This window comes from Miscanthus floridulus, chromosome 8 (assembly GCF_019320115.1).
Source record: "Miscanthus floridulus cultivar M001 chromosome 8, ASM1932011v1, whole genome shotgun sequence".
In the NCBI taxonomy this organism is placed as follows: domain Eukaryota; kingdom Viridiplantae; phylum Streptophyta; class Magnoliopsida; order Poales; family Poaceae; genus Miscanthus; species Miscanthus floridulus.
In genome coordinates this window covers 197,513,585-197,575,480 of record NC_089587.1, presented here as the reverse complement: position 1 = coordinate 197,575,480, position 61,896 = coordinate 197,513,585, and the positions used below count along the sequence as shown (strand labels likewise).

The 61,896-nt window shown below is 46.7% G+C and overlaps 2 protein-coding genes across 2 annotated transcripts; one reads left to right on the top strand and one right to left on the bottom strand.

The window, feature by feature from the left end:
• The first annotated feature begins 21,406 nt into the window (after positions 1-21,406).
• Positions 21,407-22,323, top strand: LOC136474497 (uclacyanin-3-like). Its single transcript, XM_066472065.1, has 2 exons — positions 21,407-21,677; positions 21,785-22,323. The coding sequence occupies exons 1-2, from the start codon at positions 21,518-21,520 to the stop codon at positions 22,222-22,224; spliced, it is 600 nt and encodes a 199-aa protein (XP_066328162.1). The 5' UTR covers positions 21,407-21,517; the 3' UTR covers positions 22,225-22,323.
• Positions 22,324-28,402: 6,079 nt separating this feature from the next.
• On the bottom strand, positions 28,403-29,086 carry LOC136470467 (classical arabinogalactan protein 9-like). Its single transcript, XM_066468304.1, has one exon. The coding sequence runs from the start codon at positions 29,084-29,086 to the stop codon at positions 28,403-28,405; it is 684 nt and encodes a 227-aa protein (XP_066324401.1).
• Between the last annotated feature and the right edge of the window lie 32,810 nt (positions 29,087-61,896).

Here is a 61,896-nt window from a genome sequence, read left to right as displayed (position 1 = left end):
TCAGCTGGGTCGTCATAGTCATTTGCCCTTCTCCAACTCATTGTCAAGGGATTCTAAACCTTTGAGTTGATTCACTGTGACTTGTGGACGTCTCCTATCATGAGCATATCCAGTTTTAAATACTATCTTGTGTGTTTGGATGATTTCACTCATTGGTTATGGACCTTTTCTCTGAAATTGAAATCTGAAACTTTCACAACTCTATGCAATTTTCATAGCTATGTGCTTACTCATTTCAATTGCCGTATACAATTTGTTCAAAGCGACAATGGTCGTGAATTTGACAACAATGCAGCTCGGTCCTTCTTCCTTGAACAAGGCATTCATCTTCGCCTTTCTTGCCCCCATACATCCTAGCAAAATAGCAAGGCCGAACGCGTCATTTGGTCCACCAATAGCATCATGCGCACCTTGCTTTTTCAAGCATCTATGCCTCCTGCCTATTGGGTCGAATCCCTTTGCACCACCACTCATCTTTTCAATCTACACCCCACTAAAACTCTTCAAAATCAAACTCCTCATCAAATTCTATTTGGCACACCTCCTACTTATGATCACCTCTGCGTGTTCGGATGCTGTTGTTATCCTAATTTATCAGCCACCATGACTCATAAACTTGCCCCGCGATCTACCAAATGTGTCCCTCTTGGGTTCCCAGAGAACCACAAAGGCTATCATTGCCTTGACCTCTCTACAAATCATGTCATCATCTCATGTCATGTGCTCTTTGACGAAGACCACTTCCCTTTTGATCATCACTCACCGGCACCTTTGAGTGTCTATGATTTTTTGGATGACACAGATATTGATCAGGAGGCGCCAAGTATTTCTCCCATGGCGGCATCAGGTTCCACTGGCCCTTCAGCGACCACGCTAGGCACCAGTTGAAAGTGCAATCAAGCCTTAATTGTAGGTTTTGGTGATAATGACCACGCAATTAGAGAACTAATAAGATTTATCGAGATGACAAGTAGAGAATTTATATTCGAGGATGCTACATGAAACGAAGGAGCCCCCAATTACAAATATAGATGGCTTTAAACTCAAAAGAGGTTTAAGATTCTTTTATATCTTGAATTTGAGTATAGGAAAAGCCATACTATAAAGGGAGACACAATGCTTAAGCTAATATGTGCTACCAAGTGCTCAAACAACCATATGCATCCTTAGATTCATGGCCAAGACAGTCTACACTTCACTATTATCCTTACTGTCTTGTATGGTGCGGCACTACCGCACTTGAAGAGAGGCTCGCCCGACCTCTTGGTCACGGGCTCCGGTTCGCCCGACCCCTTGGTCGCGGGTTTTGGCTCGCCCGACCCCTTGGTCGCGGGCTTTGTCTAGCCTGTCCCTGAGGCCGCGGGCTCTATCTCGCCCGACCTCGAGGCCACGGGCTTCATCTCACCCAACCCCTTGGATGCGGGGTCCATTGAGGGCCAGGGTATATACCTTTCCCTTTCCTCCTCAACGGGCTATCTGTGATTCAAGTGACCGTTGGGGATGGGGGTATATATATACCTTGCCCTTCCTCCTCAACAAAGGCCAGCCTCTTCTTCCTCACTTGAATACGTCCAAAGCAGAGCAAGAGCTCTCTCTCTCTCCCTCCATTGTTGACCTCAAGCCCTCAAGCAAATCCATTGATTTTTCATCAATCCTTGAGGAAGAAGGGTCTCAAACTTGATTAGAGAGCAGCTCCATTGATTTTCCAACTCTAAAGAACACTTGATTCATGTTTTGGCCGGCGGTTGTGTTTGTTACTCTTGAAGCTTGGCTCCTAGCCGGCTAGAGCGTCGCCTGTGGAGCTTGCCAACTTGTGTGACAGCCCCAGAAAGTTTATAACCATCTCTTGAAGCTAGTGAACTCACCCCTCATCTCAAGAGTTAAGTCTTTTGACTTGAGAACAAGGAAGGGCTAGAAAGCTCTAAGCCTTAGTGGCTAACCTCAACAACGTGGAGATAGGCAAGCCTTGGTGGTGAGCCTAACCATGGGATAAATCATTATGTCACTTATGCTTGATTTACATTACTTGCATAACATATTATTGTTGAGGTGATTTCTAGAGTTTGAGGCTAATCTACTTGTGTGTGGTGTTCCCACCACTTTTAGCTATCGATCTGTGATCTACTACTCTGCAGGAAGCTAATAAATTTACCCGATCTAAATTTCATTGGGTAGATTTTGAACTATGAACTAATCTCTCATGCAGGTGCAGCAGTGCTATGCTCACAGAGCGGCAGTACCATGGGTAAATTTGACTTTGGTTTGAGTTGAATTTTTATAGACCTATTCACCCCCCTTTAGGCGTACTAGAGATCCTACACCAGTGCTGCTACATCTCCTGGTGGCATGGCTTCTCATCCTGCAGCACCGATAGCGATGCCCACCCCTGGCACTGAACCTCGACAACAGCCGGGGTTGGGTTGGGTATCCACTAGAGCTGATCCGCACCAAGGCAAGGCGCTACCCTCTGTGATCGGTGCTCCCTATCGGCCATCGGTTACACAAGTGTACACGCGATGTCACCAACCGCTTGCTGCACCAACGGTGCCCTTAGGATCCACAGCAGCAGTAGCTCTAGCGCCCACAGCAGCTGTAGCGCCCTTAGCAGTGGCAACGCCATCTGGCTCCACCTCGACTGTCATACCGGCTGCTCTACGCTCCTCTCAATCACCCATTGTTCCTGTTCCTCCCATTACTAATCAGCATGCCATGCAAACCAGGGGCAAGTCGGGCATCAGTCAACCGTGACAAATTTTTAACTTGTCTGTGGTTTCGTCTATAGCTTCTATAGATATTATCCATTGGAAGCATGCTATGGAGGAAGAATATGGTGCTCTTCTTGCAAATAAAACCTAGGACCTTGTACCGCCACCACCACATGCTAATATTGTTTGAGGCAAATGGCTTTATTGCCACAAGCACAATGCTGATGGATCTTTAGCCTGGTACAAGGCTCGTTGGGTCATCCATGGATTTTCTCAGTAGCACGGTATTGACTATGATGAAATCTTCAGCCCGGTAGATTTCATGTGTGTGCCTAGTGTGGGAAAGAGATAAGAAAAAAAATTCAATTTAAACCATTACCTCAACGTATTAGGAAGGAGATGAGGATAATGTTCCAGAATATAATTCTCCTAAGCTCATCACTTGAGGGAACCACCAATCGGTTTTTGAACTCACCACACCTTGATTATTAATACGGAAATGAGAACTACGCCCTTCGGCAATTAACTTCTTGATATAAGGGATTTCCGAAGCATCTTGCCTTTGCTCTATAATAATTTGCTCAAGTAAATTTGAGACTATAGCACTATAGGCTAACACTTTAGAATGAGTGAGGGGCAAAGATTCTTCCTCAACCAGATGCGACTTCTGACTTAAAGCATCAGCTACCACATTAGCCTTTTCAGGGTGATAATGGACTTCTAGGTTATAATCTTTGATTAACTCAAGCCACCTCCGTTGTCTCATGTTCAACTCAGATTGAGTGAAAATATATTTGAGACTATTGTGATCCGTGTATATATGCACTTTATTTTCCCAACAGGTAATGTCTCCAAATTTTTAGAGCGTGCACAACTGCAGCCAGCTCTAAATCATGGGTGGGATAATTCAACTTGTGTTTTTTAGCTGACATGAAGCATAAGCGATCACACGTCCGTCTTGCATAAGCACACATCCCAGTCTAGTCCTAGCGGCATCACAATACACATCAAACGACCTATCAATATTTGGTTGGGCAAGAACAGGAGCAGAGGTAAGAAACTTCTTCAGGGCTTAGAAAGCCTCTTCATAAGCCGGACTCCATACAAACTTGACATCCTTCTGGAGCAACTTGGTCATTGGTTGAGCTACTTTAGAAAACTCAGGGATGAAACGCCGATAATAACCAGTAAGACAAAGGAACTGATGAATCTGATACAATGACTTTGGAGGTTTCCAATTTAACACATCCTCCACCTTGCCAGGATCCACAGAGATGCCTTCAGGTGTTAGGACATACCCCAAAACTGCACTCGATCCAACCAAAACTCACACTTGCTGAATTTGGCATACAGCTTGTGTTCCCACAATCGAGTTAGGACTATGCGAAGATGTTGTGCATGTTCTTCATTGTTCTTAGAATACATCAATATGTCATCAATGAACACAACTACAAACTTGTCTAACTCTAGCATGAAGACTGAATTCATGAGGTACATGAAGAATGCAGGAGCATTGGTGAGACCAAAAGATATGACTAGGTATTCATAGAGCCTATACCTAGTAGAGAAAGCTGTCTTTAGTATATCTTATGGCCGGATCTTAATTTGGTGATACCCAGAACGAAGATCAATCTTTGAAAACACCTTAGCACCAGCCAACTGATCAAACAAAGTATCAATACGAGGTAAAGGATACTTGTTCTTAATGGTTACCGCGTTGAGAGGGCGATAATCCACACACATCCAAAGAGTGTCGTCCTTCCTCACAAAAATAGCTGGACAACCCCATGGTGAAGAACTTTTCCTTAAGAGTTAAAGCATTTGTCTTTATTTATTATCCTATCAATTTACTACCCAAAATTATATGTGTGGGGGAGTTTAGTTTAAGCAAAATTCTCTTTTCATGATGCATTGATCGACCTATTCGTTCGCTCAAGCTAGAATATAGCGACATTCGCATATAATTTTTGGCACAGCGCATTCTCACTTCCCATACGCTAAACGATTATTACGCAATGTAAGTTAGTGTACCTGTAGAAGATTGATTAGATAAAACCAGTGCCACTATCCTAGATAGACCATATTACTAGGGCTTATACTTATTTACGTAATTTATCGCATCCTACTTTTCGCAAAGCTTTTGTTGGTCAAATTTTAGGTTTTGAAAAGAGTTTTTAAACTCATGGACTCATTATTGGCTCTGATACCACCTGTGGCAGAATCACCCAAAATAACACGCTTTCAGAGGCGCTCGTCTTCCACTAGACACTAAGCACCCTAAAGTTAGCTACATCAGATAGTTCCGTCGAGCACACCCCACGGGAAAACTCGAATCAATCCACGTTTTACCTCCAGAATCCAATAATGAGTACGAGCTTACAATACTTAGTTCATTTCATACAACAAGAGTTCTTGGAAATTATTTATTACAATACCAGGGTTCAGAGTGCGATAATTAAACAACGGAATAAAAATAAACATCTAGCAAAAATGATATAAGGATCTGTCTGTGCCTACCAGAAGAATTCTCTATACAAGAGCTACTCCTTAAGCTGCACCTACAACAGGGTAAAATAAATCCTAAGTACACAATATACTCGTAAGACTTACCCGACTAGTAGGAATAGTTTCCAGACTTCAAGGAGTATGATAGGCAATATGGGTTTGCTGTTTTTTTTGCGAAAAGCATTACTAGAAGACGTCCTTAAGATCAAGTTTAATTAGTAGTCATGATTACTTCATTAGCTAACCATTCTAGGTAAGCATCTGTTCTACTTTCCAGAAAGGGTTGAGCAATCAGAACCAATTCACCATCTTTCATCTTCTAGTTTTTACTACGGTGCTAGACCATAGCCAAGTCGTACCGTCTCACGAAAACGGTGATTCACGAACCAATGTATCCTAGCTGGGTACCCCAAAACACACACCTCGCTTGTACCCCAGGCACAAATGAGACCAACCCATTTCACTCATGTCGAGTGGTCTAGGTCCCTGTCCAAACTTGGACTCCAAGTCCCCACACTTGAGATCCAGTCTCAGTATGGTGCTTAGACCTTCACCTTTCTCCGCCTCCAATCAGTCGGTTCAGAAAGAGCCAGAACCCACGACAAGAGCGCAACGAGTCTTCTTGCCCCCATAAGCAAGTATGTGCTCAAGATAATAAGTCTGTGACCTGACTACCATCCATAGCAACGGATAGTCCTCAATTGACATGGATAGGGAAAACAGTGTAACCAAGCTAAGCCCCGTGGCCATGTGACACAACTTGTTACACCCACCAATAACCCATGCCATATCCCTGCCCGGTCTCCTTTTCTCTTCACCATTTTATTATGAGAGTAATAATAATCATCTATTGTGAGTAATGGTAGGTTACTCACGCTACCAAAAACCTAAGCATAGTAGATACTCGAACCTGCACTAGTAAGACTCATAGGACAGATATATCTATGCATGTGGTTTCTATAAAATTCCTATAATGTAAATGCACATCACATATATATATATATATATTGATTATAAAAAAATATGGGTTATACTCCTCGACGATCTCCTCAAACTCGTGCTCGCCGGTGGTCATGATCTCTGCCGACTCGTTCTCTATATGCATGCGATGATGATGATGCAACAATTTAGTATTTAGGCAACAACAACTTTTAAAATACAAACACATATGCCATACTAACAAGCTAGCTTTAATGACTAAGATACTAAGCTAACCATCAGCTCTATCAAATCAAGTGTCAAGCTCACCCTAACAAGTGCTTAATTTCCTAAGTTAATGTTATGCTCTTATTCATATTAAAGGTTTAATGGATATGTAGCTACCCTAATAAACAAGCTATATTAGGGCTACAAAAATTACAGTAAGCACATAATAATACAATGAAGCTACTGTAAAAATTTCAAGATCAAAGCTATCACCAATTTACCACAAAAATTCCTACAATAATTACCCTAATAATATTAAGCACTTTCAAACGATTTAATAGCCCTTAGTATCAACATAGATATGCATGATCTATCAATACTACCAGATAGATCATAATTTTAGGAACTTAACAAAAATTTGTTTCGTAATTTTTGGACACCTACATGAATTTATATCAATTATACAAATCTAGCTCAGAAATTGAAATGGAAAAACTATTACTAATTCCTAAGAAAAAGAAAAAACGGATTCAACCGCACGGCCCACCTACGCGTGGCCCGCGCGGACGCGGCCCACGCGTGAGACGGCCTAGGGCGGGGAGCCCGCACGCGCTGGTGCTTTTGCAAAAGAGCCCTCGGACTACTCCTGAACTACACCTAAGTCCTAACACTATTTTTCTCTCTCTGTAACGAATTGATTTAACCCCTTGAGTTTTTCCTAATTTCCCCGTACACACCCCCGGGCACCTTTGTGCATGGCCGCACGGCGAGCAGCGGCATAGGGTGGCTACGCCAACCACCTGGGACCTACGCGGACCCATCAAGCGGGTCGATCACCATCCCTGGCCTAAACTACTATGCCAAGTTGCGGTGAGGGGTGGCAGGGCTCACTGGTGAGGGCTACAGCGACACGTGGCCATCCACGATGGCGGCGCGACCGTTCTGGTGAACTAGGGCAGCTATAGACCTAACCAGCTAGCAGGTGAGCATCAGGAGCTTACCGTGGACTCGACCGAATTGACAGTTGGAGTAGAGGATGGTGGAGGAGGGCTAGATGCGTGCGATCGAGCCATGTGGTGGGGCACCGTGGCGGACATGGCCACGTCAGCAGTGCTGGGGTAGCGGTACTTGTTCGGCTAATGAGCGCAGGGTGAAGAGAGAGTCAAAGCGGAGCTAATGGTGCAACAGGACCAGCCTCTCATGGCTCCATTGGGGAGTTGCCACCCGCGCCGGACGAGCGTGGCCTTAATGACCCGGCGGCGTGGGAGTGGCCAAATTGAGGCTTGGCTGGGCTCAACTCAAGGTGGGATGGGGTTGGACGGCTAGGTGGCTTAATGACGAGGCCATGGACGAGTTGAATTGAGTTGAGGTGATCTCTCTCTGGTGGATTTCGTGGGCGTGGCTCAGACGATAGAGACGATAGGGAGGAGGGTAGGTCCGAGCTTTGGTCATCCTCACCTTGGCGGCAAGCGGTAGGCCAGACCCGAGATAGCACCTGCGCGCTCGCTATGAGATAACGCAGCTAGAAAACGTGCGCGTGCGTAGGCAGTTGGGGAGCGCGACATGTGCGACCACAGCGCCATTAAGGTGAGGCGACGACGCAAGGCAGCAGGGAGCCAGCCCACGTGCGCACGGTGACTTGGTGAGCAGTAGTAGCACCATGCGGCAGCGGCCAGAGGCGGCCAGCAATGCGGCATCGAGGTGGGGCAACAGCACGACGGCTAGCAGCGGCCAAGCCACAGCTAGGCCGAGGACAGCCTTGGCCGGCCAACACGCGGCAGCTTGCGTGCGCACGGGCAGCAAAACATGGCGACGTCATGCTCCCAAGCGTGGTGACCGCGCCCTCCCGGCCAACCAGCCTGAGATGATGTCCATGCACGTATTTTAAAGTGTTTGCCAAAACTAAATCGATTTGATTGAGGCTCGACCACCTAAACCATGCTAAAGAGGGTACATCAAACTTCCATATGGAACAAAAACATAGCACTGACCTTTAGCTAAATTTTCTAAAATTAATTCACCAACATAGCCTTGTCACACTGTTTTCAAACTTAAGGATTTTTCTAAGTCTTGAGCTGGATTTGATTTCAAGTTCTATTTCTAAGCTATTAGAAATACTAGCTAGCAATATTATTTTTCTAAGACAAAAGTTGCATTGTCATCTACAAAGTTTGTAATTCAAACTTTATTTAAATGTCACATACATGTTTTATAACATTTTTGCTTAATAAAAATTATTTTATAAGCCTACTCGATAACACACAAGCACTAGAACCTTTCGTAACTAAATCTTCGTTGGGCATTTTTAGTACAACCAAAAATCTAATTTTGCTTTCCCACATGTTCTAACACATAAACATGATGCTCATGAGGTGGTTTAGTAGTTGGTTTAGGGCGTAACACCGAGGGTGTTACACTATGGCCTCAAACAAGCCCCACGGGCTTGGCACTGCCGTTTCCAAGCATTCATCACCTCAGTTGGTTTTTGGGCTTCTCAATGTGACAACTCGTTGTTCATCTACACTCATAGGGCAGATGTGGCCTACCTTCTGTTGTATGTGGATGACATCATATTGACAACTTCATCACAACATCTTCTTCAACATATTATTGGCTCCCTACAGCAGGAATTTGCCATGACTGATCTCGGTAATCTTCATTACTTCTTGGGAGTTTCTGCTCAACGGTCATCCACATGTCTCTTTCTTTCTCAAGATAAATATGCTGCTAAAATTTTGGCCAAGGCAAACATGTCATCATGCAATACTTGCCAAACTTCACTTGAGGTTCATTCCAAACTGTCTGCCCAAGATGGACCACTAGTAGCCGATCCTACACTATATCACAGTCTTGCTGGTGCTTTATAATACTTAACTCTCACAAGGCCAGATATTGCTCATGTCGTTCAACAAGTTTGCTTGTATATGCATGACCCCCGGGAGTCTCACTTTGCTCTCGTCAAACGCATTTTGCTGTATATCAAAGGCACTATGGAATATGGTTTTGCTCTTTCTCACAGCCAGTCACCTGAGTTGGTTGTTTACTCAGATGCTGATTGGGCTGGCTGCCCAGACACTCGTCGCTCCACTTCTGGATACTGTGTGTTTCTTGGAGATAGCCTTATATCATGGTCCTGCAAGCGCCAACACACCATGTCGCGCTCTAGTGCTGAAGCCAAATACAGAGGTGTTGCTAATGCCGTGGCTGAGGCATGCTGGATTCGTCAACTCTTGGGCGAGCTTCGTTGTCCTCTAACTCAGGCTACTCTTGTTTATTGTGACAACATCAGTGCCGTGTATTTGTCCACAAATCCAGTTCATCACCAACGGACCAAGCATGTGGAGATCGATCGCCATTTTGTTCGGGGGCGAGTGGCCCTTGGAGCTATGCGAGTTCTTCATGTTCCGACGTCCCTTCAATATGCCGACATATTCACTATGGGGCTACCATCCGCCGTCTTCATCAACTTTCTGTTCAGTCTCAACGTTCGCTCATCTCCTGATTGACACCGAGGGAGGGTATTAGAATGCAAATAGCCTAGAATGTCATCAGTCTAGAATGAACAGTCCTGTCATATGAAGAGTCATGTAATTCATACGAAGAGTCGTGTAATCCCTTATATAAACTGCTGACCAATGAATGGAAAGTGCTAAGCCAGTTTCTATCAATTCTATCATTCTATCAGGATCAACTTGTGGCCAGAGAGAATATCAGGAACACATGTTTCAAGGTTGCTCCTACTGGATGGCCTCTCGCAAAGACTTCAATCGGCTATTGTCACCTACTACTACTTAACTCTTTGGTCTAGACTCTAGAGCATCTAGAAGGGTCACAGTGCAAAGACATTCATGTTCACTTGTCTGAATTCTAGAGGAATCTGGATGGTTTGGAGGAATACTGGAGGAATTTATGAGAGAAAAACACTGTTCCGGATGAAAAAATAAGTGGATCAAGCCGGGTTTAAGGGCATGCGAAGAGTTGCCAGTGGTGTAGTAGTTGCTACAGCGTACTTGCATCTACGAATCATAGGCTTTTGCATCAACGCTCAAGGAAGTGTTGTGAAAAAACAAAGCCCTGTATGCTCACCCACCTTTGCATTCAACAACGAAGAGTTCATGTTGTTAAAATCAGTGATTACCTCTGTGTGTGTAACCATAGATCCGGTAATCCTCTCCTTGTCTTCTAGGTAGATGCACCGTAGCGGGTGGATGCCGGTGCCACAGTGTAGAAGACGTCCAGCGTGGTGGCGGTGAAGTCCAGTGGCGCTGGTGGAGAGACGGCGGTCCGGTGGTGACCCTGCAGTGGGCCAACGGCGGTGGTGGGGCATCCCGTCGTTGGCAGCAGCTCTTTTGATCGGTTTAGGGTTTACTGTAGCGGGATGGTGGCTCCATTCAACCTCGTGACCCAAGCCCAGTTCCCCACTCCTCTATATATATGTGCTGTGCGACAGGGACCCACCAACTAGTTAGGTTTGGGCTCCCCCGATTAGGGAGCAGAGGCAAGGGCCCAATAGGCCGTTGGGCCTATTGGTGGAGATCAACTAACATTCTCCCCCTTGATCTCATTCCATCTTTCAATTTCATATCATTTACTTTTGTTCATTCCATTACAGATTAGCGCATAGAGCATGTCTCATTGTCTCGGTCCATTGCCAATAGATTTAACAGCTACAACACACTACTCTGTTCTGAAATAGATACTAATCTTTGGGTCTTCTTTTGTCTAGGAATTTTAGGCTTCCCTTAAACCCATGCTAGCTACACGTTCTCTAAACACCATGTTCTCTGAACATGTTGGGTGGTAAGCCTTTTGTAAGTGGATCCGCGAGCATCTTTTCTGTACTTATATGCTCAAGACTTATGACTTGATCCCGGACTTTATCTTTCACAACATAATACTCTATGTCAATGTGTTTGGCAGCACCACCTGACTTATGTTGTGAGCATACTATACTACTAGATTATAATCGCAGTATAACTTAAGTGGTCTATAGATGTCGTCAACCACCTTCAAACCGTGTATGAACTTCTTTAGTCAGTTCACTTGCCCGTTGCCTCATAACACGCTATAAACCGTCATACATTGTGGACGATGTAGTGACAGTTTGCTTAGAGCTTTTCCATGAAATAGCTCCCCTTTGCGAGATGATAGAAAATCCACGTCTGGATATATATTCACTCTCGCATAATCAGAATCTAAATATCCCACCATGTGGAGTGAATCAGATCTTCTATATGTCATCATAAGGCCTTTCGTTCTTTGCAAATAATGCAAGACTTTCTTTACTAATTTCAGTTTTCTATTCCAGAATTGCTCTAGAATCTGCCAAGTAAAACCTAGTAAGAAATGCCAAGTTAGGGCGCGTACATACTTGAGCATATTGCAAGCTTCCGACAGCTGAAGCATATGGCTTTCACTTTATCGATTGAGCTCATATTGGTTCCTGGGGCATTGAAAATCCCCATATCTGTCGCCCTTGACTATAGGAGCAGGTGAGGGACTACATTTGTGCATATTGAATTTCTTTAAGATCTTTTCCATGTATGCCTTTTGTGACAGTCCTTATACCATTTTTCTTCTATCTCGGTGAATCTCGATCCCTAGAACGAATGAGGCTTCGTCAAGATCTTTCATATCAAATTTCTTTGTCTCCAGTAGTAGACTGACATCACTACTAGCAAGTAAGATATCATCTACATACAGGACAAGGAAGATAAACTTCCCATTCTTAAACTTTGTATTAACACAATTGTCCTCTACATTTTCTTTAAACCCAAAATTCTTTATTGTCTGATCAAACTTCAAGTACCACTGTCTTAAAGCTTGTTTTAATCCATAAATGGATTTCTTTAGGTGGCATCCCATTCATTCTTTCTTTCCATGACAAAACCTTTCGGTTGTGCCATGTAAATATTTTCCTCCAAGTCTTCGTTGAGAAATGTCGTCTTTACATCCATCTGATGTAATTCTAAATCGTAATATGCCACTAATGCCATTATGATTCTGAAGGAATCTTTACATGAGACTGGAGAAAAGGTCTCATTGTAATCAATTCTTTCTCTTTGCATAAAGCCTTTTGCCACAAGTCTCACTTTATATCTCTCTATATTCCCTTAAGAGTCAAGTTTTGTTTTGTAGACCCATTTACAGCCTACTGTTTTAGCTCCTTTAGGAATTATTTCCAAGTCCCAAACTATATTGGCATTCATTGATTTCATTTCATCTTCCATGGCCTCAAGCCACTTTGATGAATGATCACGTCTCATGGCTTCTTTAAAAGAGGTGGAATCAACCTCCATTTGAAATTCCTTAGTGTTGTACACTTCATAATCAGCAGAAATAGCTGATTTACTAACTCTTTGAGACCTTCTAGGGGTCTCCACATTTGGCACATCTTCTGTTTGAGGCTGTTGTTGCTCCCCCTCATGTGTGGCAATAGGTTCTATAGGATCCTAAAGAACAGGTTCCTCATTTTCATTCATTGTTGCCATAGGTGGAATAATAATAGGTGCTGACACCATAGTATCTTGTACTGTCGGCGCAGCGACAGCATGTAGTGAGAAAATTGGCTCATGAATCATTGGAGTGGGCGCATACACCCGCTTCACTTCAATGTCAATTTCTCGAGCTACCATGCTCCCCCTCATCTTTTCATCCTCTAGGAAAATAGTGTGTCTCGTTTTCATAAACTTTGTATGTCACTCTGGATAGTAGAAACGAAAACCTTTTGACTTTTCTTTGTAGCCAAAGAAATGGCAACTTACTATTTTGGGATCTAGTTTCCCAATGTTTGGGTTAAACACTTTAGCCTCAGCAGGGCTCCCCCACACACTCAAGTGTTTAGTGAGGCTACTCTTTCTGTCCACAACTTATACGGTGTTTTGAGCACCGACTTTCTTGATACTTTATTGAGAATATGAATGGTTGTTTTCAATGCCTCCATCCACAGGCTCAACTATAAGGTGGAGTAACTTATCATACTGCCCACCATATCCATCAGGGTGCGATTGATTCTTTTAGCTACTCTATTCTGCTGAGGTTCGCCTGGTGTAGAATACTGGGCTACTATGTCATTCTTTTAGGGTATACCGACCGTAGTACTCCCCCACGGTCAGACCTGACTATCTTAATCTTTAATATCTTAAGTTTATCCAATACATCTTTTCTTTCTTTGATTGGATAAATATAGCCATAATGGGAGTAATCATCTGTGAATGTTATGAACGAATCATAACCATCCACACTCTTTACAGGAAAGCTGATCACATATGTCTGTGTGAATAATCTATAAAATTCCTACGCTTCGTTTGTCATCTTTCTTAATCTTCTTTATATACTTTCTTTTTATGCATTCTCTGCATTGTTCTAAATCTGAGAGCTATAATGGAGGAAGAATATCATTCTTAACTTATATTTCTATTCTCCCCCTCAAAATATGGCCTAAATGACAATGCCATAATTTCGACAACGTATCGTGAGCTCTCTTATGCCACCACTTCCAGATTAACAATCTATCACCAGCTGCTTCATCAGTTGAGTGACATATATCTTTGAAGAGCCAGTGAACTGACTCTTTATATGTCTTTGAAGAGCTAGTGAACTGACTCTTTATTCTATCGAGGTACTCGGTGACCGTGTTATATTTTGAGACTGAGCCCACAATTGCAGGTTCAATCATGTTCTTTATCATAGCCAAACATTTTTTGTTGGTAGTGACCCACTTCCTATGCACAAAAGTCATAGGACTATCTTTCAGGATTCAAAATCCCTCTCTTTAGTTGCCTAAGTGGCATCATTCTCTTTTGTCTCCCTCACCGGTGTCACAAACTCAGTGGAACACGGTGAGGTGACTACCCAGTCCACCTTAGACAAGATGAAAACTAGGTCAAAACTTTTCTTAACATAAAATAATACCATTTGCATGCCTTGATTCCAACGTTGGTCAAAATCAAAACATACAATTATTCTTATACACTAATTCTACATCATCATTGGACAGAAATAGAATTAATACATAAATCTTTAACTTTTATAATTGTTCTTACACACTAATTCTACATCACCGTTGGACATAAGTAGAATTAATACATAAATCTTTAACTTTTAGAACTGTTCTTACACACTAATTCTACATCACCGTTGGGCAGAAGTAGAATTAATGCATAAATCATTAAAATTTACAACTCTTCTTATACACTAATTCTACATCACCGTTGGGCAGAAGTAGAATTAATGCAACTCTTCTTATACAACGTTGGTCAGAAAATAACAATATCATAATCATGTCAAATCTATTTTTCTCTAATTAAATACCACATTGATTCAAAATAACTGGAGAATAAACAATTTCTTTAGCAGCGGAAAAAATCTCTTTTTCTCCAATTAAATACCACATTGGTTCAAAATAACTGGAGTATAAACAACTTTTCTTTGGTTGTGGAAAAAAAAATCTCTTTTTCTTAAATTTTACCCATAGGGAAAATTGCTTTTTCTATTTTCTTTAATCCATTAATCAATTTCTAGGAAATAAACATTTACTGGAAAAACTTTCCTTTTCTCCAGTTAAATATCATGTCTGTTCAAAATCACAGAAGAATATACCTTTTCTTTAGCAGCGGAAAACATATACTCAATTTCTTGAATTTTACCCACAGGGAAAAAATACTTTTTCTATATTTTCTTTTGAGCTAATTTCCATTTTTCAATTTTCTAGAAAAAGAAAAATTCGAAAACAGGCTCCTTCTTCACTATTTTGGCCCAAGACTGGCAAAAGCCGGCTCGGCCCACATAGCTGCGCGGCGCTCGACCGCACCCAGGCCGCAACTTGGGCCTGGGCCAGCAAAGTGATTCGGCCGTGCGCGCCCGCCTGTGCCGCGAGTTGGCCCATTTAATCTTGGCCGTTCGTCTGCATCCGACGGCTGTGCGTTCGTTTCGGGTGGTATAAAAACCGACGCCGCGCCGGTGCCCGAAACCCTAGCTCATTTCCTTCCTTTGCTCTCTCTCTCTTCTTCGCTACTCTCTTCTCTCTCTACCTCACCTCTTTTTAGCGCAGCGCAACAGCGACCGAGAGCGAGCGAAGTGAGAGCGACGATGGTGGAGCGGCCATGGCGCCGTCGCCGGCCCCCTCGCCGGCGCGTGTGCTCCCCAATGGGTGTGCACGCCGCCGTCGAGCGGTCTGGCCGCTACGCTTTCTTAGCCGAGCCCGGCGAGCTAGCTCCCCCAGCTCGGCTCTTTCTTTTCCCCGCGCGCCGGCGTGACAGCAACGCTGCACGGCGGCGAGGTAAGCCACCCCCTTCCCCCTCTTCCCCTTTCGGTTTAGATCTGTTTTCCTCTTATCCGAACCATTGAGTGTTGGGGATTAGGGTTTATGTAAAACCTCGGTGTTAAGCATGCATTAACATTTTGCAAATCATGAACATAATCATTATTATGCATCCATAAGCATGACATGAAATATAGAATTGAAACATACTAATAAAACATGTATGTTGCATAGTTTTGTTTCGATAGATTGGATGTTATGTTTGTTTTGCCATGTGTGTACCTTGGTTGATCACTTAGACCACTTAGAAGTAATTAGGATGCAATTTGGAGCAAGGTTGGGATTCAAATTTTCCCAAATTTTGCTTTTAAAAATAATCTTCTAAAATAGGGTTTTTGATTTAAATTAACTTTAAATCTATAGTTCAAAATCTAATTGGATTTTTGGCCTTACTCTTTTTGGCAAAGTTGTAGAGTACTTTTTTCTGAACAACTTTCATTTTTACACCAACTTGTGAAAATGCTTTTAAATGGCTCAAAATGGAATTTTAGTTCTGTTTATTTAAGAAATAAAAAGAAAATCATTTTTATTTTTCTTAACGGGCCGTCGCCTCCCTTTCGGCCCAGCTCGCAGAGCCGGCCCGGCCTGCCTCCACGCTCGATCGCCCGCTCGGCCGCGCCGCGCGCCTATGTTCGACCACGCCAGGAAGCGCAAGCCACGTGGCTGCCATGCGCCGGCGAGCTCGCCGCGCGGCACCGCCAACCTGGGCATCCCGGTGGCCCCGCGTGCGCCCACGCGCTCGCATTCACCTGCCCGACCGCGCCGCGCTCCCCACTCGCCCCTCCACTTCGCCCTCTCTTCCGCCAGTGCAAGCAGCAACCGCAGCACACTCGCTCTGCCACACGCCATCGCCGAAGTAGCCGTCCCGGCCATGCCTGACCACCGGAGCTCGCTACATCTTCGGCACACCTTCGCCCCGGCATCGCGCAACTTTTGCTCGTCTCCTTTCGACGTGGTAAGGCTCGAGCCGGTCGCTATTGCTCGCCGGAGCACGACCGATCTCATTAGAGCAGCACAGCTCCGTGGACCTCCCCCTTTTCACTCCCTTTCTCCTTCTGATTTCGCGCGCGTTAGCACCGCCTTGCCCTTGCGAACCTTGTGTGTGCCTCCCCGTGCCTTGCTGTGGCCGGGAAGTGCCCGCACGCGGGCATGCTGCACCGCCGTGTCACCATGCGCGCCGGCGAGCTCGCTTCCGAGCTCCTCCAGTGCCCGCTCTTGGCGCATCGGGTCCACCTCGTAGCGGGAAGCCGCTGGTGGTGACCTCACCGCCAGCGAGCTCACCGGCGGCGAAAGTCGGCCGGTCAACGACGACCCCTGCCTCGGCTCCGGCTGACGTGTGGGCCTGGCTTGACCGCGGGTCCCCATGGCAGCACCTCTGGGTGCATTGCACTAGGTGCACCTAGCAGAATAGGGTTCGGTGGAATTTCAGTTTTAAAGAAAAGGATTTCTAAAATGATTTCAAAAATTGATTAAAAAGCTTGTAAAATATATATCTCGAGTTATATTGCTCCAAAATTGATGAAATAAATTTTGTTGTGTTCCTTGTCACCAGATCTACATGATAAAAATATTGCATATCATTTTTGAGATACTTTAATGTGGAGCTTTATTTAATTCTTGATATTGCTGATATCTTGTAAAATGTTTAGTAAATCCTATATGTATCAGAAAAATGTGATTCATATTTTGTTTGTCTAGCGTTGTGATGTACATTCTAGAAAAAAATATATGACATGCATGTTATGTGGAAAAATATGGCTAGGTATTTTATGTGTATTAATTGCTGATTTCTTGTAAAATTTCTAGGGCTAAAAATATGAATAATACATGTAGGTGAAACTTTTTATACAGTGATTTTATGCTATTTAGATCATGGAAAAAATACCAAATCTATTGTTTGACACTTTTCATAGTACAAAGTATTTTCATGCTTAATTATCAACCATAGCTTGTCATTTTTGTGTAGGCTGTTATACTTATCCAAATATAATGAAAATTTTATGGTAGACTAATTATTGCCTAAGAAAGCTACTGTAATTTTCTCATAATTTTATGAGCACCAGAAATATATGTTGCTGTTGTAGCCCTAGTTTAAAATGAAATAAAATAATCTTCTTTAATGCATGTTTAGTTAATAATGTTTGCTTTGGTGTATCTTTGAAGCATCTTAACTTGCTGTGGTGACTTGGCATGTTAGTATAGTGGTTGTAGTAGTAGTATAGTAGTATATGTTCTTAGATGATGTTGGCTACCTTGTAGAAGAGCTTTACTTCTACTATGTTCAATAAAGTTAAACATGTTCATCTACATTCCATGCATCATGATCATTACATGTCATCTCTCCGATACACCTATGCATGAGCACTTATGCATCTGCATCATACAGGATCGTAGGAGGAGTTGCTAGTAGCAGTTCAGGAAGAGCAGACCAGGACAGATCCACAAGAAGTCCAGGCACAGGAGGTGCCAGAGGAAGAGGAGCAAGGAGAGGACTTGCCCGAGTGCGTGGATCATCAACCTAGTTTGTTCGAACGAGGCAAGCCCCGAAGCATTCTAAGTCTCCTACTTTATAAAAGCAATTCTTTCTATATATATGAGTTTATATATTGTTGCATTAAGTTGTAGGAGTTGATTGAAACCGTTGATGCATTTATTACTATCCTTGCCTACCTTATTACCTTTTTACCCTGTTAGGTCGGGATCGAATAACTGCTTAGCCTTGCTTAGACCAGTAGCGATCGGTGATTTCCAGTCACCGACATTTATAGGTGGTTACTGGAAGAATTTAGCTATGGAAAGAATGATATCCTGGAATTAACCATGTGTGATGGATAATTGGAGACCGGACGGAAAAAGTTGGAGGCAACCAGATAGGGTTATGGGGTGCTGTTAGTTTCCGTCTGTGTCGATTAAGGACCGATCGTTGCTCGTCCCTCTTGTCATGTTGAACGCATGCCTCACATTTAGCTGGCCGAATAAAGTACCTTTTGACCACGAAGCTAGTGACACTATTCGAGCCAGGATAAACTCGGATTGGCAGACTGGTGCTGAAGGGGGTATGACGGGGACGCGAAGAGTGAGCCCAAGGTGCGTCCTGGCTGTCGGGCGGTCCCTGGGTAGTGCGGTCCATGACTGTTATCCTACAGCTACTTGGAAAGTGTCATTGGTGATCTGTAGCTCATTTGATCGGTGAGTGTGGTTTGTGTGAGGAATAAATCACCAGCTGGTTAGGAATCGATTCGAATCGCCATCGCTCCTAGATAGTGAGCACTTGACTCAAGCTACAGCATCGTAGTAATTATGATAGAACAATGATGGTTATCTGGATGGTATGGGATATGCTAAATCTAAATTGGTAACTGGATGTTATTGGTTAATCAAGTGATTGTTATAGTACAGGTGCTTACCTAGATGGATAGGTCATAACAAAGATGATGCAAAGTACTTAAAATGGTTTATTCATGATAGCTTATGCTTTTCGCAAACAAGTCAGCTAGCCCCCTAAAGAAAGCCTTGTATAATCCTTGGTGTCGCTTTATTTTGGTTTAAGACGGGTAAGTCTAGCTGAGTACTTTCTCGTACTCAGGGCGTTGTTCCCATTGTTGTTGCAGATGGTCAAATGTACTATGGCTCTTGCATTAACTGCCTGTACCCGGCGATGGGTGACAACTAGGACCAAGGGCAAATGGTCACTCTGTATCTCTCATCTGATGCTTTTGTTGGAGATGACTACCTACTGGCACTGTATCTGAACTAAAAGTGTATGTGTGGCTTTGAAACTATTTGTTTCCGCTATTTCATATTGAACTTGGTTTGTAATAACTTTATATTCTAAACTCTGATGTATCCAACTGTCATTGCGAACTTTATGTAACATGCGACGGTACTTGCTAAACTTGTACGATCTTGGTTTATATGTCGATTGGTTTAAAATCCTTCGTGGTTTCACGGACTACCGGGTTATACGGGCTTAAGTTTGCTAAATTATCTGCTTCGGCGGAAGATTTTCCTTACTTAATCTCGTATAATTGGTCGGTTCTGTTACAGCTTAGATCTAGGGTTAGGGTTCGGTATTCGACCTTCCCCTTTTCCCTTTCTCTGATTTGCTTTTGTGATCTTTCTTTTCTTTTCGGAGTTCATCCGAATGGGATCTAGGGTTAGGGTTTGAGTGTCGACCCCTGTTTTTTTTCCCTTCTTTGGATTTCCTTTCTTTTATTTGATTTGTACCGAAACCCTCTTTTCCCCTTCCTAGTCGCGAGTTAGAGTTAGAGTTCTTTTGATCCGATTCGGGATGGGGTTAAAATTAGGGTTAGGTCTTAGGGTTCGGCCAAATCCGAACCCAATCTTCTTCTTCTTTCTACTGTTTCTCTTCCCGTTGAAAGCTTTTATGGGTTTAGGGTTCGGCTTGAAGTGCCGAGAGCCCTTTCTTCTTTTTCCAGTTAGGGAACCTCTTCTCTGTTCAGATCCGAAAAGAAGTGTTCGGTTCTTTTCTCTTGCCGTGCGCCGGTGAACGGTGCGGCATCTTTCCCCCCGCGCGGTGGCGGTGGTGACCGGTAGACAGTAATGTCCACCACCCCGGTCTCTCTTTCTTTCTTCTTTTACCCGATTAGGGTTAGGGTTACACACTAGTAACATGGCTCTGATACCAATGTTAAAATCGGTGATTACCTCTGTGTGTGTAACCGTAGATCCGGTAATCCTCTCCTTGTCTTCTCGGTAGATGCACCGTAGCGGGTGGACGCCGGTGCCGCAGTGTAGAAGACGTTCAGCACGGTGGCGGTGAAGTCCAGTGGCGCTGGTGGAGAGACGGCGGTCCGGTGGTGACCCTGCAGTGGGCCGACGGCGGTGGTGGGGCATCCCGTCGCTGGCAGCAGCTCTTTTGATCGGTTTAGGGTTTACTGTAGTGGGATGGCGGCTCCATTCAACCTCGTGACCCGAGCCTAGTTCCCCACTCCTCTATATATATGTGGTGTGCGACAGGGGCCCACCAACCAGTTAGGGTTGGGCTCCCCCGATCAGGAAGCAGAGGCAAGGGCCCAATAGGCCGTTGGGGCTATTGGTGGAGATCAACTAACACATGTCAGCATAAAAGCCTGCCGTAATTCCTCTAGAAAAGGATTGTTAAGGTTCATAGGAATTAAAAACAGGTTAAATCAGAAACAGCAAACAGTTCTTTTTATAGAAAAACATCTCTGTGTGTGTGCGCGCTGAAAGTTGTAACGCAGGTGAGAACACCTGTGTGACATACGAGCAAAATTTGCGGCTCAGTTGTTTTCACGTCGCTGTGCTGAAAGTTGTAACGCAGTTGAGAACACCTGTGTGATAAATAAATGAGCAAAATTCGCGTAGTCTCCCTGTGATTCGCAGTTGTTTTCACGTCGCTGAGCGTTAGGTAGTTATTGGACAAGCATGTGAGTCGTGATTAGTGAGAGTGCCTAACTGCCTAGTTAGTAGCTATCGGAATCCTGAACAAGCAGACGCCATTCCATCATCTCCATTAAATAAAATCCACAGAATCATCTGTAGGTAGCTGGTAGCGTAGCTCAAATTTATTGGTTTTGGTCCGTGCATCACCATGAATTGCCCAGGGAATCCGGGGACGCCAGCAGAGCGGCAGAGTTGGTGACGAGCATAACTAAACCAACTCCACCAAAACTTACCAAATCGCTTTTAGTTAGCACCTGCATCGCTTCGCAGTCCTATATAGCCATTGATCACTCCAAGTCACCGTACTCACAGTGGTGCCCGCAGCTAAGCAAGCCTTGTGCAAAATTCTGCTTTCCATCTAACAAAGCCAGCCGGGTGGTCCGTGTTCTTGGTTAAGCTGTCTCCAATCATCATGGCTGCCACCATTATGGCAGGTCTGGTACTCCTCGCTGCCGTCGCCGCTCCGGCGCACGCCAAGGATTACACGGTCGGCGACTCGTCCGGGTGGACCAGCGGCGTGGACTACACCACCTGGGCGAGCGGCAAAGCCTTCGCTGTTGGGGACAACCTAGGTGAGTACGAACTTGTAGTTTTAACTGTCGTCAACAACGTACAGGTTCGACAAGAAAGCCCACATGTCGGTCGCAAGGTCACTGACAAAGCGTACGCGTGCATGCAGTGTTCCAGTACAGCATGCTGCACTCGGTGGCGGAGGTGAGCTCCGCGGACTACAGCGCGTGCTCGGCCAGCAACTCCATCCAGTCCTACAGCGACCAGAACACCAAGATCGCGCTCACGGCGCCCGGCACGCGCTACTTCATCTGCGGCACCCCGGGCCACTGCGGCAACGGCATGAAGCTCGCCGTCACGGTCGCCGCTGCGGCCGCCACCACCCCGCCGGCGTCGTCATCCCCGCCCGCCACGCCAGCCGCGCCCGGCGCTGACACGCCTCAAGTGACGACCACGCCGTCCACGTCCACGCCCACCGCGACGTCGCCGCCCACCACGACCAAGTCCACCTCGAGCAGCAGTGGCGCTGCCTGCGGTGGGGAGGCCCGGCTCGCTATGGGCGTGTTGGCCGGGGCCGCGGGCCTCGCTGGGCTCGCCCTGATGGGCTAGGCAAGAGGCAGTGCTGTTTCTTTCTGTTCCCCTTTTTCTGTTGGTTGTTGCAGGCTTATGGGCTGTGGCCCATTGTGTTCACTGTTTACGCACTCTGAATTCACGTTTATGCTCGCGAATGGCTTGTTCGAGGCTCCTACCGTGTTTACTGTTTACCCCGGCCCACTTGTCTGCCTCTCTTCCGCCTAGAGCTAGGTGGGAATGGATTAGAATTTCCAAATCTAAATGAGAAATCCAATTTAAAACTAAGAAAAAGAATTAATATCCAATCCAAATTCAACACCAAATAACCAATACCTAATCCAATTGACGACGATCTAACAACAGCTAAAGTAGTATATCTACATGTTGATCTCATATACAAAGATAACCAATGGACATTTGACTTTTTGAGCTGTTCTCCAATGGATTTTAGACATCACTAGATCATATCGGGATGGATATACAAATCCAAACATACGTTATCAAGTATATACAAATCAACATATGTCCAGTTGAATTTTGGATTATCCAAATTCACTACCACCCCTGGTTTTGCATCATTGAGGTTACTGAGCCGCATCACGGCCAAGTTGTTGCACGGCTACTAGAGAGATATTTTGATTTTTGAGGTGTGTTTGACAGCGAGAAATGTTTCAGAATTCTCAGCAGAATCAATAGAACCGTTGCTAAATGCGACAAAGAGAAAAACGTTCCACGAAAAATCACTAGGAACCGACGCTGATTTTTGTACTAGTCCAGAGAAATATCCAAAGCCTAGTTGCTCTTGATTCAAGTTTTAGTTTCAAGAATCAAGCGGGCTAGTTAAATGGTTGTATGAAGCGATTCTGATTCAGTAGTGAAACATTTGTAGAGAGAATCTCGATCTGAAATTTTTGTACTTTTATTTAGGGTAATCCGGATGACGGATCCTAAATTTGCGTGACTCATTGAATTTGAAATCAAATTTGCATGTCTTTCAAAATTTAACACTTCATTTCTTTTCATTTTCTTTTTGTGTTTTCATTTCCTAGCCCACATTACCTTGCGGTTTTTGCCACGTCCAATCTGTGGACACGGGACGGGACCCCACTAGTGGCCATTGGCCAGTCGTCACCTCACTCGCCCCTTTCTCTCGGTCCGACTCCGATGCCGCAACCCCAAGTCCGCAACCGCTTATCCTCTCGCGCCGCGACAAGCTGCTGCCGCTACAAGGGTTGCTCTGCTCTACAAGTCTGCATCGCCGGCCCTGATGGGACCTGCTGATCCTCTCTCCCGCCACGACAAGGACAAGCTGCCTGCTTCCGCTGCCGGAGTTTGTCTGTATCGCCATTGTTGAGTCCCAACGCTGAATCGACCTTCTCCCTCCCTGAAAACGAACTGGCGAGCCCCCATTGCGTTCGTCTGCTTCCGGCTGAGGGAGAGGACGAGAGGAAGATGGATAAAATCCTCTGGTTACGTGTGGTTTGATTGAAAAAGTAAAAGGAAAAGAAAAGATGGTGTAGGTTGAAAAAGGGAATAGAGTCCCCTGAATCCAAAGAGTTTGCGTTGAATGTCTAATTTAGAAAGACGTGCAGATTGGAGATCAATTTCAGTGAGAGGCGTATATTAGATGTTAAATAAATATCGAAATTTGTCACTACGGCGACTACACAAACCATGGAGACTCCGGCAGCAACGTAGTCCACGGCCCACTAAATCACACCCTCGATCCAGTCAGGGCCTTCCAGATTGTTTCACACGTATCTGGCAAGAGTATCCGATCCAGTATGAATCTAAATTCTGCAATATGTCACGGATCACAGTATGCTACCATAGACTATTCACACGCCCTATAAACACCTCTAAACGTGTGTTTGGTTAGGAGAAACCATAAAATGGGATGGACTCATTCCTGATTTTTGGGACGGGAGCAATCCACTACTTTGCGCCCTGTTTTCCAGCACTACTTCAACAGTATTTTTCAACGAAGGAATAGTGTTTTTATCTCATAATAAATCAGTATCAGCATCAGCAGCAACCAAATTTCAGCGAAACAAACAGGGCCCCGCTTCGAGTATAGGATTTCATTCTTTTCTTTTGGTTGGAGGAATTGAGAGATATAGGATGGTATATTTTTTTTAACACTGTTAGTAGGTGTCATGGAATAAAATTGTATGGGCCCGGGGTCTAATTCTCTCCGATGGACTCCTACCCTGAATGGATGACACATGGCATCTTAAAAAAAAATCATACGGTCAACAAATCTATCAATTCCATTCACAGACGTGAACCATAAAGCATTAGTATCTTATTTAGACCAAGCAGATCAGCTTTAGTTCTCCAGTGTGTTGGGCAAATTATTGTTTAAGCTAAGGCTGTAACATTTCTTCTGAGTAATAATAAAGCTTGATCTTTTTTCAAAAAAAAAAAAGATGCATCTATTTGAGTATCTATATTATATTATTAAAGTTTGATCAGACACGGAATCAAACAAAATGGATAATTAGGTATCCATTTCTACCTAGAAAATAAATCTATTTCCACACCTACCCGGCCTATATATATCCTGAACACGGATAAGAGTAGGCTTGAGTTTTGCACCATAGATCTCTAACGACCTGAACTCATGGTCCAGACTCCAGAGCATTAATCCTAGCACCTCAGTCGTGCTCAGCGTTTCTGACGGCTCCACGGCCGCAGCATCATGGCGCCATGGCCCGTCCAACCAGACCTTGCTCCCCATTTATGTGCATGCCTCATGCATGCAAGTCGGAAGCGAGAAATCAGGCTGAAAGCGCCTTTTATCATCAGCGAAAATGACAGCTTACCCCCAATAATGAACCGGGACGCATTTCCGCGCGCGCGTAGCATCATCATTCAGGCAGGCACGCACCGCTCCGCCAACGGCTTTAACCGAAAACCCGACCTGCTCTTCGCTCAGGCTCAGACTCTACTTTTGCCCGATGGAGAGGCAGCCCCGGCCCCTAGGTGCGACCCAATAGCCATGAGCTTCGCCGTCGCCCATCCAATGATCCAGTGGCAGTGGCAGTGGCAGTGGCAGCAGGATCCCTCCCAGCCGCATATCCCACGTCCCATGATGACACGATCCCATCCCACGCATGGCGTGCCTCCGAAGCGAGAGGAGAGTAGTGCGGCGGCCGGCGGGGCTGGCGCCGTACGTACTTGAGCGACGTGGCGCAGGGGCGACACGGACAGCGATCTGCGCCGGTACGTGCGTCCCCGGGGACCAGGGGTGAGAGTGGTACAAATAATTCTCCGCTCTGATCCGAGCCAAATATGAATTTTAAGGATATGGAGAAGAAATTTTAAAATCTGTGTGGATATGGATGATCCGAATCCGATTTTGTGCGGACGCGGGATAGGATATGGAATCGGTAAAATCCGGAGGATATGAATCATCCGCAAATTCTATGAGGATTATCCGTTGTTTAGAATACGATATCCGATAATTCTTTTCATAGACTAAAACCTAGAGAAATTTAGGATTTCTTTAAAAAGTTTGTTAGTTGAGAACTCTTAGTTTGTGATGTTGTTGTTTGACGCTATAAACTTTGAATTGAGATCTCGCTTGCTGCTATTACATATCGGCTAATAACTTATCATTTGTGAGTGAGGATAACTTGTTAAATGTTAATTTTGTCGGTGTGATAACCACAACATGGAATGCAATATATGATTTTTGTCTACTACTTGCTATTAAATCTTTACAATTAATTTTTTGACAAGTATAAAATTCTTTAAGTATGCACATATTACTGGACTATTTAAATCCCTATCCGATCCATGTCCGCTCCATATCCATACCAATTTCGACATCTGAAAAAAAATCCGTATCCGAATATTATCCGCTCCGATCCGAATCCGACAAAGAAAAATGAATTAGGATATGAGAAAGGCGTTATCTGCTTGGATCCGTTTTCGTCCCTCGGCTGGCGGCGGGCGGGGCGACTCACCTTCAATTCATTCACGGTGATGGCGCGGACTCCTCTGATCCCGCCAGTCCGCCACCCTCCCACCAACCGCCGGCATGTCTCGTTGGCACTGCTGCGGTTGCCCGCTTGTGTCCTCGATCCCTCCCCTTTTTACAGAGGCGTGGCCTGCATCATCAACTTTGAGTGTAGCACTAATACATTCGTGTCGTCGTGGCAATTGCTCGGTGATCGCTAGTACGAATTCGAAACCAATGGTTGGTTAGAAGATTTCTAATCATTTCACGTGGATGCCGAGACTTGACGTCTTTATTAGCTTACATGCACTGGTTTTGTTTTTCCTAGTAGTTATAAGATGTTTTGATTTTCTAGATGCATTAATATAATTATGTATCTACACATAGTGTACTATATATCTAAGGGCAGTTCCAATGGTATATTAATGATGGTTTCTATCCTCATTAAATGACTTGCCACGTAGGCAAAACGTGAAATGATTAGAAATGGGGAGTAAAAATCCTAGAAATGGCCAATACACCAAGAAACCACGTAGGCAATGTAATTAGTGAAGAAAGAGAGTAAAAATCCTAGAAATGGTTTCCTCACGAAGAAATCAGGTCTTCTCTTGACCCAATACACCAAGAAACCATGAAATCGCCATTAGGGAGAAATCACCAGTTTCTAGGGGGCTCATGACGCACTCTCATTGGAGGAAGAATATAGAGTTAGGAGAGAGAAAGAGAAAATAATTATTACTCATAGAAACCATGGGTTGGAAAGCAGTATTTTTTTTGTGCGGTATCCTATATTATAGAAACTACTAGTTTCTTTCGTTGGGACTGCCAAATCACCGTAGTTTCTATAGACATTAATTGTACTGCCACCTAAGCATTTTGTTGATGTGGCAAAGTAGTTATTGAAGAGAGAGAGAGCAAAAATCATAGAAACCGGGTCTAAGTTAGAAACCATGTCTACATGAGAACCAAGACATGAAGGGATGCGATTGGTAGAGAATGGAAAGAGAATGTATGTGATTGGATAAAAAATATCCCGTAGAAACTATCTATTGGGAACATGATTTTTACTATAAAAATTAATAGGTATAGAAAGTACATGTAGTTTGTAACATTAGAACTACCCTAAGTGCATACTAAAAGCTATGCACCTAAAAAAATTAAGACATTTTATAATTTGAAACGGGGGAGTGTTAATATTACTGACTACTCCAACTACTATATTTTTTTTCCTAACTTTGAGTGAGATTCCCCCCCCCCTAGCTTAAAAGGACTTCTGGTACTGTTCCGATCCCCCCCGATCCCCCCCCCCCCCCCCCCCCCCCCCCCCCCCCCCCGGACATCTTCTTTCATGCCTGACACCAGACTAATTCATGTTGGGCCCAGCGGCTGGGCTGTTTGTTCATCAAAACAGAAAAAGCCCAACTAAATAGTATCTACTTTTGTTTTCCCTTTCAGAAAAACGTCCCACGTAATAATGATTGCATCAAGGACGCATTAGTTTCTGTCAGCGTTTGTTTTTTTCAAATAGTACAGCCCACATCATTTCCCGCTTTCCGCATCTAGATCCAAGCAAGACGTGGGGAAAAATTTTCGTGATCTAAAAGCGTCCGTGCTTTTTACAGCTGCACATGGTCACTCACATGGACGTGTTCCTACTTCCTATCTACTTCCTCCTACCTGCAAACGCGCCGTGGTAACTGTGAATCCGAAGCAGCACAGCACGAAGTTTGGACGTGGTCACGTGGACACTCACATAGACATGCTCGTAACTATTTCATACAAATCGTACTACCTGCAATGCCAATGCCAATGCCAATGTACCATGGTATCCATTACACGCTATTACTCTGGATTCTGAACCAACACATTGAACTGCTCGCATGTAGTCCAGCACGGTACATGATCACGGTAAATAAGCTGCACAGAGAAAAATTTATTCAACGGCCATAGAAATAATGCAGCACCAGAATATACACAAATCCTCTCTCTATAGAACCAAAATGTAGTGCGGTAAAAGTACAGGCGCGACTAAGCACCCGCGGGCAGAACACTAACCACCGCCCGGCCGTGGATCCAAAGCAACTTAACCAATGCATCATCATCATTGTACATCAAGAATCGATCATAGGGCTTGTAAAATAAATAACAACACGAAAGAAAGAAAAGAAAAAAGAGATGAAATGGAAATGGAGCGCAGCAACGTCGAGGCACGGGGAGGGATGACGACATCGGCGGGAGGAGTCGGACTACTCAAAGCAGGACGGCGAGGCCCGCGCCCGCCAACGCCACCAGCGTGATGAAGCCGGCCGCGCGCGCGCTCGCACCAGAGCCTTCGCTCGTCGGCGTGCCCGTGGGCGAGAGCGAGGGCGCCGGGGACGTCGCGGCGGCTGGGCTCGGCGCCTTGGGGCTCTTCGGGGACGCGGCGGGTGTCGCCACGGGCGGGAGCGTCGGGGCGACGCTCGGGGCCGGCGTGGGCGCGGCGGCCGGTGGCGGCGGGGTGGCGGGGGGAGGGGGCGTGGCGGGAGGCGGCGCCAGGGGCGGAGACGGGGGCGGGGTGGCGGGAGCGGGTGGCGGGCTCGCCGGGGGAGACGGCGGAGGAGTGGTGGGAGCAGGAGGGGGCGAGGCCGGCGGCGACGGAGGCGGCGTGGTGGGCGCTGGAGGAGGAGTGGTCGGCGGGGCCGGGGGCGGCGTCGTGGGAGCCGGGGGCGGCGTAGTCGTCGGAGCCGGGGGAGGAGTGGCGGTGGGCGCGGGAGGCGGGTTGCCTGCCGGAGGCGCCTGGGGCGCCGGCGGCGGGTTGCCGGCTGGAGGCGCCTGAGGTGGGGAGTTGGACGGTGGCGCGTTCGGCGTCGGCGGGGGCTGCGCCGGCGGTGTCTGCTGCGCTGCGCAGGAGGCGATCAGGAGCGCGAGCACGAGAGGGCGGAGAAGAGGCGCCATTTTCTGTGGTTCCTTGAGCTGCTGATCGAGCTCGAGCAGTGGGAGGAAGCGAGCGGGTGAGTGATGGTTATATAGCGTGGGCTGCGTGGCGGCGATCAGCAGGCTTAACCTCCAGCCAGCTCACTGTCCACACTCCCACTGATTGTGGTGCAGCTCGCTAAGCTAGCAATCAAGGTGGAGGTCGAGTATTTTGCTAAGTACTCGCATTAATAACATAATCTTTGTACTTATCGGCTCGACTTACCCATATTCGACTTATTCGGCTTTTTTTTTTTCAGCGGGAACAATATTTTTCTCTCACAATAATTTAGCCAGAATAATGTTTTCCAACCAGAACGATGTTTTTCAGTCAGTTTCAGCTAAAATTCTGCCAGCCGAACGGAGCCATCGACGTATCTACGTACGCCTATGTATAGTATCTGAGAGTGAAGGGTACATGCAGTACGTGTTTACGACTTGGTAGCTGTCTACGCAAACGAATGCACGTGTGCGCGCTGAATGCTGATGGCCCGATCTTTGCCCTTGCATGCATCGGTTGGTGCAAATGCCAGCTGCCCCGACTCGGCAGCTGATCCGTAGCCTTTTTCCTGTCCTGACCTTTTGCTCCTGAGGGTGACGGTTGTGCCATGGAGGTTGAACAATTAATTTGTCTGCGTGTCCTTTGCTTCAATGGTGCACGAGAAGGGAAAAGTAGCAGCTGAGCCAAAAGGAAAACACCTAATTTCTAGTGCGTCAAGTTATAGAGAACATTCGCTGAAAAAAGTTGTCGTGAACATTAGCTAAGGAAAAGTTATATATAGTGAACATTAATTAGAACGGAAAAGCTTTATCACATTGGAAATTTTTCCTGCCTCACACTTGAAATTCACTTTTCTCTCTCCCCCCTTCTATGACTATGACTGTCTTCCTCAGCTTTGATAAGGTTACTTGTAGTTAGGATTCTGATGCTGAGTGCCGGGATTTTCTTAGGAAATACTAGTCATAGGGAGGTTTATCTCAGCACAGCAGGTAGCAGGTGGGGTTGGGGCAAATAGGGAGTCATTAGAGATGGAGGAGAAGGTGAGGCAAAAATGTAATAGGTGAGGGGGCTCGGTTGGTCAGCTGAGCAGGGGCTCAGGCTGCCCGCCCGCGGTTCAAGCGCTGGCTCCTACGCGGCGCCTCACCTTTCTTCTTAAGAGTATCCGGGAGACTCCCCCGTGTGTTAAAAAAAAAATGTAATAGGTGAAGAGCCTACACCAGAGGTAGTGATGGATCTAGAAGATAAAGCCACCCCTCTACAATTAAAAATAAAAAAATCAAAATAAATGAATACATAACTAAATAATAAGCCTAGGTGGCAGGTTCCATAAATGCTATCTGGTAAGGTTTTTCTACAAAGGCCGCTAAGGTGGATTACTGGTAAAAGCACAGACCATTTGTGCTGTTGGCCTTTTTTTTTCGCTGCGCGCCTGGATTTGGCTATTCCTAAACCCAGAGCGTGGGAAACCCAAGCTACTCGACGCGCATACACGAATTAGGGAACTGCCCGCTGAAGAGAAAATCGATCTGATTGTCTCTCAGCCTATATCGAATTTTGGAAAGAAAAAACCAGAATTTTCTTCTTTTTTTTATTAACATTAAGAAAAAAGAATATAATTAAAATGGAATTGGCAATATAATTTTTATGCACTTTTGAAATGAAAGAAAAAGGAAGGATTTTTTGCAATCGTTATTTCTTGCCTCTGTCATCTGTCAATGGAAGAAGGAAGGCAAGGCGAAAGCGCCACGTGGAGAGGATGCCCGGTGGCCGGTGATGTACTATTCAGGAGGACGAACTGAAACAAAAAACACAGATCTTGGTCTATGGGCCAAATAAAAAGATTAAAGTGTAGGAGAGAAAAAATTGCTCAAGTCAAGTCCAATTAGAAACACATAATGAAATGGGATGTTAATTATCACTTGTCTCTATTCCTTATTGTGTGCTTTCGCAATACGTTGTGGAGTAATTTAACATCATAATATATCCTCACATGCCACTATGACATCATCTTATATAGGTTTAAAGGATCATGCATAACTCATTCACTCCTTCCTGTCCAAATCTTACAATTATTTGTTCTCTAAGAACAAATTAGCTATAGTAAAGCCAAGCTCTTTTCATAAACTTATGTACCATCATTTCTAGGCTGTCAAGTGTTAATGCAACGGCAGCATTACAATAATAAAGAGCATGTCACTCCTGCCGCCTCAGATCAATGATTAAAGAAGCAAAAGGGGGTCTACTAACTAAAGGTAAAGGCAAAGCAACCGGCTTTTCCAGATCATCATTATATATAATATAGTAAAACGTTAGGATTATATATATTTTAGCAAATTTAGGTAGGGTTTGCATGCATGGCAACCACACCCCCATTATCATACTACAAAATAATCATGTCATCTCCAGTCTCCATCCATCCATGGATCCCTCAACCACTGGTGTGCGGCGCGCGGCACCATCAAGGCTTAGCTAGATGCCAGTTGCATAGCACTGCACCGGCCGGGCGGTGGCCTTGCATGCGTTGCGTGACCCAGGAGCTAGCGACTTAGGCTGCATTGCCGGCTGCCGCGGTGTGGCAATAGACGACTAGCAGCTAGCATCTCCGGTTGGCGAGAGAACAGCGCGGTGATTTGAGGCGCCAACGAATCGCTTGGACACCGACGGGGTTGGAAACAGAGAGGAAACGGAAATATGTGTGTAAGCAAGCATCCGTTGGTGCGTCGAAATTAGACGCGGTCTCTCTGATGGACGTACTGGTCAAGGCTAGCTGACAACTCTGAAGCAAGTCCAGGCACTCGCCGCCAGCTCGAATCTGTGAACTGAGTGAAGCACAAGCACTTGTGCGTTTGTGATCGATCCGGCGTCCGTACGTGCGTGCAAATCCCATTGTCAGATAAGACCCGTTCAGTTTTATATTCGAGGTCGGAAACAGCTCTTGGCTAGCTAGCTGTCCAGTTCTCTGCAGGCACCGGGTTCAGTTGATCAGTTCGCACAGGAAGCCAAGTATGGCTACAGACAATGCGGTAGGTTAGGTAGTAGCTCTGAGATCGAGCAGAGACCAGACGTCCACCACACGTACGCGTTGGTGGTAGGAGTAGTACGTAGCATTGTACTACTGCAGATCAGTCGCCCATGCACATCTCAAGCTGTGCTGAAGCTGAACCAGACCACAGATGCGGAGCAGAGGTAGCGATGAGGCTTTCCCTTTCATCGGCCTGTTCTGGGCTCATTAGTCCGGCCGGTGCTGATTCATTATGAGAGAAAAATACTATTGGTTGGCTGATAAGCTCTGGCTGAAACCAACAAACGAACACACTGCATATCTGCAGATGCGGAGATGCCAATGCCCACTGGCACGCCCACACCGCCACACGCACAAAGTTTTCACAAAGATCTGATCGCCCTAGCTACCAACCAGGTGCATGCAGCAGCTGCCATCGATCCCTTGGATCACTCCATCACTGGACACTGCTGCTCGATCACTGAAATTATATATGCAGCTGACAGTGACTCGCAAACCAACTGGATCATATATATCCTCGCCCATGACCACGAGGCCTACTGCACCAACCACAGCCTGGACCTCCCTCCTCAATATCGTGAGTGAGGCCGCTTGTTTAGGTGCTGCTCGCACGGTCTCGAGTCCGGGCAGTACAATTATTATGAGGCGCACATCAGTGGTCAGGCCTGGCCTGGCTAGCTAGCTGCACCACCACGAGGCACGGCACGAGCCGATCGATCAAAAAAAAAGTAGTTGTATTTGATCGCAGTGACAGTAACGTGGCGAGAGTGATGACAAGGTTGGGTGGGTGGGGTACATTGCAAGGGAAGCAAAGCGACCATCCATCCGTCCGTCACCTTTTCGATCCATCCGTCCCCCCTTCGTCTTCCTCCTCCCAACCACCGCTACTGCAGTGCGTGACCATTATTCACCGCAGCTGGGTGAGCAGTTGTCACCGCGTACTGCAGTGCAGATCAGCCAGTGATCATATATAGCCAGTGATCACCATAGTAGAGCGAGGCTTGAGCAGAGGAAGGATAGGAGTTAGGGGGGCGTTGGCTGGCCGCTCTCCCCGCAGGTTGATTTCGCCGGCTCGTGGGTTGTTGGTTAGGTTATTACGACGTGCGCGGCGGCAGGAGGTGCGGTGAGACGTATGCGTTGCTGTACTGAGGAGAGCTCTTCCCGGAGGCCTGCTCTTTTCCGTAGTGTTGGAATTTGGCGGCCGGTAAATTGGAGTGGAGTCTGGGCAAGAGTGAGCGGTGTTTGGATTCGATGACTAAAATTTAGTAGGTGTGTCGGGAGGATATTGTATAGGGTGTTCGGATACTAATAAAAAAATAAATTACATAATCCGTCAGTACCCCACGAGACGAATTTTTTAAGGCTAATTAATTCGTCATTAACACATGCTTACTGTAGCACCGTATTGTTAAATCATGGACTAATTAGACTTAAAAGATTCGTCTCGCAAATTAGTCGCAAACTATGCAATTAGTTTCGTAATTAGTCTATATTTAATACTCTATGCATGTGTCAAACATTCAATATGACAACGACTAAAATTTAGGAGGAGCAACCAAACACCACCTTACTTCTCGCCTACTGACTGACCGATCGGCTGAATCAAAGCCACCTCTCCATTCTTGCACGGCGTGGCAAGATTTCGCTGGCCGACCTCTGCAGTTAGGACAGCGATGTCGGGTGGACGCGGCGGGGGCTGCCGGCCCGAGCAAACTTTCCGTGATCGAAGCATTGATGAGTGTTGGAGCTGCCTCCTACCTACCACTTGGGTGAAACCAGTGTTTTGTAATGGTAGGTAAACACGACTGCACGAGCCTACGTGGCTACGTGTGTATACGTAGTGTCGCGGTTATAACTCCGGATATGTCAAAGGCATCGATGAGATGACGGGCCGCATAGCTCACAACGTAACAACAGACAAAGACCCAAACGATCGAGGCCCAGCAAAAGCTAAACATGTCAGGCCAGGCGTTGAGATTGGAGTTATCCACGACCCTTCCCACTTGCCTTGGTCTCACCACGCTTGCAAGACGTACGACCTCCCTCCGTCATGACCACCGGAAGAGATAGAAAGAGGTTGCGCCTTGCCAAGCGAGCCTGCCCTGACAGGGGCAAGCACGCTGCACTGATCCATAAGGACCAAGGCGACAGTAGTCACCTCAGCTCGGTCAGACGTCAACCCTGTGCCACGATGCACTGACAAGACAACACCGCCTCGAGGCGGTAACGACGGGTAAGATGACCACTGATCGAATACGGCCCAACCAGGCAGGTATACGGTCTTGCCCACTACGGAATAGGAGCCACGACAAGGGTCTCAGCACAGAGGCCGACCAGGCCGGTTGAAAGCCCCGTCCCCGATAATCGGGGTCGTGGCCCTCAGCCCCGAGAAGCGACCAGACGAACGACGACCCAGGGCGGCTACCTGCTACGAGTACGACACCCCGGGGAACCTGGAGGCGACGACGAAGACCATGATGGACACCGCGTCGCACAAGACGACTGACGAACCACCGATGTGCCTATAGTGCCCGCCATGGCCAGCACAGTAGCACCACGTCGTGACCTGCCACAATGTGGCCACAAGACCATGACGATGGCCACGTCTGGATGGACTCCAGAAGATGGCGTAGCTTACAAGCCAAGTTAGTTAGGACCTCCCTCAGGCTCACGACTCTTCGGTCGGGGGAACCTCCTCTTTATATCAAGCCCTGGCCTCAAACTCTATATAAGGCCAGCCAGGGCACCCACCTCGGGAGATCTTCACATTCTTCATCCTCTACCATTCCATCCATAGCAGTAGGGCTCCTAGAGATTCTCTTTGGGCTGCCCCTCGTCAAGCATAGGTTCTACCATCTCTTTCACCATTCTTGCACGCCTATTGTAAGAACTTCAGAGCATTCAAGCGAGGAACACACACTCGATCTTCTCTGAGACTAGACGTAGGGCTCTGACCTAAACCAGTATAAATCCTCGTGTCTATTGGATACTACCATCGTCTTCCTAGAGCAGCGCGGTAATCATATGAATTTATTAGTCCGGTTTATGAAACACCGATAGTTGGTGCGCCAGGTAGGAGATAGTCGCGCACTCTCGATTATTGAGAAGGAAGCGATGGCTCCCTGCACTCACATCGGACTCGCTCTTGGCATGGCCCCCGGCGACCGCATCCGATTCGGAAGCCTTGAGTTCGCCGATATCGACGGGCCAGCTCCCGTCAATGGTCTTATCCCCGGTCAAGCTCTGCGCTTTGGGGACCTAGACTTCGTAACTGACCGCCTAGGTCAACTGTGGCTAAGCGAAAGAGAATGTGGCTCCACTGCACATCTCGATGCCTTATCACGAGCCAACGCAAGCTAGAGGCCCGATCATCGATTCTGGTGCGCTAGCATGCAGGATCGACGCATACCTCAGGGCGACCCCCAAGCTAGAGTTGAGGCGACGCGTGTTTTACGTGTTGGCAAACACTTTCGCCCAACTCTCCGAAGGTGGGCCCTTGCCGCCAGAGCCCGAATTCTAGAACCCCAGCACTCCATTGCCCTTCGAGATGAGGGACGCGATCGCTCTCTTCGAGCGAGAGCTGGCCAGGCACAATGGCCGCACAACGACACCAGATTCCCCTGGGTTCATGGGGATGATGGAGCGGGACCCAGAGTCCCTCTATGACCTCTTGCTAGCAACCCCTAAGAACATGGACTCCAAGTCCGATTCTGAGGGAAGCTGCCCTCCGCTGAGGGAATGCAACATGTTGCACCTCTCGGAGGATGGGGCAGCGCCGGTGGAGGACGCAGAGGACGACACCTACCCGATTCCTCGCACCCCTAGGGAACAGGCCGAGTATGACCAGGAGCGCCTAGAGCGAGCCAGGGTGGGAGAAGGTGATCAGGCCGATGCACACCGTTACCATGGGTGCCCTATGTCGACGAAATATGGTCGGCAGTCTACCTAGGGGTATGCCCAAGGTAGTAGATTGTCGGCAGACAGATGCGCAAGCCACAAACAAGACAGTGACGCAAGACAGACACGAGGTTTTATCCAGGTTCGGCCGCCAAGAAGGCGTAATACCTACGTCCTGCGTCTGATTGTATTGCTGTATGTCAATGAGAGATGTTTTTTAGAGGGGTCCCCTGCCCGCCTTATATAGTCCGGGGGGCAGGGTTATAGATCTGGAAACTAATCCTAGCCAGTTACAATTGCCATAGGTGGCCGGATAAGGATTCCTATTCTAACCAACTAGGATCTTGCTTGATCTCCAAATCTGCCTTGACTCCTTGCGTGGGACTCCGAACAAGTTGGTCGGGCCGCGCGTCGTCTTCCAGTGGACCGGACCCCCTGATCCGGGCCGGCCCAAGCCTAGCCGTAAGGGTATAGGGGTTAATACCCCCACAGCTAGTCCCCGAGCACCATGTATTATGCTGCGACATGCCATTGGATCTCCTTCGACTAATGCGATCCGTCTTCATGTCATCTTCAACTGATTGAAACATTGACCAATCAAATGCGGCAGCATTCTGATCAGAACTGAGAGCAGTAGACCACGATTATAGCCGAAGATTCCGGTTGTCCAAAGAATGCATGGTGCTCTTAAAGAAAAAAGAAAAAGATTTCTTTCCTTATCAAGTGTGCCCACTTGTATTTCTGATAAGAAATGTAAGTGACCCTTGGACAGTAGTAATCCTGGCAATCAGTCAAAGCGTAGGGGTCGATAAAAGAAACACATTCACCGCAAGGTGAAGTGTGCCCACTTAGTCTCCGAGCCTGGTAGTAGGTGACGTAGGCACGTGGTGCCAGGGTCTAAAAAGAATTTCTACTGAAGTTAAGAATCCAGTCGTCGTACAATCAATACGAGATGCACCGACAGGTGCATCGTACCGATGTAGTCCCCGAGCTTGCTAGAAGGAGAAGTATAAGCCTTGTAGCAAGGTCCAACTAAATGCCTCTCGACTGTATGTGAGTACACGTCACATGTAGCCGAGGAGAGTAGTCGCCGAGCATTCTTCGGAACAGTCCCCAAGCATGGTAGTGGTTGGAGCAGTCCCCGAGCACGCTAGTGGTCGGAGCAGTCCCCGAGCACGCTAGTGGTCTGGGCACGAGACATGCAACGAAGAAACGAATGCCGCTTGTACTATTATTTGGTGTATTTATTTATGTTCTTACTCTGTCCAGTCCAATCTGACATGTCTGGTCAAAAAAGCAGACGGGTATAGCACGTCATACTACCCTCTTGTCCTTTCAAGCAAACAGTTGCTTGGCACCTGTAAGGAGGTGCGTCAGTGTGGGCCCTCTCACACTAGCAATGAAAAGGCGTATACGTTGATAACGAAGGGGCACATATATTGGCATAGATTTCGAGGTTGTGAAAACAACCATCTGTGGCGCGTGCGCACGTCTCCCAAGAATCTCGAGCAGACGAAACGGCGGAACTCTTGGTTATTTATAATATAGAACTGGTAAGTTACTTTTTACCGATCCCCATTACCATTCGCCGCCGCAGCCTTCTTCTTCCTCTTGCCAACCCTAACACCTCCGAAATCATCACCAATCACCCCTTCACCGTATCCACCTCCATCAGCAAGGGCGGATTCATGGCGAAGAGTGACGCCCAGAAGAAAGCCGGAGTCATGGCGAAGGAGTGGTGGAAGTCAAGAAGCAACGAGCAGACCATCGAAGACCTCGTCATCATGGGAGTACTCCACAACAAGGCACTCGCAGGATGGCGCGCGCCGGAAGGAGAAGGATACCCCGATCCACAACCAGGTGAAATTGTGGTTTTCGAAGATTTCTTCAAGCGGGGTTTTGGAGTTCCAGTGCACCCTTTCCTTCAGGGGCTCTATTTGTATTACGAGATTAGGATTTGCAATCTGCATCCCAACTCGATTCTTCTTGTCTCCACCTTCATCCATCTTTGCGAAGCATATGGTGGCTTCCAGCCCCATTTCAACTTCTTTTGCCATCTTTTCTATCTGAGGAAGAAAGGAAGCGGTGGCTCAAAGATAGCCGGAGGTGTGTACCTCAATCTGCGTGATGGGATGAAGGCCCAGTACTTGCACTGCCCTTGGAACACATCGCTGGACGACTGGTACAAGAAGTGGTTCTACATCCACGAAGAGCCGAACACGATCACATTGTGTGACGTGGGATTCATTCCGGAGAAGAAGAACAGCTGGTTAGAAAAGCCCGAGCACCCGGAACAGATCCAAGAACTACTTGGGATGATCCCATGGAGGAAACTAGATGATCTGAGCATGGTCGGAAACTTCATCAGCCGAAGGATCTAGCCCTGCCAGAGGAGGGTACATCCTAGCTATGAGTACCAGGGTAGCGTAGATCCAACAAGGACCAGGCAAGAGGCGCTTGACAAGGTCGAAGTCAAAGCCAGAATTGGAGAGCTATTTAACTTAGCTGATCCAAATTATGTCAGATTGAGCGACATCGAGCACGCTTTCAAGCTCGTCCGACCTCCCCCAAAGGTAAATCATTCTGTCTTGTACCCATAGTTTTATGTTATAACAGAAACTTACTATGTTATCTCCTTTATGTTTCCCAGATTAATGGTAGAGATAGAGCAACAATGTTCGTGTCTCCACCCCCTGGTGTAGATTGGCCGCAAGTTGCCGGTCCAACCTCCTAGACCAGCGCCAGGATCGAAGACATCGACTAGGCCGTGCTCAGAGTTGGGGAGGAGGCAGCGGCCAGAGCTGCTGGTAAGCGGCCGGCGGCCAGCAAGCGTCATTAGACGATCTTCACATTGTCAGACGATGAAATAGAGGATGCGGACATCTTTCGACTCGTCCCTCGAAAGAGGAGGAGGCAACTAGAGCCGATGGATCAAGGTGGCTTCTCCGTGCTAGTGGGACCCACATCGCCGACCACTGAAGTGCAAAGGACAAGCGGCAAAGGGGTCGAGCATCAAGCCTCGGTGCGGTGTTGGTCGTAGAGGGAAACCAGGTGGCACCCGTAGAGCACGCGGAGCAAGCACGGTCGAAGAGATGCGCCTTCGCCACATCATTCCGCGCTTCCAAGCTATAAGTATTTGTAACCTTGATGTAAGCTTACAATTTAAATTGAATAATGTCATCTTCTAAACTTATCTCGGATATATTAGGTTGGCGTCCACCAAAAATCCCGACCAACTAGCTGGGTGCGGCATGGCTCCACCAGCAATGTCAGAGAAAACTACCCAGCAGCCGGCTATGGAGGAACCTATAGCAGAAAGTCCACCAGAGCCTCAACAGACGAGCGGCCAGACAACAGTCCCCGAGCAGGTGGTTGGGGGGAGAGCCGAGCCAAGTATAGGTGCTCCGAGCACTAACCCTGCTGAGGGGGACACATCAGCGCCAAGGGTAATAGACCAAACCGAGGAGCAGCAGCCGGAGGTGGCACAGAGCACGTTTGCCGATGCTACGGCCCGTGGGAAGGCCATAGTGATCGCAGAGGCTACAAACTCCGGACTAGCGCTGCTACCCGAACAAGAGGCCGAAGAGGATGAAGTAGAGGAGGTCCTGGGCTGTCCCCAGGACAAACGACAACATGTATATGTGTCGCGCTGGCGGAACGACCAATGGGTTATTCATGAAGAAATCCCAGAGGTCGAAGAGACCATGAAAGTTGAACGAGCAGCAAAATGTCTGGTGACGGAAGTCTAGGTATGTTTTGCATGACCACTTGATCCTGCTATCCAGTCAAACTATCTGACTTAGCTTTTGTACATGCAAGACTTAATGAAGACCGCTAGGTACCGAAAGAAGTGCTTCGACCAGATTGAGGGGATCACAGCAAGCAATAAAGAACTGGCGGCCGAGGTGGAACACTTGCGCCACCAACTTGAAGCCGCCAACCAGAAGAGGACGGAGCAAGAGGCACAGAACCAGAACCTAGTCGTCCAGCTCAGTAACAAAGAGCAGGAAAAAACAAGTAAGTTGTCACTTTATCACAACAAGTGCATGACATGTGTTGTTGCATTGTTGGTAGTAACAGCTGTAGTGCAGGCTTAGAAGCCGAAGTAGTCTATCTCCAAGAGGAGAATAGCCGTGTGGCCATAGAGTGTGGTCGCCTGACGGAGGACAACAAGAAACCAGCACACGACCAGTCGCAACTCCGGGACCGCACAACCAAGATGAAGGAGGAACTGAAAAGTAAGTGTTCTAGACCACCTTGCTCACTCTCTTGCCCGCCTTATCTTGTCGTGGCGTGACATTTTAATGTCTTGTGCAGTTTGCAGTTTTAAAAGTCAATGCCAAGAAGCATCTAGAAACCGTGATGACAGATCATGACGGCTGGAAGGCGCGATGTCTAGAGATCATCGAGGATTGGGACACATGGAAGAATCGGTGCCAGGAAGTGGCAACTGGCATTTTGCCCATCCTCAACCTTATCGACCCAGCGCTTACAGAGGAAGTGCCAAGGACGCCACAGCTCGGACTGGTCGAGAGATGCCGAAAGGCATGGGGATGGTTCCAAGAGTTCATGAAGGAGGCGGGTGAGTACACAGGCGCACATGTGCTAAGCATGGTGCGTGCCCACTACCCCCTGATCGATCTCAAGCGCCTAGAGGCTAGGTACCCGAAGGAGGTAGATCCAGACAAGGCTGAGGAGCTTCGGATGACCCAGCTAGACCTGTCTTCAAAGATAATTGGCGACATTAACCTATGTGGAGGTGGGACAGCACCTGTACAGGGTACGCCATCAACAAGTCAGCTGGAAACGCCATCAGTTGTGAACCAACCGGCGAAGCCTGCGGTCTCGACCAGTCAGGCATCGGCGGGGCCATCCTCTTTAGCTCGACCAGTACAAGAGTCCCCGAGACTCGAGCAGGATGTCGGAAGCAGCGAGCAGCAGGTGCCGCGTGCCCCGACCAGCCAACAGGATAGGCTAGAGCTGTAGAAGAAGGATGTAGTTGTGTTATTGTAAACTTGTACCTCTTCAGGCAAGCTTGTAATAACGTAACTGTATATCATTATAAGCTTGTTTGTTTTGTATAAAACGTATTTAAGCTTGAAACTCGTGTTGGTGTAACTAAGTGAGAACATGTTAGCGCTCTGTTTAGTTGTACCAGTTTACTCGACACATCATCCTGAAAAGTTTGTACGGCCCTGATTTGCCATGTGGTCGGAGTGTGAGGTGCGTGACCTGTGCACACGTAGACGCGAACAAGTCAAACCAGGGGGACCTGCCGATGACCCGTAGCGTAGAGAGTGGATCCCATGCACGCATTGGGAGGAACTGAAGATAGGGCCTACTCCAAAAACCCAGGAAGGAATGGTGGTCGACTTTGACTGGCTAAGTTAGAATAACCGTAAAATTCGAAGTGACACATCAGAGTGGTGGGGGGAATCATAATAGCTTTATTGAATTAAATCGAAAGTACAAGAGGAGTACATATCTCAGTAGTTAAGCATAGAAACACCTAAGCTTGTCGATGTGCCATGAATTGGGTACGTCCGTACCGTCTAGGTGAGCTAACCTGTAAGACGTTGGTCGTGTGACTTCCTTGATCATGAAGGGCCCTTCCCATGGAGTTGCGAGTTTATGGACACCAGCCTGATTTGTCTTCCACTTCAGGACTAGGTCCCCGACCATGAAGAACCGCTCTTTAACGTTCTTGTTGTAGTACCTGCGTAAAACAGCAAGGTATTTGACTGTACGTACGCAAGAATCGAGCCGCTTCTCTTCTGCACTATTCACTTCTAGCTCCCGCACTTCATTGACCTTGCCTTCATCAAAATTCTCGACCCGTGCTGATCTAAAAGCTATATCTGCTGGGAGGACTACCTCAGCGTCGTAAACCATAAAGTATGGTGAGACACCGGTGTTACGACTGGGCTAAGTTCTGAGGCCCCAGACCACGGCTGGTAACTCTTTGAGCCATCTTCCGGGAGCTTTGTCATTTTCTCTGTACATCCTCTTCTTCAATGCATCCAAAATCATACCGTTTGCCCACTCAACCTGTCCATTAGCTCTAGGGTGCGCCACCGAGACGTATTTTACTACTATGCTCCTTTCATCGCAGAAGTCGCAAAAAACGTTCTCGGTGAACTGAGTACCCAGATCGGTGATGATGCTGTTGGGTATGCCGAAGCGGTGGATGACCTGGTCGAGGAACAGGACAGCCTTTTCTGAGGATGCCTGTACCAGAGGCATGTACTCTGTCCACTTAGAAAATTTGTCGATCAGCACAAAGACACATGTAAATTTCCTAGGAGCCAGTTTGAAGGGCCCGATCATATCCAGTCCCCAGCATGCAAAGGGCCGAGAGGCTGGTATTGTCTGGATCTCATGTGCTGGTACGTGGATTCTCTTGGCGAAGAACTGACAACCCTTACAGTGGTGGACTAGCTTTTCTGCATCGGCTACAGCTGACGGCCAATAGAACCCTGCTCGGAAAGCCTTGCCGACCAGCGTTCTCGAGGCCGCGTGTTTACTGTAGGAGCCAGAGTGGATTTGGTCCAGGAGATGTTTGCCATCCTCCTAGGTTATACACTTCATCAAGATTTCCTCCTTTGCGTTCTTGCGCCAAAACTTGCCATCGATAAGCAGATATTGCTTACTGCGACGCATCAGGCGCTCGTTTTCTATCCGATCAGTGTAACTGCTGCCATCTGCTAGGTACTTGATGAAAGGTACTCTCCAGTCGGGCTCATGAGTGGTCGGAGGTGGCTCGGTGGTGCTCGACGCCGGAACCGTAGCCACCAATTGCTTGTCTAGAGGCTTGTCGACCGTGGAATCTTCCTCTTCGATGGAAGGCGTGAGCAGGTCTTGGACGAATACGCCATGTGGGACTTTGGCTCGGGATGATCCTAACTTTGACAGCGCATCTGCTGCTTGATTTTTGTCCCAGACCACGTGTGTGTACTCGATGCCATAAAACCTGCCTTCCAGCTTTCTGATCGATTTGCAGTATGCATCCATCTTTTCACTGGTCGTGTCCCAGTCCTTGTTGAGTTGGTTGATGACCAGAGCCGAGTCTCCATAGACATAGAGACGTTTAACACCGAGCTCGACCGCAATGTGCAAACCATGTAGGCATGCTTCATACTTGGCGGCTTTATTAGATGCTGGGAAATAAATCCTGAGGATGTATCGGAGCTGCTCCTTGGATGGTGACACGAAAAGGACTCCTACTCCTGCGCCATCGATGTTGAGAGAGCCGTCGAAGTACATCTTCCAATACTCGTCAGGCCCCAGAGAGGCAGGCGTGCTTAAGTCTGTCCACTCGACAATGAAATCGATGAGTGCCTGAGACTTGATTGTAGTACGGCTTGCGAATTCCAAGGAGAAGGGGCATAGCTCCATTGCCCATTTGACGATGAGCTCATTCGCATCCTTGTTGCTAATGATGTCTCACAGAGGGTACTCAGTCATGACCACCACACGATATCCATCGAAGTAATGTTTTAACTTTTGGGATGTTATCAGTATGGCGTAGATCAATTTCTGAATCTGTGGGTACCTGGTCTTGGATTCATTGAGTACCTCACTGATGAAATAGATTGGTCGCTGTACCTTGTAGACGTGGCTGGGCTCATCGCGCTCGACCACCATGGCAGTGGAGACCACTCGATTAGTCGCCGTAATGTAAAGCAGGAGTGTTTCGTCTTCTCTGGGAGCAGTGAGGACCGGAGGTGACATAAGGTATGTTTTCAGCTATGTGAAGGCAGCGTCTGCTTCCTCCAACCACTCAAACTTCTCGGATGCTTTGAGCAGTTTAAAGAATGGTAATCCCTTTTTGCCTAATCTTGATATGAAACGGCTGAGAGCGGCCATGCATCCGGTAAGCTTCTGAACATCCTTCACCTTTTTGGGCGGCTTCATGTCCAAGACAGCTTTGACTTTCTCTGGGTTAGGGCATATGCCGTCGTGACTGACGACGTTGCCAAGTAGTATGCCAGAAGGAACACCAAAGATGCACTTCTTTGGGTTTAAGTTCCATTGGAATGTGTTAAGGGCTACAAAGGTGCGTTCCAGGTTGTCAACAAGGGTATGTGCTTCCTTGGTTTTGACAACTACATCATCAACATAAGCCTCAATGAGGTCGTCTTTTATCTCGTCTTTGAGGTAGGCCTGTATAGCGCGTTGGTAGGTAGCCCCGGCATTCTTGAGCCCGAACGACATGGTCGTGTAGCAGTAGGCACCAAAAGGCGTGATAAAAGATGTCTTGATCTGGTCGTCCTTTTTGAGAGCGATCTGTGATAACCAGAGTAGCAATCTGGTCGTCCTTTTTGAGAGCGATCTATGATAACTAGAGTAGCAATCGAGAAAGGAAAGCAGCTCGCAATCGGTGGTTGAATTTACGACCTCGTCTATGCAAGGTAAGCCAAAGGGGTCCTTAGGGTAGTGTTTGTTGAGATTAGTGTAATCAACGCACATTCTCCATTCATTATTCTTTTTGTGTACAAGAACTGGGTTAGCTAACCACTCCAGATGATACACTTCTTTGATAAATCCGGCTACCAAAAGCCATGTAACTTCTACCCTAATTGCCTCCTTTTTGTCGTGAGCGAACCGTCGTAGCTTCTGCTTGATAGGTTTGGCCTTGCCGTTGACATTCAAGGAGTGCTCGATCAAGTTCCGAGGTACACCGGGCATGTCAGCAGGTTTCCATGCAAACACATCCACGTTGCTCCTCAAGAACCTGACAAGCGCATCTTCCTATTTAGGATCCAGGTTGGCCCCGATAAGGGCCATTTTGCTGGGATCATTGTGGACCAGCTAGATCACCTTGTGCTCCTTGGACTTGATGTTCTTGCATGGAGCCTCGAGCTCTGGGATCTCCAGGTGGTCGGCCGAGGTCTTCTTGGCATCGAGCATGGTCTCGGCCATGCGAATAGGGAGGTCGTGAGCCTCTGCTATTTTAAAGCTGTCGTCTTCGCATGTATAAGCTGCGTATATGTTACCCCTGAGGGTTAGAACTCCTTTCTCGGTAGGCATCTTGAGCACCAGATACCTGTAATGAGGTATGGCCATGAACTTGGTGAGCGATGGTTGACCAAGGATAGCATGGTAGGTGCCGTCGAAGTCAGCGACCATGAAGTTGACGTAGTCGGTGCGGAAGTGGTCCGGGGTCCCAAACTGCACGGGTAGCGTGTTCTGCCCGAGAGGTGTAGAGCTCTGTCCAGGGAGAACACCCCAGAACTATGCCTCGTATGGCTTGAGATCTGCTTGGGTTATCTTCAGGGCCGGCAGACTATTCTTGAACAGTATATCGATGAAGTTGCCACCGTCAATCAGCACTCTGTCGAATTGAACTTTGTTGATACAAGGATCGAGGACCAGGGGAAAACGTCCTGGTTTAGGTATTGCGGCCCATTGGTCTTTTCTATTGAAGGAGATCTCGTGGTGAGACCAAGGAGGGAGCCGTGGATCGGCGATGAGGTTGTCGGTGTTGGCCACGTTCAAGCAAGCATGGGCGAGCAGCTTGCGTTCTCGTTTGGTCTCGATGGACACTTTGCCTCCAATGATGGTGTGCACGTGATTGGTTGGCTTAACATACTTGTGTCGGGGATCTGCGTCTTCATCGTCGTTATCCTCGTTGCGCTGTTCCCCTACATCGTTAGGCTTGTCGGATGTATCCGGAGCCTGTTGACGTGTGTAGATAGACTTGAGAACGCGACAATTCTCCATGGTGTGGTTTGACTTGGGATGGAGCTGGCAGGGCCCTTTCAACGCTTTGGCGTAGTCTTGTTCGTAGTTACGACGTCCGCCACCTTTCTTAACGGTGTTGACCTCGCCGTCGTCTTCCCGAGCACGCTTGCCCCTGTAATCGTCACGGCGGTTACGCCACTGATTATGTTGGTCGCGGTGATCGCAGGTGTCGTTGCGCTGGTTGCGGCGGTCAAAATTGTCGTTCTGACCACGGTTGCCATGGTAGTCGTCGCGGTGTGGGGGGTGGTCAGAGTGTGGAACCCTTGCTGCTTCTTCGATAATTATCTTTTTAGCGTCGTCGGCGTCCGCATATTTCTTAGCAGTGGCCAGGAGCGCTGTCACTGATTTAGGTCTCTTGTAGAGGAGCTTATCCCTTAGGGCGTCATGGAAGCGTAGGCCAATGATGAAAGCCTCGATTGCCTCGTTGTCGGAGATTGATGGGACCTTGATGCGCATCTTTGAGAAACACTGGACGTACTCTCGCAGTTGCTCATCCTTCCAATCTTGGATCCGCTACAGATCATATTTGTTGCCGGGTTGCTCGCAAGTAGCAATGAAGTTATTGATGAAGGCTTGCTTGATCTCTTGCCAAGAATCAAAGAAGTTCGCCGGCAAGCTGACCAGCCATTGGTGACCTACATGGCCAACATCGACTGGGAAGTAGTTAGACATGATGTGCTCGTTAGCCATGGCTGATCTACACGTAGTTTCATAGAGCATGACCCATAATTCGGGGTTCTCCTTGTCGTCGTACTTCTGAAGTTTTTCGAGCTTGAAGTTCTTGGGCCATATGACTTGGCGAAGGTGCGGAGTAAACTGCTTCAAACTCGATGGGCCATGGGCAGTATCATATTCCATACGGCAATAGCTTTCATGGGATGCATGATCGTTGGCTCTCTGGTTGATGCGATCGCGCAGATCACGTCCTCCGAGGTAATGGCGGAGATCATTATTGCCATCGCGGCGATCTCGGTTGCCATCTAGATTAGCCCTGCGACCGTGGTTATCACGGCGATTATCGTGGTTGTCTCAGCGGTTGTCATCCCGAACGTCGCGGCGGTTGTCCTCCCGACGGCGGTTGTCATCCCGACCACCATCATGGCCACCGTTTCCACCTTGACGGTTGTCTGATGGGTCATTGTTGCATGAGCCACGTTGGTTGGGTGGCTGTGAGCGACTTGAGTACTGGTGGCTGTGGCTTGACTCGACTGAGACGGATGGAGCCCAGGCTTGATTTACAATCTCTGCGGTCTGGGCCATAGCAGCCATCAGATAAGCTTGTATATCATCGCGAACTGCCTGGGTTTCTGGGGTATTGGGTAGCCGTTGCATTGTCGCCATAGCAATGGCTATGTTGGCGCTTGGAGTCCTGAAGACCTGTTTGTCCCCCACCCTATCGAAGGCATTGTTGAGGTCGTGTGGCTGGACCCTTATGCGTCGTGTCTCCTCTTCTGCTTCGGCTTTGATTTGTCGGCGATTAAATGGTCAATATTGCGTGCTTCGCGTGCAATCCTTTCTTGTTTTGTTTTGCCGACTGCTGGTGGTTCGTCATTACTAACAACATTGATCAAATCCCCTCGCCTTGGTGGGAAAGACGGGAATTGTGGGAACCCCGGGGCATGGTCTGGGATATCCATATCGTATTCGATGCCTTCATCATCATGATGCTGGAGCTCGGTGTGGATGGAGGCATTAGATGTGATGCCAGATGAAGAGCTGGAGTCACCCTCTTGGACTATGTGGACGGATCCTTCTTGATAACCCTCAATCCGGATCATGTTGACGAAGTTGCGTGGCTTCGACCGAGGTCGATGTATAAAACATAGATCGGAGCGGCGTTGTATATTATATGCGTAGTTGGAGGCAGTGTTTCGCAGGCCATAGGGCTAGGCCTGGTAGTTCTCTATCGAGGCTTTGTACTTGGAGAGCCGGAGACCCATCGTGGAGGCTGGCCGGCGACGAGCGGAGCGCCCTTCAGGAGTAGATATGACCACGAGATCTGTACCAAGTCGTGCAGGACGACTGGCCCGAGTTGGTTGGGTAGATCTGTTGTGGGGAGTGGTTACCTGCTCATTAGGTTGACTTTGAATTGAACTTACCAGAGCTAGGGTTTCAGCGAGTTTGGTGCCGACCCGATCGATGGAGTCGAGCAGGTCGGTGTTGTCGATCTGCTTCCCTTTATAGCAGGGAAGCAGACGACGGGTTGTCGGCGTAGCTGAAGATGATGCGGGCGTGGTCGGAGCCAAATGTACCGTGGTCGGAGCCAGATCCGCCATGGTTGGAGCCGTATCCACCGTGGTCAGAGCCATAGCCGATGCAGGTGAAGCAGCGGTCGACGCAGATTGAATCCGCGCCTCCTCCGTGGTCATGGCGATGAAGTCGTCGGAGCCGGTGGTCCAGGTGATCTGGCTGACGATGAATGTGAGGCCGTTCGGTGTAGCCACGAAGCCAGAGATGATGACCATCTTGTTTGCTTGGAGAGCAGTACGCACACCCCCTACCTGGCGCGCCACTGTCGACAAAATATGGTCGGCAGTCTACCTAGGGGTATGCCCAAGGTAGTAGATTGTCGGCAGACAGATGCGCAAGCCACAAACAAGACGGTGACGCAAGACAGACATGAGGTTTTATCCAGGTTCAGCTGCCAAGAAGGCATAATACCTACGTCCTGCGTCTGATTGTATTGTTGTATGTCAATGAGAGATGTTTTTTAGAGGGGTCCCCTGCATGCCTTATATATTTCGGGGGGCAGGGTTATAGATCTGGAAACTAATCCTAGCCAGTTACAATTGCCATAGGTGGCCAGACAAGGATTCCTATTCTAACCGACCAGGATCTTGCTTGATCTCCAAATCTGCCTTGACTCCTTGCGCGGGACTCCGAACAAGTTGGCCGGGCCGCGCGTCGTCTTCCAATGGACCGGACCCCCTAATCCGGGCTGGCCCAAGCCTAGCCGTAAGGGTATAGGGGTTAATACCCCCACACCCTGGCTCTCAACACCTCAATTTGGTGCTGATCAGGCCGATGCATGTAGTTTTCATAAAATGCCTGTAACGTAAATGCACATTATATATATATATATATTCAATGATCATTTAAAATAAGGGTTATGCATCGGGGCTTACCTTGGGCAGGCGACAGGTCAGTAAGGTCAGCACCAAATGGCTCTAGGGCTCCCTCCTGCACGAGGATCTCCTTGTACTCCTCAGTGACTTCGTCGTACTCCTATTCGTCGATGGGCATGAATTTTACCAGCTCGTGATCTACATGTATAAAATGATGATGCAATGCTTAGTAATATAGCAAGAGCAACTCTTTAAATAAAAGTACATTTGCTTACTACTAAGCTATTGCTACCGACCATGGTACTAAGTTATCTATTGTTACCAATAACAGTGTAAAGTTTGGCATTCATTATTATAGCACTATAGGTATTCTTACTCCAATTGCTGATTTATGCTATATATGATAAAGCAAGGATAATAGCTACTCTACTTATCAACTTACCCTAGGGCTACAATATTTACAGCAAGCACCTACTAACCTAGTGAGCCTACTGTAAAATTTTCATATCTATAGCTATCACCAATTTTCCACAAATATTTCTACAAATATTAATCTATATAATGCTAAGCTCTTTAGTTTGAATTTATGAACCTACCATCGTCACAACTAACTGTAATCTAACTGTACTAACAAGTAGATGGTAATCTTGTGAATCTAACAAAATTGGTTTCACTATTTTTGAACAACTACACAATTTTCTACAATTTATCCAAGTTCAGCTAAAAACTTTATTGAATAAACAGTTCCTATTTTACTGGAAATTGGAAAACGCAATTCAATCGCGCGGCCCACGCGCCTCGGCTCGGCCCAAAACGGCGCGACGTACGCGCACGTGTTGCGTGGCCCACGTGGGGATGTGGCCTAGCTAGACGACGGCCCACGGAGGGAAGGACCCACGCGCGGCTGACTCTTTTGCTAAAGAGCCCCCGTTCCCTACCCTATTCGCAAAACTAACCCTAGCATTGTTACGCCGAGTAATAGGTTTTTCATCTACCACCCTCCCCTTTGCCTTCTTCGCCGTGGCGATGTCCCTCAGCACCCGTGCATGCACCAGTGCGATGGCGCGGGCAATGGGCGGCCACGCCGGCCACACCCGACCCTCCAACTCCTATCTAAGGGACCAATGATCACCTTGACGTCAACACGTAACGATTCGAGGTGATACAACAAATGGCGATGCTGTCCTGAGCTCCCTCCCCGGTGAAAGGTCCTAGTATGGCTAGAGGGGGGGGGGGTGAATAGCCTATTTAAAAATCTACAAATCAACTAGAGCAATTTGATTAGTATGACAAATAGCGTAATGCAAACTTGCTCTAGCTCTACAAGGGTTGCAAGCCACCTATCCAACAATTCTAGTTGCAATGATTACTTAGTCACACAAACTTACTACTCTAAAGAGCTTGTATCAACTAGTTTGCAAGAATGTAATCAAGTAAGTAGGGTGATTATACCGCCGTGTAGGGGATGAACCAATCACAAGATGAAGATCAAGCTAATCACCAGGAGAATGCAAATGATAAGAGACAATCGATTTTCTCCCGAGGTTCACGAGCTTGCCAACATGCTACGTCCCTGTTGTGTCGACCAACACTTGGTGGTTCGGCAGCTAAGAGGTGTTTCACAAACCTCATCCACACGATAGGACACCGCAAGAACCGACCCACAAGTGAGGTAACTCAATGACACGAGCAATTTACTAGAGTTACCTTTCGGCACTCCGCCGGGGAAGGTACAACTCCCGTCACAATCACCGAAGGCAGCCACGAACAATCACCAACTCATGCCGATCCTCCACCACTGCTCCAACCGTCTAGGTGGTGGCAACCACCAAGAGTAACAAGTGAAATCCGCAGCGCAACACGAATACCAAGTGCCACTAGATGCAATCACTCAAGCAATGCACTTGGATTCTCTCCCAATCTCACAATGACGATGGATCAATGATGGAGATGAGTGGGAGGGCTTTGGCTAAGCTCACAAGGTTGCTATGTCAATGAAAAGATGCAAGAGTTACCCCTTGAGCCGGCCATGGGGCCATAAATAGAGCCCCCATCAAATAGAGCCGTTATACCCCTTCACTGGGCAAATCGTGGGCCGACCGGACGCTGCAGTCCAACTGACCGGATGTAGCACCGGATGCACCGGTCATGAATACTGGACGCGTTCGGTCGGCATACCGGACATGTCCGGTAGCCTCAGACTACCACGTGTCTGGTTCAAATCATCATAGCCGTTACCGCGCACACTGCCGATGACCGGACGCTCACACCGGACGTAGACACTCAATTGATCGGACGCTCCACCGTCGAGTCCGGTCGAGTCTAGTAAGCCACTAGGGCCGACCGGACGCGTCTGGTAGAGACTGACCGGATGCTGAGCCTCAGTGTCCGGTCGAGTACAGTAAGCACCCATGGACGACCGGACGCGTCTGGTCACATCGGACCGGACGCTGCCAGCGTCCGGTCGACTTCACTGCGGAATACTGTTTTTCTGAGTCATACCGGACATGTCCGGTGTGGCGACCGGACGTGTCCGGTCACTAAGTCTGCCACCGAATACCGGACGTGTCCGGTCAACATACCAGACGCATCCGGGCACTCTGTAACCAGCGCGACTACCTCCTCTTCAACTCTATCTTCTTCACCCTTGCTCAAATGTGCCAACCACCAAGTGTATCACCATGTGCACATGTGTTAGCATATTTTCACAAACATTTTCAAGGGTGTTAGCACTCCACTAGATCCTAAATGCATATGCAATGAATTAGAGCATCTAGTGGCACTTTGATAACTGCATTTCGATATGAGTTTCACCCCTCTTAATAGTACGGCTATCAATCATAAATGTGATCACACTCGCTAAGTGTCTTGATCACCAAAACAAAATGGCTCCTACATTTTATACCTTTGCCTTGAGCCTTTTGTTTTTCTCTTTCTTCTTTTCCAAGTTTAAGCATTTGACCATCACCATGCCATCACCATTGTCATGATCTTCGCCATTGCTTCATCACTTGGAGTAGTGCTACCTATCTCATAATCATCTTGATAAACTAGGTTAGCACTTAGGGTTTCATCAATTAACCAAAACCAAACTAGAGCTTTCAATCTCCCCTTTTTTGGTAATTGATGACAACCCTTATACAAAGATATGAATTAAAGTTCATTTGAATCCATATTGCTTGCCCAAGCATATTTACCATGTGTAAAGGATATGGGCAAGTTTCATGAACTCCTTATGATAGTAATTGCTCCCCCTACATATGTGCTAAGAGTTTGGATTGAAGCTTTGCACATATGATTAGATAGGAAATATAGGAGTCAATTTCTACCAAATGATGCTAAGGTATAAGAGATGGACCTTTGAAGCGTGATACCAATCGGAGTGCACCAATATACCATCCTTAGCACCATTAGTAACTAGACATATACAAGAACTAGAATACCTCGTGAGATCACCATTACATGCAAGGGTCTAGTTTCCATAGAATGAACATAAGTCTAGTTACTTAGCCTATGCATGCTAGTTTTTCATTTCAACATTCAAACCTACAACTAGCATACACCATACAAGCATGGATTTTTTAAATTAAAACTTATGCCATGCAAGCAAACATATGTAATGCTCATTCAAATGCACCATACAAGTTTATGAGCTTGCTCCCCCTATTTGTATGCTCAAAATTTGAATTAATCCCCTTCTTTTGTCATATATTATCTATATTATCTCTCCCCCTTTGTTTCACTATCTTTGTACACTATTTCTCCCCCTTTGTCATCAATGACCACAAAGGCTTTAAAGTATAGATAGGGTAGGATTAATAGTGTCAACAATTTGCACAAAAGGTGGCCTCAAATTATAGATATGTTGGGGGTGAGACCATGTGAAATGAGGATCATTTTCCCAATTTGTTCAATCTAGAGTACTTGCAAAAGTTATTTAACTCGGTTTGATCCAAGGACAAGCTTCTTCACACCTCCAAATAAGGGTTATCTTGTACCATGTTGAGTTAAACACTTATAGCTCATTTTCTAAATCAAACACTAGGTTTACAAGCCCACAAACATGTCATATGCTACCACTAGATCATTTCAAACATACAAGCAATAGTGGTACCATACAAGCATCAAATTCATTTAATCTTCATGAATGAGCCTATTCAAATGGGAAATATGTCTAGATGCACTAAACAAGTCCTTAGCAATGTATGGATGACATGTCAATCAACTTTACCTTGCTTAGCTCAAAGGAGAGGCATGTCATATAAATTGGGGGTGCATCAACACATATTGGAGAAGTCAAGTATGTTCAATTCATTCCTTAGCTTGCAAAACCTCTTCTCATCAAGTGGCTTGGTGAATATGTCAGCAAGTTGATCTTCAGTGCCCACACTCTCAATGCAAATGTCCCCTTTTTGTTGGTGATCTCTTATGAAGTGATGACGGACATCTATATGCTTTGTTCTTGAGTGTTGAACCGGGTTGTTGGTGAGCTTTACGGCACTTTCATTGTCACATAGCAATGGCACTTGCTTGAACTTGATTCCAAAGTCACTCAAGGTAGCCTTCATCCAAAGTAATTGAGCACAACAACTACCGGCCGAAATGTACTCCGCTTCGGTGGTTGAAAGTGCTACACTATTTTGCTTCTTTGATGACCAAGACACAAGTGATCTTCCCAATAGTTGACATGTGCCTGATGTGCTCTTTCTCTCAACTTTGCATCCCACATAATCAGAATCCGAATATCCAATCAACTCAAATCTTGCTCCTTTGGGATACCATAATCCAACATGTTGTGTATGCTTCAAGTACCTCAATATTTTCTTTGTTGCCTTCAAATGACTTTCTCTTGGTGAGGCTTGAAATCTTGCACACATGCATACACTAAACATCACATCCGGCCTTGATGCGGTCACATAGAGTAGACTTCCAATCATGGACCGATACATCTTTTGATCCACCATGTTGCCACTAGCATCACTATCTAAGCTTCCACTTGTCCCCATTGGTGTGCTAATAGTTTTACTCTCATCCATTTCAAATTTCTTGAGCATGTCCTTGATATACTTGCCTTGACTCACAAATGTGCCATTCTTCATTTGCTTGATTTGAAGACCAAGGAAGTAACTAAGTTCTCCAATCATAGACATCTCAAACTCACTTGCCATCATCTTGCCAAACTCCTCACAAAATTCTTGATTTATTGATCCAAAAATGATGTCATCAACATAGATTTGCATTACAAACAAGTCATTTCCAAGCTTCTTGGTGAAGAGAGTGGTGTCAACTTTTCCCATCTTGAATCCCTTAGAGAGTAGGAAATCCCTTAATCTCTCATACCATACTCTAGGTGCTTGTTTCAATCCATACAAAGCCTTTCTCAACTTGTAGACATGGTTGGGTTTCTTCTCATCCTCAAAACCGAGAGGTTGCTCAATATACACAAGCTCATTGATGTACCCATTGAGAAATGCACTTTTCACATCCATTTGGAACAACTTGATGTTGTGGGCACAAGCATAGGCTAACAAGATCCTAATTGCTTCCAATCTTGCAACCGGGGCATATGTTTCTCCAAAGTCAAGACCTTCAACTTGAGTGTAACCTTGAGCCACCAATCTTGCTTTGTTCCTTATTACTATCCCATCTTGATCTTGCTTGTTCCAAAAGACCCACTTAGTTCCAATCACATTATGATCCTTAGGCCTCTCAACTAAATCCCATACTTGGTTTCTTGTGAAGTTGTTTAGCTCTTCATGCATACCATTTATCCAATCAACATCCTTCAAAGCTTCATCTATCTTCTTAGGTTCAATGGATGACACAAATGAGAAATGCTCACAAAATGAAGCCAATCTTGATCTTGTTTGCACCCCTCTTGAAATATCACCAATGATAGTGTCCAATGGACGATCTCTTGCAACATTGGTTGGTTGAAGCACTTGCACTTGATTGCTAACATTTGTTTGATCACTTGGTTGAGATGATGAACTAGCCATTTGTTGATTTTGCACATTGACATTACTAGTGCTTGCTTGGATTTGATCATGAGAACCACTAGCTTGCATATTTGAGTTGGAGAGCACTTGGTTCTTGTCATCTTCAACATCAATCACCTCTCTAGGCCTTATATCACCAATGTCCATGTTCTTCATTGCATTGACCAATTGAGTGCCTCTTACATCATCTAGATTCTCTTCTTCCTCTTGGGAACCATTTGTTTCATCAAATTCCACATCATGAACCTCCTCAAGAGTACCACTAGCCAAATTCCAAACTCTATAAGCTTTGCTAGTAGTGGAGTAACCAAGCAAGAAACCTTCATCACATTTCTTTTCAAACTTGCTCAATCTTATGCCTTTCTTCAATATATAGCATTTACAACCAAAGACCCGGAAGTATGCTATGTTGGGCTTTCTTCCATTCAATAGCTCATAAGGTGTCTTCTCCATCATGGGGTGACAATAGAGTCGGTTGCTATAGTAGCAAGCCATGTTGATTGCTTCGGCCCAAAATGAATGACTCACATTGTACTCACTCAACATTGATCTTGCCATATCAATCAAGGTTCTATTCTTTCTTTCAACTAGCCCATTTGATTGAGGAGTATACTTGGCCGAGAATTGATGTCTAATTCCAAATTCATCACATAACTCATCAACTCTAGTGTTCTTGAATTCACTACCATTGTCACTTCTAACTTTCTTGATTGTTGTTTCAAACTCATTGTGAATGCCTTTGACAAATGATTTGAATGTAGCAAACACATCACTCTTATCAACAAGAAAGAACACCCATGTGTATCTAGTGAAATCATCCACAATCACAAATCCATATTTGTTTCCACCAATGCTAGTGTATGTGGTTGGTCCAAACAAGTCCATGTGCATCAACTCAAATGCCTTAGATGTGCTCATCATGCTCTTCTTAGGATGTGTGTTACCAACTTGCTTTCTGGCTTGACATGCACTACATAGTTTATCTTTCTCAAAAGTGACATCTTTCAAGCCTCTAACTAAGTCATGCTTGATTAACTTGTTTAATTGTTTCATTCCAACATGACCAAGCCTTCTATGCCATAACCAACCCATGCTAGACTTAGTGATCAAACATGTTGACAATTGAGCTTCTCTAGCATTGAAATCAACTAAGTATAGATTCTCATATCTAAATCCTTTGAATATCAAGTTAGAGCCATCTACACTTATGATCTCTACATCATCCACACCAAATATGCACTTGAAACCAAGATCACACAATTGAGCTACCGGCAATAGGTTGAAGTTCAAGCTCTCTACTAGTAGCACATTGGAAATGCTCAAATCATTGAATATTGCAATCTTACCAAGCCCTTTGACCTTGCCTTTGCCATTGTCACCAAAAGTGATACTATCAATCCCATTGCTCTTGCTTTCATTGATTGAATTGAACATTCTTGGATCACCGGTCATGTGTTGTGTGCACCCACTATCAAGCACCCAATGCCTTCCTCTGGCTTTATAATTTACCTACAAAAGAAGATCAAATCTTTTTAGGTACCCAAACTTGCTTGGGTCCTTGTAGGTTAGTCACCAAGGTCTTTGGTACCCAAATGACCTTCTTCTTTGGGCCCACAAGTGGTGTACCAATGAACTTAGCCTTCACACCATTGGCACCCTTATAAAGCATGTAACAAGAATCAAATTTGATTGAGGATACATTAGGTAGCTTGTTCTTGTTAGTCTTGCAATTTTGCTCTATATGCCCAACTTGCTTGCATCTATTGCAAAACCGACCATTGCCCTTCACAAAGCTAGCTTTGGGAGTGACAAAGGCTGCCTTGCCTTTCTTAGGGGTATAGCCTAATCCCTCTTTGTTGAGAGAAAATCTTTGGCTACCCAAGCACTTTAGCAAGTGGGCTTCTCCACCATAGGCATTGCCTAAGGCACGAGTGAGCTTATTTACCTCCTTCTTGAGGTTCTCATTTTCCACCATTAGTGATGTATCATTCATAGGTGGAGTAGAGGTGGTAGTGCTACAAGATGTGTTAGTAGGAGCAACAAAAATAGATTCATTAATAAGATCGCATGTTAGTCCCACATCACATGTTATGATCATTTGCTCCTTCTTGGCATCCTCCTTCTTGACTTGCTCAATGAGAGAGGAGTGAGCTTTTTCAAGCTTAGAGTGAGTTTTGCCAAGCTTCTCATGGGCTTCCATTAGCCTCTCATGAGTGGCATTTAGCTCATTAAAGGATTGCTCAAGAGATTTTAATTTCTTGCGCAATTCTTTGCACTCCTTTCTCTTCATCTCATTGCAAGCGTGCACTTGCTCACACATGTCCAAGAGCTCCTCCTTGGAGTACTCCTCCTCCTCCTCCTCATCATCATCATTGTCATTCCTATAAGAGTCACTTTCACATTCATATCATCACTCTCATCATATTTTACCTTGGTAGGCTTTGCCATGAAGCATGTTGATGGAGTGTCAAAGATGGAGGGCTTGTTGTTGATGGCGATGCTTGCTAGTGCTCTCTTGATAGATTTCTTGTCATCATCACTAGAGCTATCACTATCCGAAGAGCCATCACTATCCCATGTGACTACATAGCCTCCACCCTTCTTCTTTTGGAAGGTCATTCTCTTTTCCTTCTTCTCCTTCTTTTCTTTCTTATCCTCCTTGTGCTTCTTCTTCTCATCCTCATCATTGTCACTATTGTATGGACAATTTGCTACTACATGATCGGGGTTCTTGCAATTGTAGCATCTTCTCACATACTCTTTCTTCTTGGTGTGATCTCTTCTCTTTCTTGCACCATAGCCCTTCTTCTTCATGAACTTGCCCATCTTGCGCACAAAGAGAGCCATAGCCTCATCATCAATATCACTCGGGTCTTCATCATCACTTGATTCTTTCTTGGACTTGCCCTTGTTTTTGTATGATGATGAACTAGCCTTGAATGCTATGCTTTTCTTATTCTTATCCTCTTCTTCCTTCTTGTCCTCCTTGTCATCCCCTCCCTTTCCACGTGATATGTCTCTTGTGTCATGACATCATCTAGTACTTGGTTGGGGGTAATGTCCTTCAATCCTCCTCTTATGATGAGCAATCTTAACATCTCAAATCTTGGAGGTAAGCACATCAAGAATCGATGGGAGACATCATCATCCTTGATCTTCTCTCCCAATACCTTCAAGTCATTGACAATGACTTGCAATCGATGGAACATCTTCGGAATGCTCTCATCTTCCTTCATCTTGAAGCTTGTCAATTTATCCTTGAGGATATACAACTTAGCACTCTTTACCGCCGGTGTGCCCTCATATGTTTCCTCCAATCTCTTCCACACCTCATTAGCTCTATCACAATCCTTGATTTGCTCAAACACCTTGGAATCAATGGCATTATATATGGTGTTGAGAGCCATTGTATTGCATTGCTTGTTGATCTTATCTTGATTGGTTGGATCATCAGGATCAATGATAGCATAGTCATTCTCGATCACTTCCCATACTTAATCATTGATTGAACCAAGATACATTCTCATCTTTCTCTTCCAATAACCATAGCATGTGCCATCAAAGAACGGTGGTTTGCCCCCCACATGGTTGAACACAACTTGAGCCATAATTTGACACCGAGGTTGTTAAGCCTTTAATCAAACGGTGACCACGGCTCCGATACCACTTTAAAGGTCCTAGTATGGCTAGAGGGGGGGTGAATAGCCTATTTAAAAATCTATAAATCAACTAGAGCAATTTGATTAGTATGACAAATAGCGTAATGCAAACTTGCTCTAGCTCTACAAGGGTTGCAAGCCACCTATCCAACAATTCTAGTTGCAATGATTACTTAGGCACACAAACTTGCTACTCTAAAGAGCTTGTATCAACTAGTTTGCAAGAATGTAATCAAGTAAGTAGGGTGATTATACCGCCGTGTAGGGGATGAACCAATCACAAGATGAAGATCAAGCCAATCACCGGGAGACTGCAAATGACAAGAGACAATCGATTTTCTCTCGAGGTTCACGAGCTTGCCAACACGCTACGTCCCTGTTGTGTCGACCAACACTTGGTGGTTCGGCGGCTAAGAGGTGTTTCACAAACCTCATCCACACGATAGGATACCACAAGAACCGACCCACAAGTGAGGTAACTCAATGACACGAGCAATTTACTAGAGTTACCTTTCGGCACTCCACCGGGGAAGGTACAACTCCCCTCACAATCACCGAAGGCGGCCACGAACAATCACCAACTCGTGCTGATCCTCCACCGCTGCTCCAACCATCTAGGTGGTGGTAACCACCAAGAGTAACAAGCAAAATCCACAGCGCAACACGAATACCAAGTGCCACTAGATGCAATCACTCAAACAATGCACTTGGATTCTCTCCCAATCTCACAATGATGATGGATCAATGATGGAGATGAGTGGGAGGGCTTTGGCTAAGCTCACAAGGTTTCTATGTCAATGAAAATGTGCAAGAGTTACCCCTTGAGCCGGCCATGGGGCTATAAATAGAGCCCCCATCAAATAGAGCCGTTATACCCCTTCACTGGGCAAATCGCGAGCCGACCGGACGCTGCAGTCCAACTGACCGGACATAGCACCGGACGCGCCGGTCGTGAATACCAGACGCGTCCGGTCGGCATATCGGACATGTCCGGTAGCCTCGGACTGCCACGTGTCCGGTTCAAATCATCATAGCCGTTACCACGCATACTGCCGATGACCGGACGCAGACACTCAATTGACCGGACGCTCCACCGTCGAGTCCGGTCGAGTCTAGTAAGCCACCAGGGCTGACCGGATGCGTCTAGTAGAGACTGACCAGACGCTGAGCCTCAGCGTCCGGTCAAGTACAGTAAGCACCCATGGACGACCGGGCGCGTCTGGTCACATCGGACTGGACGCTGCCAGTGTCCGGTCTACTTCACTGTGGAACACTATTTTTCTGAGTCATACCGGACGTGTCCGGTGTGGCGACCGGACGCGTCCGGTCGCTGAGTCTGCCGCCGAATATCGGACGTGTCCGGTCAACATACCGGACGCGTTCGGGCACTCTATAACCAGCGCGACTACCTCCTCTTTAACTCTATCTTCTTCACCCTTGCTTAAATGTGCCAACCACCAAGTGTATCACCATGTGCACATGTGTTAGCATATTTTCACAAACATTTTCAAGGGTGTTAGCACTCCACTAGATCCTAAATGCATATGCAATGAATTAGAGCATCTAGTGGCACTTTGATAACCGCATTCCGATATGAGTTTCACCCCTCTTAATAGTATGGCTATCAATCCTAAATGTGATCACACTCGCTAAGTGTCTTGATCACCAAAACAAAATGGCTCCTACATTTTATACTTTTGCCTTGAGCCTTTTGTTTTTCTCTTTCTTCTTTTCCAAGTTTAAGCATTTGACCATCACCATGCCATCACCATTGTCATGATCTTCGCCATTGCTTCATCACTTGGAGTAGTGCTACCTATCTCATAATCATCTTGATAAACTAGGTTAGCACTTAGGGTTTCATCAATTAACCAAAACCAAACTAGAGCTTTCACCCGGTGATGGTCCTCTCCCTGTGACGATAGATGCATTCCCGTGAGCCACAACATCGACAGCGTGAACCAACTCACGGATAGGCAACAGGGACTCACCCTGAGCTTACTAGCCACGGTGTCTTGACCGGAGGCTGCTCCAGCGGACCTGGCCATGCGCACCTGATGGGCCTTGCGACCGTAGTGATGGCGCGACTGCGGTGGCAGCGCTGGGCAGGCCACAGCAGGGCGAACTAGGGCACGCAAATGGTAGAGTGGAGATAGGCAAAGGTTCAATGCCAAGGAATTGGATAGCGGTGGACGTGGGTAAGGGGAATTTCACGGCGCTGCTGCGGGTTTTAAAATGGCCGACGACGACGGAGCCGTCCAAATTATGCTTGTCAACGGCCGACAACAGCAGTGGACACTTTCGGCGTGTGGCTAAGTACTCACTCCATCCCAAGGCATACGCAATCTCACTGCTTTGGCTAAGGCTGCGTGTTGTCATGGCATGGCTCGACGATAGAGGAGCAGGGGAAAGTAGGCACGTCGGTTCAGCGCTGTCGCCGCAGAGGCTGGTAGGGCAGGGGAGATCGTGGCGTAGCGTGGAAGCGGACACGGACGCGCTGGCGATGTAGGAAACCGTCCCATGTGCATGCAGCCATGGCGGGTCAATGGGAGCAGTGCCGGGCGGTGGCGATGGATGGTGCATAGCGCGACCGGGGTGTCGTACGACGTGACCGCGAGGTAGAGCTGCTAGGACCCGGGCGCAATGCGCGTGCGTGGAGTGCTGGGCTGATACGACCGCCTGAGTTGCAGCACAGGACCCAGCGGCAAGTCTGGCCAGTGCATGGTAGGGCGCGGGCAGCGTTCCGGACATGCTGCGTCAGCAGCGGTGGTGCGAACCGCGTGCCAGCGCGCGGTGGCTGGGGACCGTGGCCAGCAGCGCAAGAACCACACGCGCGGGCGTGCTTGCATAGGGGCGGTGGTGAGAACACGGCCGGTGCGACAGCGCATGCTGGGCAGGCCAGCAGCGGCACCAGGCCGAGTAGTGGCGGTGACCGCGGCCAGCGCTGGCTCTGTTCAAATTATGTGACTTGCACGCTTTTTAAAGCCATTGAAAAACTAAAACCCAACGATTCAAGAGTCGAACCAACTATTCTACCCTCAAAAGGGTACCTAGGGCTAGCCAACCATGCCAAAACATTTCACCACTTCTTAACCCGATCGCTCTACAAAAATTGCCGAACATGGCTTCGTCGACCCATTTTCAAACTTACGCGAAATGACTTAAACTTCGAACGGTTTCGCGTCGAATTCCTTTTCCGAGCTTCTTGATAGATTAGCTAGCGAACCTCATCCTCGACCGTACACATTTCATCATCGCCTACAAAGTTCATACTACAAACTTTATCAAAGTTCGCATAAATGTTCTATAGCATTTTTGTTCGATAAAAATTCGCTTAGAATACTAAACGATGTTAAGCGACATGAAATGTAATATTTGTTTCTCGCTCCATATGAACGTTTCAAG

Excerpts from the sequence above, each read along its gene's own strand:
- LOC136474497 (XM_066472065.1), top strand. The coding sequence starts at position 21,518 with ATGGCTGCCACCATTATGGCAGGTCTGGTACTCCTCGCTGCCGTCGCC. Across the intron at positions 21,678-21,784 it reads CGCTGTTGGGGACAACCTAG|TGTTCCAGTACAGCATGCTG; the intron begins GTGAGTACGAAC and ends GCGTGCATGCAG.
- LOC136470467 (XM_066468304.1), bottom strand. The coding sequence starts at position 29,086 with ATGGCGCCTCTTCTCCGCCCTCTCGTGCTCGCGCTCCTGATCGCCTCC.